The sequence below is a fragment of the Manis javanica genome, chromosome 2, assembly GCF_040802235.1.
Source record: "Manis javanica isolate MJ-LG chromosome 2, MJ_LKY, whole genome shotgun sequence".
Classification (NCBI taxonomy): domain Eukaryota; kingdom Metazoa; phylum Chordata; class Mammalia; order Pholidota; family Manidae; genus Manis; species Manis javanica.
In genome coordinates this window covers 54,276,206-54,348,294 of record NC_133157.1, presented here as the reverse complement: position 1 = coordinate 54,348,294, position 72,089 = coordinate 54,276,206, and the positions used below count along the sequence as shown (strand labels likewise).

The 72,089-nt window shown below is 35.5% G+C and overlaps 1 protein-coding gene across 2 annotated transcripts; it reads left to right on the top strand.

The window, feature by feature from the left end:
• Positions 1 to 18,987: 18,987 nt before the first annotated feature.
• LURAP1L (leucine rich adaptor protein 1 like) lies at positions 18,988 to 70,357 on the top strand. 2 transcript variants are annotated; one of them, XM_037018637.2, is made up of 3 exons: positions 18,988 to 21,372; positions 21,493 to 22,096; positions 69,633 to 70,357. In XM_037018637.2, the coding sequence occupies exons 2-3, from the start codon at positions 21,803 to 21,805 to the stop codon at positions 70,005 to 70,007; spliced, it is 669 nt and encodes a 222-aa protein (XP_036874532.2). In that variant the 5' UTR covers positions 18,988 to 21,372; positions 21,493 to 21,802; the 3' UTR covers positions 70,008 to 70,357. The 2 variants fall into 2 exon arrangements, with proteins under 2 accessions (XP_036874532.2, XP_017534044.3); XM_017678555.3 differs by having other exon boundaries at positions 18,988 to 22,096.
• The last annotated feature ends 1,732 nt before the right edge of the window (positions 70,358 to 72,089 follow it).

Genomic DNA, 72,089 nt, shown 5'->3' with positions numbered 1-72,089 from the left:
TACATTTTATATTTATTTTGGAGTGTGGAGTAAAGCAAAGATCAAGGTATGTATGTATGTGTGTGTGTGTGTGTGGATATCCAGATATTTGGTACCATTTGTTGAAGACTCTTCCTTCCCCAAGAAATTTCTTTTCCACTATGTTTTGCTTACTTTGAATTGTACTTCTCTAAAATGCCTTTTTGTACATTTTATGTGCCGATTTATTTTTGAAAGAAATGTAAAACAAGCAATTTCTACTTTGTGTCAAAACTATAAGGCCTGCCCCACCCTCCACAGCAAAGCCAGTCATAATAACCCAGTTAAACTGGCCCATGGTGTCATTTCCCTCTCATAAACAAAGGCTGTTTATTACAAAGACGAGGACAACTCTATCTATTTACCCTGATGATTCAGAGACCATGAAAATGATGTTAGCTCTGGCTCATGTGGCACTTCCCTGAGTCCTGCTCACTGACATGGTTTGTGGCTCATCTCCTACCGCTCCCTGACTGAAACCTGCTCTCAAGAATTCTGAAATACTTATACCCAGAAAATTCCAGGCTTTTCTAATTTCCAGAGATCTGCATATGCTATTGTTTTTGCTCATAGTGTCCTTATCCTCTTGTCTGAGGAACTCTATTCATATCAGAGGAAGCCTTTCTCGACCTCCTTCATCAGTGTTAAATATTCCTTCTTAGAGGCCCCCAGGGTGCATTGGTCATAAATGTATCATTTGCCATATTCCTCTTATTATTCACTTTTCTTCTCTCTCCTCTCCACACAGGATTCTCCTTAATAAAAGCCTCTGGAAAGCATAAAACTAGTCTCTCTTTCTTTGCACCCCCAAAAGTTAAAACAACAAACACAACAGATTTGCTAATTGAAAAAATTTAAATTTTCTAAAGTAGTTTAGATTTCAAATCTCTTCCACCCATAAAAAAAATGTGTTCATCCTCAGCACCCATTAGGGAAATGCAAAAATAAATAAACGATCTACTACACATGCATTATAATTTTTTTCCCCATAGCAATACCCTCTCTAGTTCATCAGCTGTTATTTTAGTAAAGAGATAAGAACACTGCTGGCCTTAGTGATATGCTTGATTAACAAGTACACTGAAAGTGATATTCTGGGCCTCTGAGGCTACATCAGAAGAAGCCTTGCATCTTCTTCCTGGGCCTCTTGGAACATGTACTCTTACAATATTTGTTCTGAAAAAAGCCAGCTGCCACGTAAGTTGTAAGGCTACTCTGGATCCACAATGTGGGTCTAAACGGCAATGATAACCACCCCCAGGCATTGGACACCTGAGAGAAGCAGTCACACTGCATATGTGAGCCCAATAGACTTCACATGGAAAAGAACCAAGACCCTAAACATCTATACACAACTGAGTCATCCCAATCACCTCTGGCTGTTTTGACCACCCAGCTAAAAACCCAGGCATCATGGAGTCTACTACCTATTACAGATACAAAAACTGAGGTTCATTCTTTTTAATTTTTTAAACAAATATTTACTGAGTAATAATTACAAGCCAAGTACTATGCTAAGTGTTTGGGATCATTATCTCCATTAATCCGTATAACCCTTTGGAGTAACTTATTATTTTTTCCATTGAATTGCCTTTGCATCTTTGTCAAAAATAAACTGACCACATTGGGCATGTTTTTGGACTATTAAATTCCATTAATCTATGTGTCTATCCCTTTCCTAATATCACAGTCTTGAATGATTAATATTACATTATCTTGATAGCTTTACAATACCTTTTAAAATAAGATACTTTGAGTCCTTTAATTTTGCTCTTCCTTTTCAAAGTTGTTTTGCCTTGTTCTATTTCTTTTGCCTTTCCATAGAAATTTTAGATTCAGCTTAACTAAATATGCAAAAAATCATGTTGGTTTTATTGCATGGAGTGTATAAATCAACCCAGGAAGAAATGGTGTCTTAACTATGTTGAGTGTTCTACTCCATGAGCCCGGTATGTTTCTCCAACAGATCCTGCAAACTTTGTTAGTTTATAGTTCCCTATTTGGAGCTACCATAAAAGGTATTTTTATTGGAATTGTTAATTATTTATTGACAGTATAAAGAAATATGATTTTTGTGTGTTGATATTGTGTAATGAAAAATTAAATTATTAAACTCATTAGTTTCAAGACCTGAGACTTTCTATCTAGACTATCATGTCATCTGAAAATAGGGATAATTTCACTTTTCCTTTCCTGTGTGTACATATGTTTTTAATTGTGCATCTTGTCTTAATGCCTTGGATGAGACTTCTGGTATAATGTTAAATAGGCATGGAGACAGTGGACATCCTGTTTTGTTCAAAACCTGGAGATAAATAATTTGGTCTTTCATTCTTAAGTACAATGTTAGCTAAAGGTTCTTTTGTAGATGACTTTTATCAGCTGAAGGAATTTCTCTTCTAGTTTCCTCAGAGTTCTTTTTCATGAACATATGTCAAATTTTTTCAAATACATGTCAAATCTGTTTCTACATGAATAGTTATAAACATGTGGTTTATCCTTTTAGTCTATTAATATGATGCATTACATAAATTGTTTTCAAGTGCTAAACTAGCCTTGCGTCCCAGGATAAATCTCATTTGGTTATTATATGTTATTCTTTTAATATGTGACTAGATTTGAATTGCTAGTATTTTTTTGAGAATTTTTGTGGCTATGTTTATGAGGGAAATCAGTCTTCAGTTTTTTCTTGTACTATCTTTTGGCATCAGGGCACCTGTGCCCTTATAAAGTGAGTTTGAAAGCATTTTCTCATTAATTTCCTGAAAAATATTTTATAGAACTGATGCTATTCCTTCTTTAAAAGTTTGGTAAAATTAAGCATTGAAACCACCTGGGATGGAAATCACCTTCTGGAAAATTTTAAACTACAAATCCAAATTCCCTAATAGATATGGGTCTATTCACATTATCTACCTCTTCTTAGGTGAGTTTTAGTATTTTGCAGTTTTCAAGGAATTGATCCACTTCATGTGCATCAGGCTGTTTTTGATATTCCCTTATTGGCATTTTAATATCTATAATATAGTCTCTTTCAATATTAGTAGTAATAATTTTGTCTTTTCTCATTTCTTTGTCATTGAAGCTATAGATTTATCAACTTTATTGACCTTTTCTAAGAAACAGATTTTGATTTCATTGTTTTTTTCTCTATTTTGTTCTGTTTCCTATTTCTTGCTGACCTGACCATAATACTAATTTTTTCTGATTGCTTTGAGTTCATATTGCTCTTCATTTTTTAGTATCTTAATGTAGAAACTTAAATTGTTGATTGGAGACTTTTCTTCTTTTCTAATATAAATATTTAATGCTATCAATTTCCTTCAGAGCACTGATATAGCTTCATTCTATATATTTGTATATATTGTATTACATTTCAGTTCACATTAAATACTTTCTATTTTTTCCCTTGAGGCTTTGTCTTTGAGCTCATGGATTATTAACAAGAGTGTTCTTATTTGGGAATTTTCCAGATATCTTTCTGGTATAGATTTCTGGTTTAATTACATTACTGTCAGAGACTATACTTTGCATAAATTCAGTTCTTTTATATTTGTTAAGGTTTGTTTTATGAAGCAGGATTTGATCTATCTTGATGAATTTTTCATGGATAATCAAAAAGAATGTTATTCTACTATTATTTGATATAGTGTCCTAAGACTATCAAGTAGATCCAACTGGCTGATGGTGTTGTTCACTTCTTGTTTATCAAATACTAAGAGAGAGATATTGGTGTCTTCACAGCCATAATTGTGGATTTGCCTATTTCTTGTTTTAGTTGGGTCAGTTGTTGCTTCATGTATTTTGAAGTTTCATTTAGACCATACACACTTAGCATCATTAGGTCTTCTTGGCAAACTGACACTTTTGTCATTATGCAATACCGCGCTTTATTCTTGGTAGTTTTTCTTTCTCTGAAGCCTATTTGGTCTGATATAAATATATCCCTTATAGCTTTCTTTTGGATTGAGGTTTGTATTGCATCTTTCTCCACCCTGTGATTTTTAACCTATATAACCCACTTAAATTCAGTCAAGAATGTTGATTTGTTGTGGTTGTTTTGGCTTTTGTTATTTTAGTAGGCTGGTAAGATTCTCTGCACATTCAGAGTGATGTTCTGTGGACATGGTTGCAGCATCAGTCCACTATCCAAAGCCTTTGCCATGCCATTTACATCTTCCCACACACCTACTGCCTATGGGCCAGTCTGGTACCTAGGCTGCACTCTCTACCTCAGAGTCCAGTTCTCAAGGTTTTTGATAAGCTGTTTAGCATCAGGTCCACCTCTCACTCCTGGTGAACCCAAGAGTTCGTATGCACTTTACAGGACTATTTTTCAGGCGGTCTCCTCCACTCAACCTATCTAACACTCCTCCTTTCTCGCCTTCTGTATAGACAGACGAAGCTTAAATTTCCCTGCTCCACTGCATACTTCCCATGACTGAGTCAGCATTCAGGGCCTGTGTCTTTGTAAGACTGGAAAAGACACTGATAAGCTTCAGAGACTATGATTCTGTTGACATTTTAGGCTAATTTTTGTATAAATGTTAATATAAACCTTTTTTCTCTCTTTCTTTCTTTGGGGGAATGAGTGTTCCCTTAGGATCATCAACTTGATCACTAGTGAACTACAGTATTAAGAATCTTCCATCAGAGGCAGCGCAGAATGTCAGCAGGAGCACAGACAGAGTGACTGTATTTGCTTTCCTGGCTCTGACTGTCCATGTGGCTTTAGACAAATTACTTTCTAGGCTTTCATTTTCTCTTCTGGAAGTCCCCAAATCTCTGATTCTCTCTTCTGGAACCTTACCTATTTTCAGTCTTCTCTTTCCAAACTAGGACCCTTTCAATCTTTTATGCCAATACTCCCAATTTCTTTGCTAATTTTTTAAATGTAATCTTACCAAACTAGCAAAACATCAAATTAAGCACCCTTGTTCTTTTACTCAAGTTCAGTTCTACCAAGGCTATTAGAGTGACCCAGGGTTTTGTATCCATGCTTCACAGTCTCCTACTCAGGTCCACCCTCACTGCCTTAATGCCTAATGCATTAACATTGTTAAATGTTTCCCTAGTGACCTCCCTCTTCCAGTTTCCACTGTAGAAATGTACAACCGAGCAGACTGATTCCTCTGCCTGGCCCAGTGCCTATTATCAATCTAGTGTCTGTACTCCTGATGATAGTGATTACTGACTATGCCTTAATTCTGCTTTCTCAAGTTCATCAGAGGAAAATGACTTCAACACCCAACTAAACAGCCTCTCACCTTTTCAAAATTGGTGAATTATGTTACTCTTTCGCCTTAACTGGAAGACTCACCATCTGAATACTATACTGGTCCTAACACAAAGTGTTTAAGTGGGAGATGTGTCCTCAATCGCATGCTGTACTCTGCATTTGCTTACAGTTCCTTTTTCCATCCCCTCGGCACTTAGTTCAAGCTATCTAACTGTCCAGAAGCTCCAGGCTTGCCTGCTCTCTTGTCTAAGAGAGGAAATTATTAGGATAAATGAAATCATCCTGCACTGCTGAAGTCATACTCCTTCAGACAGGATATGCAATTAAATAAGCTTGTTGAGACAGGTTACTTCTCTATCTTAATTCCAGATTCTCTTAGCATGCTGATAAGCTTACACTTTCCCACATGCCTACCACCTACTGGCCAGCCTAGGACCTAGGCTACACTCTCTATCTGAGTTCAGTTCACTTCTGAAAAGAGGGGCTAGCATGAGGCAGAGGCACCCCTAAAGAAAAATAAAGGACCAAAAATGAAAAGAGTATTTTCTCTTGTTTGATTGGGGTGGTGGGTGGGGGATCTGATTGAATGTATGAAATCACGTGTATGTTTTGTTGTCCACATATGTTAAGCTTCAAAATACTTGTAAAATCAGATGGAGAAATGAGTGACAGAAATGCGTTACATTTCCTTAAATTGTATCTCTGATTTACCTATTGAACCTGAATGCATAAGAAGTCTTTATAAGCTGTGTAATGATAATAAAATAATGATCTGAAATGATTTGTAAAACACTTCCTATTCTTCAGTCACATTAATAGTCTTTCAAGTACAGAGGAAAGATCCATTTCATCAGCAAATAGCTATTATAACTGATTACATGAGTGTTATATATTTTTACCTAAACTGTAGAAAAGTATTTCACAAAGTGTTTTATGTAGAACAATCATTTCACAGTGGTTTATAAGAAAAAGGGAACCCTTGGTTCTATAAAGTTAGGAAAAAGCTACAAATTGCATCCCCTCATAGAGATTTAAAATATATTTGACCATATAAAATGCTCCAAGTGGCTCTGCAGTAAATATATTTAATTTTTTATTTGGTAAAACTTTCCCCAAATTGATTAGACCATTGAACAACTCTTCTCGCGTGGCACTATGAGCCAGGACACTGCACAGTGGGTTTTGGAAAGCATTTCAGTAGGCGCTTGCCAATTGGATGGGATATATTCTGTAGCTTTACAAATCCCAAAATTCATGCATACCACTGTACCATATTCCTTCTACCATAAAATACACATGTTGATCCTTACTGAATCAGGCACTGAAACTGTTGAGCTGTTTCTCGTATTCCTGTGATGAATACATGATAGATTCATTCATGTTGTAAATTCCAACTTCCTTCCACAGAATTAGGCACTAATTTTGCATTTACACCAAACTTGTTTGGTTAAAAACACAACTTATTGAACTTCCTTACTTTTTTCTTCATGTCTATCATAAGGATCAGCAGAGGATAATTTGGGGCGGAGCAATTTCTGTTTCTGACACTCTCCCTCTCCCCTCCATATACTTATATAAACATAATTGTTGTGGTTTTGCTTTGTTTTGTATTCTGTGGTGCAGTAAAGAGCAGAGTAAATTGTACTCCAAGACAATACATGAACAAAGCCGAAAAGATCCACAAGTAAATATATGTAATCAGCCTTACCCTTGAATCCATGATGACCTACCCATAACACAGGAATTTGGGGAAACAGTGGTGGCATATTTGAGATGGTTGTCAAGTCAGATGGAACTGGAGAGAATCTAAGTGACCTTAACAAGTTACTTTCTATCTCTGGATGTGCTGTTCTCATTTGTTGAATGGGGTTGTAATAGTTATTTGAAGACCGATGGAGATAAGGTATGCAATTCCTGGACCTAGTAAGTAATCAAAAGGCAGTAGTAACCATGTAAGGAACAGCCTCATGGCAGAAATGTCATTGAAACCTAAGACTTTAAAAATTACATGTGCACCCATGTATACAGAAATCAAGGCTAAGGGCATGTTTGATTTTATTGACACATTTTGGCAGCTAGTTCAGATTTATGCCACTTTGAAGATTCAATGAAACACCTATTGGGACACATTATTCTAGCCCTGAATAGAGATGATATTCTCTCACTCAAATTCTGGAAGCAATTAACCTGCACAAGTTTGTTTTCTGAGTAGAGGCACACAGGACACTAATTTTACATACATCTCCATACATTATATTTCTTCAGGAATTAACAACATCTTTTTATTTGCAGAGATACTTGTGACACCAGCTTCGTACATTCCTCTTTAGGTCAACACTCAGTTGTTTTTTGTTTGTTTCTTGTTTTTATTAAGAATTAAATGTTAGATGAAATTATTGATAGTATGAAGAGCAGGGATTTATAACAATGACACAAAAAGTAAAAAAGCCATATCCATATGCCCATTTTTCTAAATACAAGTTATTCTTTTCTTTGCCTATCAGCTTTTTGACCTCTCAAATACTCTGTGTGACCAGAGACAAACAAGGTATGAATAAAACATCATGTAGAAAACCTTCATGTTTAACTTTCTTTCATTCAACTTTCCTGTTTTGTGGCAGTGAAATGGGACAGAATCTCTCTGATGCAATGTCCCAAGTGGTAGAAATGCAATACTTAATACACTGTCATCTTTCTGTCTTAAACACACAAACACAGATGGAAACTCGAGCACAGTAGATGATGTTTTATGTGACTGAAATCAAGCAAAACATAAACAATGGCAGGATAACCCTGACAACAGAGTTCATGGCACGGTTTGTGGGAACTTTTGGCAATGGTCTTTAAGTATTTGCTCAGCTACATTTTATCACGTTAGCAGCTCTGTGGACCTCAAATTGCATGCCTTAGCCATTTAAAGAAGTTTCATTCATTCTGTGTGCTTCTGTACAGAAATAAAGCCATAGCAAACAACTCATACTCAGGGCTGAACCACTTCACAAAGCTCATTCAATGAAAGCCTAGGTCCTCTTAGTTCTGCAGTAGTGAGACAGCACTGGTCATTCTTTTTAAATTAATTGTCAAATAATTCCTAATTTAGGGGGAATGTGTGGGTGTTAGGTGCTATCATTTTTCTTTCATGGAGAAAAAATTCTGATATGAAATAAGAGGTCACTTTTCTTAAATAATGTTAGGAAAAATGGATTCAACCTTCCAAACAGTCCTGTGGTGTAGGTATTATTAATTGTATTTTATGAATGATGAAAATTGGATTCAGAAAGGTTAAGCAATTTGTATACTAGACCCACAGTTTGGAAGCAAGAGAGGATAGATTAAATACAATTACTCTATAATCCTGTTCGCTTTTTTTCCAATTTTGTTGGTACTGTAACTTTTACTGCATTCATGAACATAATTCAGAAAACAGTGTTTCAGGAACATCTTTGCCTAAGAAATATTTAATGAGGGTAAGCAGTACAACTAAGAATAGTACTGTTGCTCAGTCTCCACTAGGTCTATACGTATATACGAGAAGGTTAAAAAAAATTCAGTGAACAGTTTTGAAAGTTGATAGATGAATTTAAAAAGCAAATAATAATCTTTGCTCATAGATATTTCCAAAGAATCTAAATGGAAAGATGGGAGTGTTTAGATCCTAGGTCACACTGAGGATTATTCAAACATTACTGGAAGACACTTAGTGATTATTTAGTCCATTTATGTATTAGTTTCCCCAACCATCAAAGTAAACTTGTACGACTTAGATGAGTTGTAAAAAGAATTAATAACTTGAGGGTGCTAAACTTAAATACACAATATATTACTGCCCATACAGTTTAAAGCTTATACATAATCAGCTGACAATCCTTTATTGCCCAAGTGAGTTCTAGATGTTCTACAAGATAACAACAGACGTGTGACATAGGCTCCATCCTGGAAACATCTACCAGGAAGTAGGTGAAATAGAACTCATGGACCCAGAAGAAACAAAATGCACTAGAAAACAATGTAGAATCAAATGGTATGAAACATCTAGCCACTATTGTTGACTAAAGTCAAAACCATAAATCAGCTAAAGAAGCATTTACTCTGTGAAGCCTTCCCTGAGTTTTCTAGCTTATAGCTTCACCCTTTAATAACTTTTTATTTGAGCCACATTTTTATAATTATCATACATATCTTTGAATTTTAAAATCTGCTGATATATTACCTGCTTTCCCAACTAGATCATAAGTCTCCTGACCAGTAACCATATATGATTCTTTATTACACCCTTCAAAGTCAAGTGCTTTGTTTGGCACAATGTATGTACAACTGATTTTCTTCCTGATTATCATGAAAATGATGACTATTGTTATTGGAGTATAAATTCACAGACTGGAGCAGCCACCAGGGAAATACCTGTGTGAGGTTGTTATGTTGCAGGCTCACTGAATTCACTTGTCTGTGAGTTCTTTAAGCACAAGAACTATGTCTTTGTCATGTTTATCTCATTTTTGTCCTAGCATGATGCCTGACACAGAACAGAAATAGCAATGAAAACCAGAAAATGGAAGGGGAAGGAGAATTGAAAGGAAGGAGGAATAAGTGTGAGTATTGAAAAATAGACTCAAATATAAGAAAGAGTAGGGAACTATTGACAAGAAGGATATTATCAGCAAAATCAGAGTGCTTAGAATTGGCTGTGTGTGTGTGTGTGTGTGTGTGTGTGTGTGTGTGTGTGTGTGTACATGTGTATGTGAAAATATGTGGAAGCTATTCTAACTGGAACAAGAAATTTACTTTATGGTGGCACAGGACATAATGTTGAATAAGTAAAATATTCTTCATGCTCTTGAGGTCCTCCTGTGAAAGAATTAATAATTTGGAATTAGGACTAGAGGTAATGGAGCCATTAGGGGTTCTTAAGTTGATGAAAAGAATTTTAAAGAAAACTACATAAAAATAGTATCATTCAAGGTAGGTAAGAAAGGAAATTTTAAAGAAGAAAGATCAGTTTAGATCCAATTATAAGACTGTAATAATGGGGTAATGAACTTGAACTATAGCAGGGTCATCACAATAGAAAATCTTTTTATTGAAAATCAATCAGTGGACTTTGGTGATTAGCTGCTGTGGTGCCATACATTAAAATAAGGAAGTACAGAATAGAGCTGGTTTGAGGAAGATGACAAAAATAATTTTGGACATGATTTTATGTAACATGAGGTAGTAAAAAGAACCTATTAGAGATAAAAAATAAGCAAAGTCTCTAGTTCTGTGCAGAATATGGAGAAGGTAGTTAAAATGTTTATTATTTTCATTGTCATTTAATATCTTCGGGTATTTATGTTTCCTAAAATATTCAACATAATAAATTCCTGCCATAATTACCATGCTGTGAGGATTAAATAAGGTGGTGATTCTTAGAAGTGTGGTCATCGTAAAATCTTACATAAGTTATAAATCAAAGATCAGAAGCAGAGGTATACATTTTTGCCTGATCCATGGAGAAGTGGTTTTATCTGTTCTTTCCAGTATCTAACAGAGGAATGTTACTCTCCCATATCCACTTTCAAGGGGATGGAAGATAACAACTGGTAGAGAACACAGGATTTATTTTCTGAAAAACAGGTCCCAAGATTGTGTGAGCTTTCTTCTGTCAACCGAAGACCTCTGTTTTTCTAACTATAATATAAGAAAAAAGTCCTTACCCTTTTAGCTGATTTGGTCTACAAGCTTCAGCAAACACAAGAACAGGGATGCTAAACAGGTAGAAGAGGGAGAAAGTGGTGTAAGTGACAAGGGTATATGGCTCTCTGAATTACAGCAGATCTACAAAGAGCTAGAACCAAGTAGAAGGAGGGGCCTGATCACAGAGGACTTTGATTAAAAGGGGAGAAAGCATTCAATAGTGAGTAGTCCATGGACCCTGGAATCAGAGGAGTGTTTATTATGAGATAAAATACAGCTCCTAGCAGTATGGCCATGGGAAAATTGAAGTTAGCTAAACTACAAACTGGAAATATGGGCACCTAAGAGGACCTCCGTCCCAGAGTTGTGAAGAAGTGATGATACACAAAGTAAACTCAATAAGCAGTAGATAACATTATGAAAAGGGAACAGGGTTAAATCTATGTGAATCAGACAAACTAATTTCTATTCATTCAGTTTAAGAACAAAAAAAGAGAAAGACAAAATGAAAGACAGGGAGGAAGAGAGAAATAAGGAGAGGAGAGAAGTAGGTAAAGAAGGAGAAATAGGATAAAAATCAGAGGGAATGTGGGAATAAAGTGGGAGGGAAAAGTTGGACAGGGCAGTGGTAAAAAGGAACAGGGAAAGAATTCTTTAAAATTAATACTTATATTTTAAAATTTCCATATATTGTATCTTTGTCACTGAAATGGGAGAACAAAATAAAATTGTGAATGAAATTGGAAACAAATGTTAATGGAAAACTCATTGGAAAGCTTATTTGAAGAGCAGAAGGATAAGGGATCAAAGAACTCTGGTGTTGGATATATCAGAATTGATTAAAAGATTGAAATATGACTTCATCTAATTCTTTCACATGTCTTCTTTTTCATATTTCTAAGTTATATAAAAATGTCTGTTTAAATAATGTGCAATGCAAGTCTTCTTAGTCAAATATGGTTTGACCTTTATGCACTATTTCAAACAAAGTACACTTGTATAATTAGGAATGGTGCTATAATACAAAGCAAAGATATTATATTACACCAGGAAACTTAAGTTGTATAAAACAGAGGCTACGTTCCAGCAAACTAGCAAAGCTTTTTTTTTTTAATAATCCCTATTCATACATGAGAATGATGTAATGCCAGGTTATATATCAACTATACCATTCTTTTAAATGAATCTCTAAACCAAATGCCTCAGGAATCTGTCTGAAGTTGATGGCATGTTTAAGAAATGAATAAACTGTATGCTCTATTTATTACAGATTACTACAGTTCTCACACAAGAACCAAAATCAATTCAATTTTAAGAAGCTCACATAATCCTTAGGAACTGAATATTAATAAATGATGCAAATGATGAGTTAGGACTTAATACAACTTTCTTATGGTTGAGAAATCCTTCATACAGAGATTTAGATGACCAAGAAGCTTTTACAAATTTTTAATATGTAAGACATGTACATTCATGGTTGGCCACAGGAGAAATAGTATCTGCAGTTACATGTGATGGCCCATCACGTCTCAACCCTCTCTCCCTCTGACACACCCAGCCATACCTACCCAGGGACTCATCTGTCTCTCACTGTACAGGGCTCCCAGCTGAATCCCTACACTCCAGTTTTGGCTTTGACTTCTTCCCATATTATCTTGAATCTCAATCCGCTTTACCAAGTAATTTGCTACCCAGCATGGCCTAACACAAACCACACTAAAGGTTCCTGAACATTTATGGATTGTATTCCTTTCTAGTTAATTGAAATTGAAAGATAAGTTTAAAAACAAAAATAAAAAAATAAAGTTTAGTGGTAGGGTTGTAAAGAAGATAATATTTATAGATTATTTATTAAAAATATAGAGATCTCACTATTCTACAGAAGTTACAAGGTATCTGATTTTAGTATATTCCATTTTGCATCAGGCAATAATTCTGCCCAGTTTCTAGAATTATCCTGGCTCCCCAATTAAAGGGGCTATTCCAAAATAGTATATTGTGCCAGAATAGATAACTTATTTCACTATTGAGAGGCACAACACAAATTTGCCATGAGGTGGCCAGAGAATGATAATACTATTGTCACTGTATAGAGGTAGATTTTTAATATTTAGTATTAAGAGAGGCTATTTAGAAAATCCCTCATAATTAAGATATGAAATTATTGGATAAATGATATTTTTATCTATTAAGCACCCAGGATTCCCTTTCAGAAATACTCCACAAATTTCTTCTTTTAGGATTAAAAAAAGACTTGTTATATAAAAGGTTTACATAAACATTTAAGAATAAAGTGGAAAGCACTAAAAAGAAAATTTAATAGCAGTGTTCTGACTTTTTTATAATTAAAGTTAATAAAAATAGAAAAGCACAAAGATTAAATTAATACCTCCCAAAACCTCATCACACAGTGATAGCTTTTTCATTATTTGCTGAATAAGTATATTTATTTTACATGACTTTAGATAAGCATTTTATATGTGTATTTGTATATATGTATATACCTACTTATAGGTATATACAAATGCACATATATTTGAACATGTTGCTGATACCTGCATTTTTTTAGCTTGTTTTTTTTTCAGTGAACAACATACTGGCAATATTTCCCATAGCATTTCTGTATTCTTCTACTACCTCCCTTTTATTGGTTGCAGATTTGTCCAAGCTATGGCTATGCATAACTTAGTTAACTAATTCCTTATTGCCAGACTATTATGTAGCATCTATGCTATTATGTGGCATCTATTGCTTGCTTGATCGTTTTTCTTTGGAATTTTAAATTGAACGTATTTATAAATATATCTCTCCACCAATTGCTGATTAAATTAATACCTCCCAAAACCTCATCACACAGTGATAGCTTTTTCATTATTTGCTAAATAAGCATTCCTAGAAAAGGAATTGCTGAATCTCATGGTACACCTAATTTTAAAAATTGATCACTGGCCTTCTAAAAATGTTACAAATTTATAACAAGAGCATATTTAATTCACCCCAGATATAATCATAAGTCAGCTATTTTGGAATTTGAGATAAGTTAATAAATAAGCAAACAATGCTTTGTTTTTTTTTCTTGAAAAAGAATTGTAACATATGCTTACAAATCACCAAAATTAATCTTTTCAGAATCCCATTATTCCTCTAAATCATCTCTAGCATAAAACTAAAACAGAGAGATCAGAAGAATGAAAATGAGAGGTGTTTCTGCTCCGGATTTCTACACATCTGTCTTTTGAGGCACAGCGACCACACCTGGCTGCGTGTGCTACAGCTCATCAGATACGTAGGATCACATCCTTTCAATTGGCCCCTTAACAACAAGCACTGACTCAATGTAAATATGAAGCGTTTCTGGTAGGGAATAATGACATTTAAACAGAATTTAACAAGTTCTTGAAACAAATGTTGAAGTGTTTGAACTACCAAAGCTAAAGGTTATTGTGGGAATGAGAGTCAGCCACCACAAAATCAGCTACAACACCTGGGTTGGGTATAGAAAGATCACAGAAAGAGGGAAGAGGTTGAGCAACTGCACTCCAAGTTGCCTTTTATCTTCTGTAATGGCAGGGTGCCTTGGGCATTTTTTCCTCCTGTGAATTGCCCTACCCTTTGCGTATGCCACATCAGACCAGCAAGGAGCAGTCTCCCTGGTCAAAAGGTCATAAACCCTTCTGCCAGACTTCATTACTTCACAAGCTTTCAGGCAGCACCTTTTCATGGTTGCTTTGCTCCCCCATTTCCATCATTTCTCTTAGGGCAATCACCTTGTGACCCGAAGAATTAATTCACACATCTATTCAGATCTGGGCTTCCCCAAGTGTTAGATTCAGTCTTAAATACTGGCCCCATGCTGCAGGAGTGAATAAATCATATGAAATCAAAAGTAGAGAATGGAAACAGCCTTCTAGAACATTCTAATGCCCCTTAATGATTCTTTGTAAATGAATCTTCCATGTATGCACTTTTCTTCTTCTTTTTAAAAATCTTTTTTCTCTATTTCACTTGGAATATGAATTCTTCAAACATCAGAAGCACTAACTCAGTGTTGGTTTCTTAAAAACAGTTGTTCAGCAGCGGAGCCCTTTAACAGCTCTGAAAGAAGGTTAATGCACATCTGTAGGTACTACAAACAACATAAGCTGGGGGGTAAAGTATAATGTGGGGCAAATCGCAGCAAGTGGTCTCACCTCTTAGAAGTGGTCTTCATCTCAGAAGAGCAGGGTTAGTAACATTTGTTTCTCTGGGTGTTGCAAGCATTAAACAATATAAAACATGTAAGAAGTCTGGATAATGTTTAACATGTAACAGCTTCCCTTGCAGCCAGCCTTCTTCAGAATTTCTTCGCTTGATCACTGTCATTTGTGCTCCTCTCATTAAAAGTGCTCTTCTAGTTTCAAAAAGGTTCTTGCCAATTCATCAAATGGGTATTATAACCACTAACTATCTGCCTTAATATTTTGAGGACATAATTACAGTATTTATCTTTCACATACAGTACATATATTCAACATGTCTTATTATGGTCACAGAAATGTTCCCATTGAATCATACCTACTTCTGAAAGAAAAAACCACATTTTCTCTCTCTCCTTCCTTCACCAGCCCCCCTTTCTCTGTCGATGCAGCGAGGCTGGTTTAACAGTTTAAGGCTAACTTTCAACTGTACAATAATGCTCTTAAAGCTTAAGACTAAGATCTGTGATTCTAATATGGGCAGTTCTTGAGTTTTAACTCCCAAATAATGCTATTACATGAGTGTCTTTACATAGAACCTTTGTGATCTTTTTAAAAGGAAAAAAAATTGCATAAAAATTTGCATTCCTCATTCCTTTCCTCCCAGGTCTTGTGAAAGGCAATTTTACTTTCCTTCTGTGCCTGTAACACTAAGGAGAAGTAAAGCTAGAAGCCTAAAATATGGGCAAGAACTGAGATATGCATGAGACATTGCCAGAAATGGGTATTCATCACAAAGCTATGACATTCGGGTGAGAATTCTATGGCATGCACCAAATCCAAAGGTCAAAACCCTTCTAGAAAATCACGTGCTCTCTAAACTTCTTAGACACCATGTTCTCTGTGAGTGTTCACCATTGCTTTTCTCTGCTTTCACTGGGATTCTGCTTCAATATATTTAGCACATGTTGTATAAAATCAATATTTCAATATAGTCCATGAAGTCTTTTTCAAATCAAATTGGTAACATTCCCTCCAAATTAGGGTGAAGAAATAGGATATTTCTTTAGGCTTTCTATGTTCATTTTAATGTTTATATCATATATTGCTACAGCCCACATCAAACTCAATTTTAGAAATCATCAAGGTTATTTGGTGAAAGATACCAAAGATGAATTATATGAATTATGTCCATGACTATGCCACTGGATTGCAGAATAAGGGTGTTTCTGTGATCAAAGTTTTTAGCCTACAAAATCATACTTTTTAAAAAGCTAACAGCTGTTATTATCTAACACGTAGGTGATTATTAATAAGAGGGTATACTAGCCTGTGATTTTTAACACATTTTTCCTGAGTAGGAAAAACCTGTTATCTACTTCTTCCCTGTGGCTTTAAGCCTTCAAGGCAACCTCCATACTTCACTGTCAAATAAAAAATAAAAATAAAAGACTCCAGCTCCCTTATGTTAATCACAGTCTCAAGTCTGAAGTGTATCCCCAATTCTGAACACCACTCCAAGCATCATGGACTGAATTGTGCCCCCTACCACTACCGGGTATGTTGAAATCCTAATCCTATGGTACCTCAGAATGGAACCTTACTTAGTAATGAGATTGTTGCAGCTTTAATTTGCTAAATTAAGATATACTGCAGTCGGGTGGGTCCTATGTGACTGGTGTCCTTATAATAAGCAAAGAAGATGAGACACAGACACAGAGGGAAGACAGCCATGTAACAGTGGAAGTAGAGACTCTCGTTACATGGTGGAAAACCACGGATTATCAGAAGCTACCAAAAGTGGGAAGAGGCGAGGAACGATTCTTCGCTAAAGGTTTCAGAGGGAGCATGGCCCTGTCAGTATCTTGATATTGAACTTCTCATCTCAAGAACTGTAAGATAGTAAGTTTCTGGTGTTTTAAGCCACTCGGTTTGTGCTGCTTTGTTTTGGCAGCCCCAGCAAAACACACACATGTGGTTTTACGAGTTCTCTAGGCTTTCTGCTTTTGACTTGGGACTCACGTCTCCAATTATCATTTGTCCAATCCTTAGACTTAAAACTGAACTGATTTTTCAGGCCTTATGTTTTCATTAGCTTTCTTAATTAATAATCATCCTCCAATATTCCCTGAACCAGAGGTGTAGGGGCTGTCAGCCCACACTGTTTGAAGAAGCCTACTGTTACATATTTAGGAATTTTGCAAGCTGATTGCTAAGCACAGTTATTATCCTTAAAATTAAATTGTATAAACTTTATATTAGGTAAGCTATACTAAAACAAAAGTAAATCATCAAAATTCACTACTGCTTAATTTTATTTACTATATTTTACTATAATCTGTACTCTTGAGGTTATTTATGTTTAATATATCTATATGATGAAAATACTATAATACTATTATTTATCATTTCCCAACTCATGATGGAAACTTGAAATCAGCCACGTGGAAATATTTACAACATGAATATTGTCAAAAGCTACAAATCAGTTTTCAGAGAGCTAGCTGTAAACATTTACGGGCATGTCACTGAAATAACCTATAAGTCTATTCCATAAGCCAAACTGCAGTGGATACAGAGGAATAGAAAGGTTATCTTCACTGAAGAGACCGCTATTCTAGACCCAGCTTCGCACTTTCCAGTAGGAATTCTGAGCTCAGGAAAGTGAGTAAAAGCAAATAAAAGACTTTATTACAAATAATAAAGAAAGATTGATGGGGATCAGGCAGACTTAGATGCTGATGACCTACTTTTAGTATTGTCTACTAAACTTGCCTGGGAAGTGTTTAGCACTGATTATAAATATTAATTAGATACCAATCAGAGTACTAGTTAAAGGATCATTAGAAAGGCACATTTCAGATAAAAAGATAGGTAGATACAGAGATACAGCAGTATATATGGCATACACATGTATAAGTAGCTCAAGCTGGTAATATATTAGATGATTTTACTTAGTAAAACAGACCCAACCCAGCTAGAAAAAGACAGGTGAATTAAATGACTCTATAAACAGGCAGGGTAAAATCTTCATAGTTTTAGCAGATACATAATTCCAGTGTGTATATGGATAGGAGCAATATCTCGTTTTGCTATGATATTTACCTTGTTAAGCATATCATCAGCAGAACAAAAATTGTTTACAGGACTGACACCTCTACACATTTAAAACAAAGATTCAAAAACCTGATACCCATTAAATAGTTATGTCCTAACATTCTTAAGGGTTATTTGAGGCTGAAACTGCCTAATACTAGTCTGCACTGTGGAGTGTAGTCGCAGGTTAGGGACCCTGCCCTAGGCCTTGAACTCTGTGCCAGCAAGAGCTGGGAACGCTGCAGACTTTCAGTCGGTGCCAGAGAGAAGGTGGAAGGCCTTTTTTCTTTTAACCACAACGCCAGCAGCAGATTAAGGCGTGGCATTACTCATACCACACAAAGTCTCGCTGAGGCTACCTTTGCTGAAAGCACAGTGTCTCATACCAGGAAGTGTTCTCAGTGTGGAATGTGTGAAGTGCACATCACATCACCCTGTTTTTGTGACTGAGGCACTCTTTGAAGATCTGTCATTTATGTCCAACAGTGTTCCTACTGAACAAGCCACTAAGCTTTTTTTTTTCATAATAAATAAGAGGCTCTCTTTCCTTCTCTGTGAACATAATCCAGTGGGGAAGAAACTCAGTTTCTTAAAGTTCTGCATAGTTTAACATACATTCTTAGATTCTAAAAAAAAAAAAAAAAACTCAAAAATGATCCAGCTCATACATAAGGCAGTCAGAAAAGAAAGCATATAATAAAGCAGCCTGGATCTAAAGAACTGTATCACAAACACAAATAATATAAGACCTATTTTTATAAATTTATTTTTCAATATGTTGAGGAAACACCTGAGTTTAGGTTGTTGCTAGCCGATGCTATTAACTAAAGATACAAGTGATGGCAGGAGATGGATGAGGAAGCAGTGAGGAGAGAGTATTAGAGTGACGGCCAGGAAGTGAGAAAAATGTTGCTCTTCAGAGTTTTCCTGATTTCTTTCTCAGTTCTCCCCCGAGGCCCTCTTCTTCTTGTTTAATTACCTCACTCCCACCCCAGGCCCCTATCCTAGACCCATTACTTCAAATTCTTATCAATCAATTCTTCAAAATCAAATCAACATATGTTGTTAACATATAAGGTTAACAGCAATTTGTTAAACCAATCAGATATTTTTTTTATCGTAAAATAATCTTGAAAAGAAACAAAAAATATTTTCAAGAGCCAAAGGTAGAAAGACCCTTATTTTTTTAAACATTTTGGGTAAGAAAAGTCACAGTTCAGACCACATAAAGCAATGATGACAGGGTTAACAAAATCTATGAGAAGCCTAAAAGAGTTCTGTGACTCTAATATGTCTTCAAAATTAGAACTTTGGCATTAAAAATATCTCTATTTAAAACTAAAATGTCATAAAGCATTAAGCTGAGAAATTTTGAAAGGCTTAATGTAATAAGCTTTCTTTAAAAGTTCACATTTGTTTTATATTGCACCAACACAAAGTATTATTTCACATATAAGTCATACTTTTACTTTCAAAGTTTATTCTGCAGACATTTAAAACTCAAAGAAAAATTTTATATTTTTGAGTTACCTTTGGTATCATATACTAATTTTACTGTCCATGCCTCACAACAAAGATGTTCCTTTTTTGTATGGTTACATTGATGAAAACTTGACAATACACTTTTTTTATTGACCAAGTTCTCTCCTGATATTGCATTTGTAAGCTACTCTTCTCAGTCAGCCCTATGCTGAACTTACTAAGGGTTTTATAAAAAACAAAAACAAAACAAAAAAAACCTGTTCTTGACTAAAACATAAGCCTCCCATAATTACATGTCATAGTGCAATTCTTATCCATTGAGCTTGTGGTTTTCCAATTTTAGGACAAAGCATGTGTTATCAGTGACTTGCAATTTAGTTTTGTTATCCCTTGATTCCATAAATGTTTATTCTAACTGTAAAGTAGGCCCCTTAATTTACAACTATTTTTCTTCATTTCTTTTTCAGAGTAAGAAATAACATACACATTTCTGGCATGTTGATAAGAGAATTTCAGCAATTTTCTCCCTGACATGAAATATTTCATTCTGAAGGCCTGTATTTCCTACCCTTAGATTTCTTAGATGAGGCTATACTAAAATCAAACTCTGAGAGGGATCCACTTTTGTGGTTCCAAGTATGAAACCTGAGTGATGTCTCTGGAAATAGCAAGGACTAAGAACACAAACACTTATTTGTCCCCAAAATAGAGGGACTCACATTTTGAAATATTCCAGTGGAACCCCAAAATTAGAGTTTACTAGATTGAAAACATCTTCTACTTGAAGGTTACTAACACAAACTCAATGTTGAATCAAACCATAATTCATGTAGCTCAGAGTACTAGGTGAAGTATCTAGCCAACAGATTGCATGCTTTGAGTTTCTTCTAAATAATTGAAAATATAAATTGTCAAAGAAGACAGCCTTTTCACTAATTATGCTCAGTATTTCTTCCTCTGTTATTAAAGGAAAACTTTCCCTCTTAAAATTGCCCCTATCTCGGTAGTCATAAAGTATTCGGGCCACTTAATTCATCACTTCTTCTCATGGTGACATATTGTAACATTTGGTAAGGAAATTAAGTTTCATTGTACATTCTCACTGAACTTTTGGTGAAAGAGTTTCATTCTTTTTATTAATATTAAATCATTAGTAAAGCCTTCTAAAGCTAGATTTGGAAGGCCTCATAGGAAGATGGAAGGAGGCGTAGGAAATGACACTCTGCTGATAGTCATATAGTCATTCTTCTGCCTCTATTTTTTCTTAACTGTTTTAAAGGTGGTAGCTACCCCCAAATCTAATACCTGTATGAAGCACTCCCAACTACAGCAGGACGCTGAGGCTGCTACTAGCAGAAGGGTTGGGAAAATTTGAGTTGCTCTTCTTGCCTGTGATATACGGTACAAGGGTTGGCCCTGGTTTGGTCCACCTGCCAGCGGAGTTTAAAGTTTCTGAGGCTGGGACGAACACAATGACTTGGATCAAACTGCCTAAATGGGAAGAAGGGTATTTCTGCTGCATCAAGGAAGCCGTTAAACTCCTGCTAGACTAAGCATCTCCACCACCGACCTCCGCTATCACTGACTAGAGATTATTTCTGACAATCCAGGATATTTCGAAAGCTTGGAGACACATGGCTGGAAAGTGAAACGAACATGGAGTGTGGCCACATCATTTTGTGTCGCGAGGTACCAGATGGGCAGTCAGTGAATGGTTCAGTGATGTAAAGGGACAGTTTTATAATGTGAATTTTCCCCCCATAAAGCTAAAACAGACTTCATTTCCCTCTATTTCCTTTTGGTCTATAGCTTGCATTTTCTCCCCGCTCTGCAATATCAATTAACTCAACTTTGCAGTGGGGTAGCCAAAAAGGAAGAGGACCTTAGTAAGTGTCGGAGGAGCTGCAGTGCCCAGGAAACCGCGGCTGCGACCCGCCGCGTCCTGTGCGGATCTCAGGGTTGACAGAGCGCCGGCGGTTATGGAGCCGACGGTGCCCGCGGGCTGCCGTTAGAGACCCAGGAGTCGGGAGCGGTCCGCTCCTCTCGCGGCAGCCTTGGAGGCCGCTGCCCGCTCTGATCCAAGGCGTTTCATCACCATTATCCTAATTACTGGGAAGTCATGGAAGACGGCCCGCTGCCAGATCTCAGAGACATCGAGCTGAAGCTGGGGCGCAAAGTACCGGAGAGCTTAATGCGCTCGCTCCGCGGGGAGGAGCCGGCGCCCCAGGAGAGGGACCGGGACCCTGGCGGGGGGAGCAACGGCGGCTGCAGTTCTGACAACAGCAGCTGCAGCTTCCCTCCCTCCCTGTCGTCCTCGTCTTCGTCCAGCCCGACCTCCGGCTCCCCGCGACGACGCCACTGCAGCGCCCTGGAGAGGTTAGACACCAAGCTCCACCTTCTCAGGCAAGAGATGGTGAGTGTGGGGCGGCAGCGGTGGGAGTGGGGGCCCGAGTCGAAAGGCGGCGATCGGAGGTGGGGCGGGGGAGCGGCGAGGGGGGCCGGCAGAGCCGGGGGCTGCGCGCGTGGGAGCTGCGGGGTAGCGAAGCGCGCAGGGGCGGGCGTCCGGAGGCTAGGGCGGCCGCTGCGGGGCTTGTTTACCCCGGACTTCGCTCGGTCAAGGTCGGCTGCAACCGCAGAGCCTGCTCTGCTCTGTGTACTTTCTGATAGTGCCGACTCGGTACCCCGGACTCTGATCGCTTCGCTGCCAATCCGCAGCCTCCCGGACAGCAGCCGGCTGAGCATTTGCGGTTACTGGACACACCTGGGGCCTGCTTCTGCGCCGTTCACACTTTAGGTTCAAAAGGTGGCTCATCCTTTGCACTTACTGCAAAAATACTTCCTCATTTGTGGAGAGGAGGCGAGGCGGAGTCCCTGCACGGCTCCTTCCTTGCTCACTCCGCCTCCACCACCACCCTCCCCACCCCTTGGTGCAGCTGCAGCTGTTCCAAGGCCACTGCCGAACTGATTCTCCACAGCTGGTTCTCAAAACAATGGCCCCCTCGTCCTTGTTGTCCTTATGAATAGCTCGTTTCACTGTTTTGATCCTAGCAGCAGGTAATCTCCAGGCCCTGGGATTTGCTAATGACCACTTCCTACACTTCCCCCTTCACCCTCAACCTGCTGTTGTTTTCGTTGCTGTTTGCCAACGTTAGCCTAAGAATAGGACGGTGAGACTAGTACAGAGTCTGAGAATACTTGTTATTCGAATGAATTTAGAAAGAAACCCTTAACTTGCCAGGAGCTCTTGGGCAAGTCACTTCTCCCCTGCGGCCCTCAGTTTATTTGTACAGTGAATGGTTCCTTTCTCACTCCTTGAAGAATGACCACAAAGCAACAGCACTGTCTCTCAGGATGGAGAGGGGAACGGTACAACGGCAGGTCTCGGACACCAGAGAATAAGGAAGATCTCCTATATAAATGACCCTGTCGAGGGCTTTGCATGAAAAAGAAGGAACCGGAAGTATCTCCCTAGCTTTTTTTTTTTAGCGTTTGGAAACCTTGGAAGGGAATAAATTCCACAGCATAAAGTAATCTTGGCAAATATGTAGACGTAAAAAGCCAGCCTTCAGAGTTTATGTGTTCAGAGAACAAGTGTTTATTAAGCACACTACATACCCTTATAATTAACTGGATTCTGAAACTACAAAATTAAAAAGTCAAGGAACCTGTCTATTTAAGACTGTCAATGTCTTGCACTTACTTGCCATTTATTATTTGTAGTAAATCAAGCCAAATGTGTTGAGGAATTCTATAGGGGGAAAAAAAACCTGGTTATTTTTAACTAGACACTTTCTAGCATTATCTATTTTTCCCTAGTGAAAATGTCATAGAGTTAATAAAAATCTGTTTTCCCACCCTGATCTTGCTGTTAGGGTATTTACATATATTTTTAAAAAATCAAACAGAAACAGCTACAAAAGCTGTGACAGGCTGCTACACTGACTATTTGTTTTATTTTCTATGTGAGACATCAATTATCTATGGACCTAGGAGAATTTATGCTAGAACAGATGTGTTGCATTCAACTTTGTACTCTAATAAAGGTCTCCACTGAGCAAATGATGACACTGGCAATGTTTAAAGGGAAGGGATTGAGAACAGGTATATTCACTGCCAATAAGACCATTGTCCCTCCATTTTACATAACTCTTGTGGGAGCTAAAAACCCCAGCTTCAGCACAATTGCAAAGAAACAGATTTGTTTGTATGTAGATTTGGCAGTTTTGTTATAAACACCAAGCAGATGCAGTTCTGCAGTCTTCCTGTCTCCTCCTAGCATCCCCATGTGGAGATGTGAGGGAGCTAGAGCTGGAATATGACCTCTTAATCTGGTTGTTATGTTCTTTCTGCACTCAATGTTTATTAACCTCCTTGTATTAATACATAACCTCACATTTCACACTTCTTACTTTTAGTTGTTCACAGATTTTTCTTCAGGGTCATCTGGAATTGCTAGGCTTTTGGGCCTGACCTCAGAATCCTTTCCTTGGTAACATACCTTATCCCTGTATGTAGAGGCCTTCCTAGAAATTCCCAGGAATTAAGTCTACCTTCTATTCCTTTTAGAATGGATGTGTACCATTGACATAATGTAGCAAAAACTTGCAGGAAAGCAGTCTCAACACAGAGTTCTGTATATATACATGGTTTTATCATTGTCTCTCTCATTTCCTTTTATGCTTTCATGTATAATTTTCCCTCTTATTTGTAATGCTATAAACAATGCTCTTCGAAGATTGTGAGACACAGCAATTAAGAAGCCAAGCTGAAAGAGATTGGGATGTGAGAAACTTTCTGTAGCCACATTTCTTAATGCTGAAACCCTTATTAACAACATAAAGAGCACCATACATAATAAGGAGTGTGGGAGGGAAAATACTGGAAAAGAAAGTTTGCAGCCATATATTTGGTAAGTCAGTTCAAGGTAACCATCAGAATGTTATGGGGAGGGGGCCATTTTCTCAATATGTGAAGTAATTTTATTTTGAATATAGAGATAGGGAAATCTGACAATACGATAGGCAAACAGAGATATACATAGCAAATTATTGGAAATAAATGTCAGGCCTCTCATACAAAGTTTGCCCAATAACAATTTTTCACAATTTTCAGTTCACAGAGTGTTTTAGTATCTGTCATTTGAGCCTAAGGTCATACTGGTAAAGAGGACGTATTTTCATCCGCATTTTGTGAATGAGATCATTGTAGTTTAGGGATAGCTGAGAAAGCAGCAAGGTCACACTAATTAGCAGGGTCACCCAGCTAATTAGTGAACAAAATCACAACTTGAACTCGTATCATCTGACCACGTACTGTGCTTTTCCCCCATGCCACTCTGCATCCTAATACTAATTTATAAAAAACAATATAGTTTTTATAAATCAGTAATATCTCAAAACCCCCTAGAGTTCTAAGTGACCAACAAAAAGAAGCCCTCAGGTTGCATGTCACAGGATGTTTCAGATATAGGCTCATTCAATAATTTACCAAGTGCCTACTAGGTGCGAGGCCTTGGCAGTATATGACAAATAAAAAAATCAGTCTTCAGAGGTTCTGCACTATTTCTGTAGTTTATATCCCACCACCCACCGTCTGTGCAAAGATTCGTTTTTGCAAAATTTTCTTAAGAATGGGACTTTAAAGCATTACTAATCAAATATTAGTCTAAGTTTAAATGTCTCATTATATGCAAAATCTTTTTCCAATAAATGTAAATAATCTTTCAAAACCTGTGTTTTACCACTTCATGATATGCTTTATATTGCACTTTTCTTTTACAAGGTGTTCAAAAGGTTTTAGTGCTTTATCTTAATGTGTCCACATCATATGTCTAGTTTAAGACTGAAAATTATTTTCATCAGTTTACTCTGGAAGAAGTTTGAAATGGATGAGATTATAAAGGCAACCACTGAAGAATCAGAACCTAGAATTAGGAGAGGTCTAATGCAGCCTCCCAAGTTTGCTTTCCTAGATACTGTTCAGAAAATCAAAGTATAGTTTGAAATGAAGTATATATTACCTGTTGATGCCATATTCTGGTTCTAGTCAATTCTGTATTATGTTGAGATGCCTACCAATCTTTAGATGATAGTGACATTATGAAAATTGATATGAAAATACTGTGTCCTGATTTCCATATTTTGGCAATTATTTGCATAGCAGCTGTGGAGTAGTGTTTAATAGGATAAACAATCTCAAGCTAGTTACTCATCTTTTCTTACTATTAAAGCTTTCAAACACCACACCCAGTTCCTCAACTATTGCTTTAATAGTTTTCTAGGCAATACCCAGGACTGGATACAAACACACATACATACAAATACATAAATGACACTAGAGCAACATAAATCAAAATGTCAAAATGTTTAAGAGTAGATTTATACTTATTGATACTGCCTCTTGTTGACTTTTCTGTGTTTTACTGTTCTATTATTCTCTTTTTTTATAGTTGAACAAACAGTTAAGGAAATCCCTTATTATACAATTCTAAAAGAGAAGGTGCCTTCCTTGATGAGTTTCACAAGATAGCTGAAGAGATATAATGGAAATATAATTTGGCCAGAGGAAGATGACAAACTATTCTGTCAGCAGGTGCATGATGCCATATGGGAGATCAGACCTAAGTGTTGAGACTATAGATAAAGCCGAAGAGATTTTTCACAGTAATTGTGCCTTGTACAAGGAATTAAAAATGTTGATAACTATGCAAATTAAGGGCTCAATATTAGGACTAAAGACAACAAGGAGATGGGGAAATCTAATTCCTAACAGTGGCTTCTTGTATCATTCTGCACACAGAATGTTGTTACACTTACTAAATCTAATAAACAAATCTTGTTGAAACATGTTTCTTACACAGTGGTTCAAAAATGGACAGCATACTCAAAAGCAGTAATAACATTTGCTAGAAACAAAGTTTAGAAGACTTATTCATAACTTAAAAACAGTGACATTTCCAGAAATGGATAAGCCTTGTCCTATAGATAGGAATGTCTGTTGAATTATTGGTACATACCTGAACACTTGACAAAAAAGAATCACCTTCCATTTCACTCAAGCTGCACAATTATACTGCCTTGATCTTGAGAAACCACGAATTGTGTGAGAATTTTTTAAATGATTATGTTCACTTCCATGGTAGCACTAAAATATATACATTTACCCCCCATTGTGTAATGATAAGTTACAATTAATTTTTCACATATAGGACTTTAGTTTTTAGAGATACTATTTCTGAAACTGGGATTCATGGTTGCAGTCCCTGAGGTCCCCGAGAATGTTATTTATTTATTTGTTTTTAAGGATGCTCCTTTCTGTTTTTCTTTTAAGGTTGTTCATTCACTACTCAAATGGTGACCTTCTGGTGTAGTGGAAACTTCAAAGGCTTTGGAGCTAGACAAGCTGGGATTCCAGTCAAGTCTAGAACAAGTCATGGTACAAATCAACAGGGCCCAGCACGCTGCCAAGGCCCTGCACTCTATCCCCATGGAGACCTAGCTTCTTTGACATAAGGCCTGTCCTGCTCGCATTCTACTCTTGGCTCTTCCACTCACTTGTGTGTGACATTGAGCAAGTTATATAACCATTGTAGGTCTGCTTTTTTGTTAACACAGGAATAAAAGCATTTCTACTAAGGCACTGTAAAAATTCAATGAAATAATATAAGAAAACCAACTATCAAACAGGCATTCAAAAATGCTAAGGATGATAGAAATGACATGTTATATCAATGACAGGCCTGTTCTGTTGATCTTATATAAGTAGCCCAGATGGGCAATGTGGTTTTGGGGCTGGTGAAAGTGTCTACCTCTACCAGACTGACTACCACAGCACCTCTCCTGTCAGTGGATCTTCCCTAGAGACCATGTTTCCATACAAAAGCAAAAAAAGAAAGAAAATATGTGTAGGCTTTCCCCAGCTTCTGTGCAGCTGGTAATCTTGATTATCATTTCAGGCTTAGCTTTTACTAAGCACTTACTATGTGCTAAGCATGCTGCATTGTATAGGAGGAGATTAAAGAATTATAGAATCTCATTTCTGATAGCCTTGGAAATCTAAGGAACTGAGAGCAGTATTTGGTTCCTTATATGTGAGACCTTTCTATGCGCAATGCACTGTTAAAAATTTCATATGCATTATCCCACTTGAACTTGAAAATAATCTTAACTAAATGTAAGTTTCACATCTATTTTACAGATAAAGCTTTGAGGATTCTTGTTAATGGTCAAGACTACCAAGATACGAAGGGGATGAGCTAAGTGAGGGGAGAATCAGAGCTTTAAACCATCACTACACTATCACTTTTCATGCTTTAGAACACCTTGATGCTCATGATGACATCAGGATTAAATGTATGTATCTGCTCTTCTTTCAAAATTTCAACACATTAAGCATGTTAAACCATGTGCTTATTTACCATAAGCCCTCCTGGGAGGAAGAAAACTAGATAATCTCTGTTTGAGCATAGCAACACTCAGATTTGGATGAACATACGCAGAAGTCTCCTGGTTCCCTGCACATGTATCCTTTCTTTTTGCCACTATCTCCATAAATACTTCTTCCCATTCCACAAGAGGTGCTAGTGAAGGATTTCCTGCCCTCTCCAGTTGAAGGCTCAGAGCTCAATAATAGAGCTTAATAGTGTTCACAACTTGGAGCTTTAAAAGCTTACCATTGGTAGAATTTTAGTTTTCTGGGTGATTCTGTTCAGAATAAAGCTTGGAACTTAGATAACTGACTTGAAAGAACTAGAAATTAGTTAACAGAGGTTAACGAATTTGACTAAGTCACTGTAATTGGTTTCCTAGCCATTCATTCAAACAAGAACCACCATGAACCTGACTTTATACTGCATCTAATTCACTCCCAAACCATACTGTATACACACACAAGGAATTGTGCTCATTTATTGTGAACGAGCATTTTTATAGTAACTTCACATCTACAAACAGATGTTTTGGTATTCTTTTAAAAATATTACTGATTTCTTTTCAAAACTTGATAATAAGCTGTCTTTATAAAGACATTGTAAAGACATTTATATAATGTCTGTCATTATAAAACTCCCAGAAAAAAGACATACTGTAAAATAAAAAACAAAAGTCCTTTTTTACTTACCCCTCTTCCACACACTCCCAATATTACTCTATATCCCAAAGGAAACCTGTGACATTGAGGTGTGAATCCTCTCAGGTCTTTTTCTATGTCTCTGCCTGCATATATATGTACACATACACTTACATAAATTTGGTATATTTGTATTTCATTTTCCTTATTTTTCATAATATTTTATGTTACCTGATATTTATTGGGTGGTTTACAATATGCCAGTTAGAATTCTACTGTTTTCATGTATTACATAATTTAATTCTCATTCCTTACTCACTTATCAGGTAGGCACTATAAGTTTTTAGGTAATATAAACTGATTCTTGATCTTAAGAAATTTTTATCTAGTAATTTGTCTTATTTTCTCATTTTTCCTATTCTAATCTCAACTAGTTACTAATTGAAAAGTGATTTTTGTAATAAGTGACTTTTATATTTTTATAAATAAGTGATGTTTTATACTAAGAGATTATCCAAACATTTAGTAGTTCTCTTAGCGAATTCTATTCATTTAAGTTTGACTTAATCAGAACATTCTTCAATTGGAGAAGTAACGAAGTCTTCAAATTGCAATATACTTCCCCTCAATCATATACTGCTTTAACATAATGTTCATTTTGAGTGTTTTTGTAGTAACAACATTAATAAAACCTCCGAAAGTTGGAAGAAAAGGCTAACACGACACAAGGTGATCCATGACATCTGGAGAGGGCAGAAAGGCCACCCACAAATTGACTATGCCTTCTTCATTCTTGGCTCAAAAACATCTTAGATTTCTTCAGACTTTGGAATGTTCATGATGAGAAAACAGATTCTGTTCCTAGAGATCAGACATAGGAAGAACATTTGATTCTTTGAAGAAATAATTAGCATCCTTTAAATTGTCTCTTACAAAACAGCGGTGCATGAAACTAAAACTGTAATACATTACCAATAAGCCCTCTCTGAAGCAAGGTAATCGAGATAGGAATGAATATGGGCAAGAATGGGAAAGGAATCTGGGAGAGTCCTGGCACTACCATACCCCTTCACTCGGCAGCATCAGGACCTCCCTTTCCCTTAAGTGTCTTGGTTGGGTCTACCAGCATGTCCAGTGCAATGCAGCCTATATTCTAACTGATATATTTTATTCTTCAAAATGTTAATCTCATCAATTAGGAGTTGGTTTTACTAGCCTGTCTTTAGGGGAGAGTTTTCAATCCTGACCTCTGATACCTTAAGACTGATTTCAGATTTTCAGAGGGTAAGCACTGCTAAGCTCTAGGTGCATATTGCATTCATTCACATGCACGCCTTCCTCCACTGTCAGCATAACACTGCTTTTGTAGAATGATTTTTAATTTTTAAAAAACATTTCCTGGATAATATGGCTTATTTTTGTATAAACTAAAAAAAAAATGATTAGGATCATCTACTTGTAATTAGAACTACGGAATGTTCTTTTTTCCCCTGTTTTAAATTAGAACACCTGAGGTGGACTAGAATTAAGTGTTTCACTTTCCATATATTTGGTGAGAACAAAATTGTTACTAAATGAATACCCACCTCAGCAAACTGATAAAAACGGGTTAACACGAGCATCCCAAAGAGTGACATATTTGGTGTAACTCAGTGATTTCTAGTACAGACTATTATTCTAACAGTTTCCATGATTTTTATATTTTTTGCAAAAGATATTAATTAAATTTGTCCACATCACTTTATTGTTTTGGTGTCAACCAAAGTTTGAGACCAAATTAAAGAAGGAAAGTACTCCCACTTATGGGGATAAAGTTCAACTTTCAAGGCTGCTAAATTCAGAGAATTACCTGTATATTTCCTTTGCTGAGAATTTAATCATAAATAGCTACTATTGGCTTTTTATGGGTGTAAAGTTAACTTTGTTTCTAAATTTTCTCTTGATTAAAATATTAAATTATTATCAAAATGATACATGCTGTTACTAAACCATCCAAACAACATAAAAGGATCCAAAGTGGAAAATAGAAGTTCCCTACATCCCTCTTCCCAGTTTTCACTCTCAGAGATAACTACGATGAATATTTTATGTATCCACCTTAGAAATTTTTTTAACATATGCAATCATACCTATAGTTTCTTTAATACCTTTAGCTATACTAATAGATATATATTTTAGAATGCTATGTCTACATAATTTTAAAATTGAGATTCTGCAGAGCTCTCTTTCCATCGTATTTCTAGATTCAGCAAATACTCTCGTGTGTGTGTGTGTGTGTGTACACTTTGCTTCAAAGCACAACTTACAGTGCTGCTACCACTGGATGGATTCCTGGCAAAGGACAGTAGTTAGAGTCACTGTATATAAAATATTGTTCTTGGTGAATTAAAGAGACAGAGTCAGTAATCCCTCGAAATAGAAAATAGCATCATAGAATCTTAGAGTGGAAAAAAACTTTAGAGGTCATCTAGACCAGTACCTCATTGTCATCTTAGCCAGTTGATCATCTGTCCTTTGCTTGAACTTCCTCAGTGATGGAGACTTCACTGGCTTCCAAGGTAGACCATTCCATTTTCAGACACCTCTATTCATTATATTAGTTAAATGGCAATTCCAGTTGTTCCTCAAAAAACACACTCTATAATCACTCATCATAGGGGGGTGGGTTCTACAACCCAGATGTACCTACAAACCAAGGAGTTATAACATAATATGAAAGCTCTATGTGGTATAAGTTACAACAAAAGCTCAATGAGTGTCTAATAGCTCTGTATGTATATAGCCAAAATAAAAGGCTCTCTTGCCTTTTTGCAAAATGAGAAAAGAACAGCAATGTTGTTCATTGTCAAGGATGGAGAGAAATGGGCACTCCCCTGTACTGCTGCTGGAAGGGTATGCTGAAGGCACCTTCACAGGTACACTTGACACTGTATTAAAAAGAGGAAAAGAAGATACTCTTTGACATGGCAATTTTGGGGCCAGTAATACCTAAGATAAATAGAGAAATTTCCCCCAAGGAAACAATAATGAATTTGTCTAAAAATAGTTTAGTTTTATACATCTGATATTATGTATGATTGAAAAAACTGGAATAGTCTAAATGACCAATATAAGGATATGGAGGTTCTTTATGTGTATATGATTGAAATTTGTGTAACAATTAAAATTATGTGGCAAAATTATTTATAGAAGAGGGAAAGTGGCTATGGATATACACATATATAGAACTAAAGGCTAGAATAAAATGCCCTACAATGTTAACAGTGGTATCATAAGATGGTGGGGTTATGGGTGACTTTTTTTGTTTCTCTGTTGAGCCCTTTTGTTTTACCTAGTTTCTCTGCAGTATGTATATATTGCATTTTGATAAAAAATAATTATAGGTAGATAGAATTTAAAAAAAGAAAAATCAAAGAATATGACATTAGGATAAGGCAGAGTTATACTCAAGGAATCATAGTTCTGCCTTTTACCATCTGTGTGTCTTTAAGCACGAGTTAAATATACAGAAGGGAATTCTGCCTGCTAAATAGCAAGCCATCATTAAGTATAGTTTTTTTGTCCTTCCCATTTGATTAATGATTTAACTCTTTGAGGTTTATAGAAAAAGACAGAAACTAGAATTTTTCCTACCATTCATCTTTCCCTTTCTTCCTTCTATTATATTTCATAGAAGAGGGGGGAATGAAAATATGTAAAATAACTTCTTATCTTACATACATACTGTAAGTGAGTTACTAAATTTGGCATTAAGGGTTCCTGCACAGAAGCAATACCTGGAATGATCAGTGCCAAGTAAGAAATGGCCGCTTCAACTCTGGACAGTCCTCTCTGTAGAATAGGTGAATTAATAACCATTGACCCCTCAGGATTTTCATCCAAGTGGTTGATGCTGATCATTGACAAGTTCACCATAAAAAGATAATGGAGTTGACAGCTACTCTCAGAAATATTTACAAAGCATTCCACAGTCTCTTCATATGAGCTTTGGGAACCTAATGCTTCTTGCTAGAAAAAGGTGAGTAGAAATATTAAGACTCAAATAGATATTTATATAGGTTTTTAGAGAGAAAAATTAGTCTGCCTAGAATGCAAACAAGCATTAGAAAAAAAATTTACTGCACACAAAGCCGTTTTTAGGACTTCACAGAAAATATGGGCAAGGACCTGAAACCATACTATAGTTTTCTACCATTTTAAAATGTAGTGATGCAAGTGTATTGTGAAGAAATAATATACAAGTAGCCACCAAGTATAACTTAAATTTAACTTAATAAGGACTTAGATTAAAGATTTTAGTGAGACCTGAAACTTAGTGATTTAATTGGTAAACATTGTGCATTGACTAAAATCTTTCTGCAGTAAAAATAAAAGCACATCATTGTTTAAAATATATTTACAAGTCTCTGAGCTAGGGTGAAAGTCTTACAAAATTCTCTATATGACTTCATTTTTGTTACTTTCCTATTGTGCCAAATTTTAGGCTGTATATTTCAACTTGGCTGATAACATTGCTCACTATCTTTTTTTCCATCACTATCATCTCCTTACAGACAGAGGCTATGACTGAACAATGCTTTTATTCCCTAATACCCAACCAATTACTTAGGGATCACTATTTGTTTAATGTGTAAATTCAAGTACACCTAAAGTTTCGTCCTCATTTTTCTGTTTGGAGTGCATTAGCAACAATTCCTTTTTGGACTCAATCCCTCCTCTGCGTCCCACCAGCCAAACCCAGTCACATGGAATACAGGTTCTTGGTTAAAGAAAGACTAAAACATCTTTCTTCTATCTGTTACTGTGACACTTGACTTAAAAAGAAAGAAAAAAGGAAACTTTTCTGCCTGCTTTGAAGTGGTGCAGCAGAACTTCTTGGTAGCAGGACCTACTTCATCTTCAGATATTGTCAGTCTCAGGAAGCACTATTGTCAGTGGTGCTAACAGAACATAGAAATGAAAAGCTGTTTTTCTCCTCCCATAAGTGAATAAAGAAAGTGCACAATCTAGTTCTTGCCATTCTCTTTTCGTACTCTGGAATAAGGCTTTGAAGTTTCAGAATGAAAAGAAATTTTGAAGAAGAACATTTTAATATTGTTTAGTATACATATTGATATATAGCATAGTCTGTGGGTTTGGTTGAAAACATACATTTAATTTGGCACCCTAATTTAGTACATGGGTAGCATTCACCATTAGTGTGTTAACTCTCCAAGTATGTTGGCACAGCCCTCAGGATAGACTGGGGAACTTAGGAGTGCACTGTGCCTTGTATATGAGGTGCATGTGGCATCTGAGATACCTGAAGCAGTCAGCAAAGGTGCAGTGAGCATCATACCAGCAGTGTCCAGATGTGTAAGCTAGGTGGACAGAATGAGAAAAAACAGGTATCCTGAGTGTTCTTATAAGATTCTAGAACTGAAAGGAGTTTTAAAGAATCAACCCATTTTTCTGTTTGTAATTTGGAGCTAGATTCAAAAGATGAAAAATAGCTACCAGATAGTCTAGTGTTGCTACTAACCCAGCAACTGTAGATGGGTTTCCCTCCAGATTTTTTAGTCCCTACATGAACTTGTTAAATACTTTCCCAAAGACATTGGTTTTATCACATTCCAAGAAGCCACACTACTTGGGCTTTTGCTGCTTTTAATCTTGGTCTTTCTTATTTATATCAACCACATGAGAAGTTCCAAATATGTGACAGGCACTAAAAAAAAGACCTCTTTATTATTTTGAACCGACTTTAGACTTTACATAAGAGTCTTTACATAGACTTGACAAAAATGACTATACACCCCTCAACCAGATTCCCTCACGTTACCATTCCACATTTGCCTTCTCATTCACTCCCTGACTTTCCTCTCCCTCTACACACACATATTCTTAAACATTCTCAACTTAAAAGTTACAGACATGATATGGCTTTACTTCAAAATACTTCAGTGGACATATCTTAACAACAATAACAAGTAGGGATATAACTGGTGTCCTTACTCCTTCCTTTGTCCGTTGCCATCATAATTAATGACTTGCACCACTTCTTTCTGCTAAGTTCAGACCTGTTCTAAGAATATTTTTCAACGCACTAACTGGCCACCTCCCATCACTCAGAAAACCTACCTGAGGCCAACTATCAGTTTAGATAATAGAAATGGGTTTATCTGAAGCATAGTAGGGGCAATTAGAAGAACATACCCTCAATTTCTCACCTTCCTATTGCCTTAATGCCAGAAATTCTATTCTCACAAAATCATTTTTTCAGCTTAAGCTTCTGATTGATAAGAAAATATGAAGTCATAAGTGGAAGATTCTGCACCATATGTGGTATTCATTAATAAATTTTGAATGTTGGATACAGGAATAACATTATTGCCTTCTACTGTTTAAACTATAGGAGGAAGGATTTGAGAGTCATTTTTGTTAAGTAAGAAAAAAGAGAGAAAAGAAAACGTAAAGGAAATAATATTTTGACATTTTTGTCTAAGAAAAGATTCCTCCTGCGAGTCACTATTTTGCACTATACACCACTGTTTACAAAGCATTTCCACATTTGCTTTCTTCTTTCCTCAGTCCTAGGGCTATGAGGTTACACTACTAAGACAATGAATATAACATTTGCTCAATATGTTTCAATACAGTATTTATACTACATGTTTACTAGAATATAGTATTTGTGAAATAAATGTGACTATTAAAAATAGCCTCCTGCCTGATATTGTAGTTACTTGGCCAAGTAAGTAATGAATCAAGCCATACTATGACTATTGCCATGACCTATCTTAAATTTAGTTTTTAAATTTCAGACAAGCTCCTTTTGGGGATTATACTTAATAGTAAAATCCATATATTGAATTAACTCTTGAAAAATATCCACACATTTATTTACTCTATGATTAGAGTTTGCCAGAAACTATGACCCTGGTAACTCTGATGAAATGAAATAGAACTTCTACATTCTGCTAAACTTTGAGTTTATTGCTTTGTTTTTCAAATTTGTTTTTTAATTTGCTTTGTAATGTTATTCTTATTCCAATTATTCCTTATTTGGAAGTTTTAAAAAATTAGTGTGGGAATACCAGAATAAATATGTGTGAAGAAAGCCAGGATAACTAAGAGATTGATGGTCATCTCTGTATGTGTGTTTTTGTCAGAGGGAAAAATGAAGTTCAATATGACAAGAATTGTTTTGGTAGACATTGGACTCACAATGATGAACCTTTATTAAATGTAGTTTTAACAGAGACCAAACTTAAGGATTTAGAAATGGATCTTAAAATTCCCCCCACTCCATCCAGCTTCCCTTCCTCCAATCACCATCCTTCATTAGCCTAGGGAATTATATAAATGACTATCATGTCTCACAACACACATTCTGCTTCAAGGCCATCTGATACCTTAAGGAAATGAAATCTGGATTTCTCCACACCAGAATACTTAATATAAAATGAAACTATTTTCTTAAATTTCCATTTGGGTATGATTTCTTTGGTTTATCACTGAAGTTGATTTTTATTGCCATGCATATTTGCTGTCTGTGACTTTGACCTGTACTGTGCAGAATTAGACTGATGAACATCCTGTAAGTCCTGCTAGGCAGTTTTTGGACTTGTGAGGTTACTTGGTGGCAGCGCTTTGTAATTGTTCTCCTTTCCAACCATGTTACAATTACAAGTGGGGTATTGCAGACTAATTTCATAAAAGATGGGAAACTTATTCAGTGAAGCAGCTGATTATTTATGTTGCAGAACTCTTATATGGATTCCTACATGATAAGATCAGGAATTTTGAGATCTTTAAGGTTATCATTATTATACTGATATATACTATAATTTTAAAGGTTCGTTAAAAATACACAGTGAAAAAGTTTCTTCAAACAGTGTTCCTCCCACTCATAATACAAAGCAATCTTTTTAGGGAACCATAGCTTTATCTGGCACTAGACATGAAAAACCAATATGCTTTGAAGGGTGTTGCCAACATAAAATGGAATTGCCCATTATTTTAATTAATAAATGAAATGAGTTCAGGATATTGTCATTAGCAGTCAATAAATAAATAACATGGCTGAACCTGTAAGTGGATGCTATTTTCTGTGTTAAAACCTTTTAAATAATCATAGTATAACCATCCTACCTTATTGGCCTTAATAAGCAAGTGGGCTGAAATGATTATTGTTAGAGTCTGTAGCACTATTTTATTCAAAACCACTAACCATTAATTAAGTCTCCTAGAAGTACTATCAAACCCACTGCTGAGTTGGAAATGGAGGTACAGAAACTGAGTGGTTTACAGTAGATAAAGACAAGGCCAGATTTCCCACTTTCTGAACTAGTTGTGCAGGGTCACATGGAGTGGCTACTATAAATAGAGGAATTGCATTTCCAGATATGCTTTAATTCCAAAAGTCTAGACATCATTACTGGGAATCTTCAGCAATTTCATAACATTAGGTGTTGGGTTATTTTTGTTTGCTTTCAGTCTTAGACAAACTGATTGTATTTGGATTTACCAAAAATTCTGTAAGCAGAAGTACATTTTTGCTTTTTTTCATCATTGAATTGATATTATGCAATAGAATCAAATAATTTATCCTCTACATGAAAATAATCCAATACTTTTCTATAAGCAAAATTTGCTTCCATTTAACTGTGCTGACTCTTCCAAGAATAAAATAATTTAAGTATATACTAAGAGTGTCACATTCACACACTTGGAAATGACTCTAACAAGAATCTGTTTGCCATCTCTTGACCTTACACATGAAATTAATACTGCCCCAACCAAAAATGTTACTTGTTCCAATTAAACACTGATTATGAATATCTATAGTAAATATATGTATTTCCAAATCCTTATTCCTTGTTGGGCCTAGAAGACAGATGTAAACACTCAGAAGCACATCATTTAATACTGTAAATATGCACCCTAGACATTATTCCCCATCTTTGCTTTTGGAAATGTTTCTATAATAGGAATCAAGTGAATACAACACATATTTTTAAGCATCAACTATATCTCACTCATTATAAGCCCTAGAAGAAATATAAATGAAGTTGAAGACATGGATTTCAGGTTACTTGAAAAACAATCAGGCAACTAGGGCATGAGGGTACTAGTAATCTTTAACTTCCATGGTATTGAAAATTCTGATCTAACCCTAAAGGTCCATTATATGTAATAAAATGTAATATTTTCAAGAAACAAATTGTATCATAACCATTTAATACTGTGTCTAGCAGCTGGTCGTTCGCATCTTAACGTGCAATCTCAGCCCCATCTCAGTTCCTGACATGTGCCTTACGTACTCCTGGCTCTCAGTATTTGTACATGCTGTCCCTTTCGCCTCTCCCGTTCTTCCTCTCCCACCCCGTCCCTCATACCTCATCCACTTACCTTTATGTTCTTATCCTTCAAGTCATGCCATTGATAATACAGTATTTTGTTTTTATTACTTTTTACTTTTTCTATTCCTCAATAGACTGTAATTTCTCTCTCATGGCTAAATTTCATCTCTAGAATTTAGCAGAATATAAGAGTTCAGTATTGGAGGAATAAATTAATAAAGATGACTAGAAAATGACCTTCAAAGAACTGATTAGAAAAGAAGGTAACAGTAGGCAGAGAGGTAATAGTTTGAGGAAATTTGGGTTAGTATAAGCATTGACTGCCTAGGAAACTATAATCAAAGTGATTGAGGTAGATAGGGAAGTTATGTGGGAATTAATGAAAATAAGACTGAAAAGATAAAATAATCCAAAGTAACAAAGAATACTAAACTATTAAGTTTGAGTATGGTTTAATAGACAATAAGGACCAATTTTAGTCACAATTTTAGGGAAGTTATGTAATGAAAGCTATTTTATTTTTGTATACTTATTGTTATTTTTTTTCTTACAATTCCCTTGAGAACTAAACATTTTCCATGTGTTTTATATTATGAGTCCTTATAGTATGTTATGTTCTTGAAATACTCATAAACAGGAAAGTTCACAGTTGATTTCTGAAGAATGAAAGTATGTCATAAAATAAAAACTGACAAAAATACTTTGGGGACAAGAAGAGAGAGATTATACTTGTAACAAGATAAATATTTCAAAAATGTTTATTTTTTTCCTATCAAATAAAGTTATGTAATTACACAGCTTTTATGATTACAAAATATGCCAATAAATTTAAATTGCCTTAATTACTATAACATTTTCTAAACAAAAACATTAAATGTTTTAACTATCCAAATGACATTTGTCCATGATTAGCTATTTAGATAATTCTTTATGTTTATGATTGTGTGATATATTTTCTAATTAAAGATTTTTCTGATAAAATGTAGTATGTACTCCTAAATTATATTTTAGAAAGTATATACAATATAACAAAGTGGGGGAGGACAAAAAAACATGGTTACATTACCCAAGGCCAATATTGTAACATTTTTGTCTTTTTGTTCAAGTACTTTTTGTTCTGTAGTTTTTCCTTCACATTGTTATAGTCATTATAACTTATATATTACTTTTTATAGAGCCGATTTTTTTGCTTGACATTGCATCTTAAACCTTTTCCTATATGATTTTTCTAAACCTAATTTGTATTGCTTGAAAAATGTTCCATTTTATGTGCATAGCCCTAGTATTGGATAGTTGAATTGTTTTTTATTTTTGTTGTGATAGTGTAACATTTCAGGTTATTTCCTTAATAATTCCTAGGCTGGAGGAATAAATGTCATACCTTTTGCAATATGATTATCCAACTCTTTATTTTTCTTTTGCCAGACTGAGTATTTGAGTACTTTGCTTTTTGAAGACTTACATGAATGCTATGTTTTCTGAGCTCTTGAATAAGGGGAAGGAAGCAGGTAAAAATGAATGTCAGAGCCAGTTAGATCCTGGTCTGAATCCTGGCTCCATTATTTTCTAGTTGTGTGACATTTGCAAGTTATAGATACTCACTGAGTTGCAATTTGAAGGTATTCATATCTACCATTTAGAGAGTTATGAAGATTAAATTTAAAAAAGTACTTGCAACTGTGCCTAGAACTAGTGCTTTATTAAAGGCTAGCTGTTATTGTTTATGCTATTGTTACTATTAGAATTCTTTGCTATAACTATGGAAGTTAACTTGGGCTAGTTACAAATTTCTATGTGAGGTTACAAAAACAATAAAAAAATCAAACCAGAATATTCAATATCAACAACAGAAACCCACTACCTTTAAAATGCAGTTACCAGCACTCTTCCTATTTCTGCCATCAACCAAAGGGCTCCAGTAATGCGTACTGTGCTTATTTCCCAGAATTCAACATACTACCTACAGCTGTTCTTTACCCTACTTCCTGAACAGGCAATTGTGATCATTGCAAAACTTACCTAGAAAAATGCTATTGCTATTACTGAAGAGCAGCAGTGAAAGTCACCCCCTGATTAGTTTATAAAAGTACATACAGAGTGTTAGGAGGGACCAATGCCCAATTTTATCTGTTTGCAAAAATTATGTTTGTGATCAAGAGGGAGACAGTGGGGAAGAGAAATAGCCTTTTTTTTTTTCACTACTTTTGGAGAACCTGAGGTCTAATAGAAATTATATTTTTAAAGCTGTATACACTGAGTTTAATTAATAGAAAATTATCTCAAATTCTAGTGATAGTTTGATTGAAAGTCTGACCTTTTATTTCAGTAACTTTGTCTTTTTTTATGTACTATAATTTAGGGTAAGGTTTTGAGTTTTGTTTTTATTTTAGAATATTACAAGTTCCTAAAGGGTTTTATTTTAATAGGAATTATATACTTTCTTTAATAGTGATCAGATCAACATATAGAGCCTTATTCAGAAAATTCACACCCACGAGAAAATATGATTTGGCATCATTTTTGCTAATTATATGACAAGTAGTTATATTCAATAAAATCCATCTATTATTACTATAATGTGTGTGAATAAAAATACTTATTTTTCTATCATCTGAGTTTGTGAGGTATACTTATGGAACCAACTTCAAATGGATATAGGAATATTCCTTAAAAACTAACAGTAATTTAGATGCTAGTTCATTGGGCAAGCATCCCATCTTAAGGATATCTTTGTAATGTTTTATGGTTGAGTTAAAGTTTTATCCTAAGCATCATTCTTATGTCTAATTTATAACAAAGGGCATGTGTAATTGTAATATAAAATTGTGAATGCTTCATAGATGAAATTTTCAGTGTAATGTTAGGATAAAATATCATGTGAACAAAAATCATTTAAAAAAAACTTTGCATTATTAGGAAGCTGGGTGTCTGGACAGGTTCTGATGAATTCATCACATGCCATCTGCTCCAATAGTTCTTGCCACCAGCAACCATATTTTCCTGGTGGATATTGAAGATTCTTACCTACATTTTCTTGACTTTTTCTATGATGGAGTTTTCTGTATGGCTAAGGACAGTATTATGACATGAGACATACTACAGCAAACTACAAGTCCTCCATTTTAACGGACACTTAAAATCTGTAGGAAAATTAGGACCTAATTGTGTCTATAATGCCCTATTTCCTCCTCTATCCTTTTTATGTGATGAAAATTGAGAAAAGAAAACCATCCTATTCCCAGTAGCTCTTTTAAATGTAGTGACCCATCTGTTGCCATATGCCAGACATCTGTTTTTATCACCCTCATTTGTGATCCTTCAAAGCTAGAAGTGATAAATTAACATTGAATTTATGCTAATTTTTACTGCAAGAGAACAGCTATTTGCAAACCATTTAATTTGGCAGCAATGATTTGCAGATGTAAGGGAGTATAAGCGAATAAGAATAGAAATCAACAACGTATTTTATTCCCAGTTACCTCTTTTGAATAGGTGTATAACATTTAGCTAATCATAATACCTCCATAGCTCCATTTCTCTAACAGCAAATGTAAAGAGTGACCCTTGATTCTAAAATATGAGTTTAGTTTATATTAACAAGTTGATAGGACTGTTCATCAGTGCTTATATAGGCACTCCCTGTTTAATCCAACTAGAAAAATTCTTTTTTTAAAAAAGACTATTTTTACCCAATCCTAAACTGTCATCAGAAAGGGCTGATGAAATATTAAAAGCTAATACCACAGATTTTAGGGAGAGAGGTGGAAAAAGATGGTGGCATGAGAAATGAGGCAGAAACCTCCTCACAAAACCACATGTAACATGAAAACACAGCAAATACAACTAATCCTGAAAGAGCAACCAGAGAGAAGACTGCAACAGCCTACATCTGGGGAAAAGAGACCTCATGGAAAAGGGTTAAAAAGCAAACCCCTCCCAGCCACCCCAGCTCACAGGTGAGAGGAAGAGAAACATAGTGGGGAGGGAGTAGAAGCCCAGGACTGCTAAACATCCACCCCTGGAGATCTGCTCTGAAAGCATGAAAACAGAACATTACATGGTGCTCTTCAGATTAGTGGGGTTGGAAAGCAAAAACAGGTGGAATACTAAGAGAGACAGAGATTCCAGTTGTTTTTGGAGAACATATACCCACAACTGGCTGCTCCAGGACAAAAGAAAGGTGGGAACTTTGAAACACTTCCCAACAGCGTAAGGGCTACAGAAGGGGCAAGGATTGCACAGAGCTTGCTGCTTAGGAAAAAAGACAGGTGGAAAAAAATCATCCTGGCACACACTGTAAAGCAGGTTGGGAACTTTTAGGAGCCTGATGTGCTCCATCCCCATGGCAGGATACACAGCATCAAAGCCACCTACTGTGATACACAGCCTGCTGCTCCTTTCTCCCAACTGGCACTGGTTTGCAAAACTGCAGTTACCACCCTTTTGCCAGGCCAGCTGGAGTGTGACCCCGCCTACAGCAGATACAGGGGCATAATGCAGAGGGTTCTCCCTGTGTGCTTGGCCTACTGGCCCAGGAACTAGAGGCAGACACTGCAGCCAGGAAGCAGGAAAGAGCTCATTCCTACTGGCAGGCATGAGTGCCACTTAGAATGTGAAACCTGCCATCGCTCCAGGTGCTGGGAAGCTCCAAGAGAATAGAACTTCTGGGCACATGAGTGTTTCACCTACACAAAGTCATTAGAAACAGGAAAATAGGGATCATTAGAAACAGGAAACAGCAAAAGAATCTTGTACAAATCAAAATCTGTCAAATACCAAAAAGAGGGCTAAGGGAAACTGAAATCACCAATCTTTCTGATTAAGATTTCAAAATAAAAATAATAAATAAACATGCTCACAGAGCTACAGGGAAATATGAAAAATCTCAGGGAGAACTTCAAGAAAGAGAGAAATTTTGAAAAATACAGTATCTGAAATGAAACATACAATGGAGGGATTTAAAAGCAGATTAGGTGAGATAAAGGAGATAGTAAATGAAATAGAAATAAGAGAATGGGAATAAAAAGAAGCTGAGGCACAGAGAGAATAAAGGATTTCTAAGATTAAACAAATAATAAGAGAACTATGCGACCAATCCAAATGGAACAATATTCACATTATATGGGTACCAGAAAAATAAAAGAGAGAAAAAGGGATAGGAAGTCTCTTTGAGGAAATAATTGCTGAAAACTTCCCAATTTGGGGAAGGGAAGATATAGCAAAGATATATACTAATAAAAATGGCAAAGATCAGGGAAAAGGACAGAGTATTAAAAGCAGCCAGAGAGGAAAAAAAAGACCACATACAAGGAAAACCCATCAGGCTATCATCAGACTTCTCAACAGAAACCTTACAGGCCAGAAGGGAGTGTCATACATTTAATGCAGTAAAACAAAAGGGCCTTGAACAAGAGTATTCTACCCAGCAAGATTATCATTTAATTTTGAAGCAGAGATTAAACAATTTCCAGATAAGCAGAAGTTGAAGGAATTTACCTCCCCAAAACCATCTCTACGGTATATTTTGGAGAGACTGATATATATGGAAGTGCTTCTAGGGTAAATAGCTGTCACCAGAGGAAATAAAACCACAGTAAAGAAAGTACATCAATTAATTACTAAGGAAATGGAAAATTAAATCAACTACTTACAAAGTCAGTCAAAGGATGCACAAAGAGTAGAGAATATGACACCTAGTATGGAAAGAGTACAGGAGGAAGAAAAAGAAAGGAGAAAAAAAAAACCCTTAGATTGTGTTTGAAATAGTCTAATAAGTGAGACTATTAGAAAGTAAAACTAGACTGTTAGATAGTAAAGAAGCTACCCTTGAACCTTTGATAACCACAGATCTAAAGCCTGGAGTGGCAATAAGTACTTACCTATTGATAATAACCCTGAATGTAAATGGACTGAATGCATCAGCCAAAAAGAAATAGAGTTACAGAATGGATGAAAAAACAAGACCCATCTATATTCTGCCTACAAGAGACTCACTTCAAACCCAGACACACAAAGACTAAAAGTGAAGGGATGGAAAAAGATATTTCATGCAAATAATAAGGAGAAAAAAGCAGGAGTTGCAGTACTTGTATCAGACAAAATAGACTCAAAACAAAGTAACAAAAGACAAAGAAGGACATTATATAATGATAAAGGGGTAAGTCTAACAAGAGGATATAACCATTATAAATATCTATGCACCCAACATTGGAGCATCTAAATATGTGAAAACAAATATTAGCAGAATTAAAGGGGGAACTAAAAGCAATGCATTCATTTAAGGACACTACAACACTCCACTCACTCCAAAGGACAGATCAACCAGACAAAATAAGTTAAGGAGACAGAGACATTGAACAACAAATGAGAACAGATGGAACTAACAGACATATACAGAACACTCCACACAAAAACAGCAATATACATGTTCTTCTTATGAGCACATGGAACATTTTCCAGAATAGATCACATACTAGGCCACAAAAAGAGCCTCAGTAAATTCAGAAAAACTGAAACTGTATCAACCAGCTTCTCAGAGCACAAAGGTATGAAACTAGAAATTATGCAAAGAAACAAAAAGTCTGCAAACACATGGAAGATTAACAACAAGCTCCTAAATAATCAATAGATCATTGACAAAATAAAAACAGAGATGAAGCAATATATATGTACAAATGAAAGCAACATCTCAACACCCCAAAATCTGTGGGACACAGTGAAGTCCATTCTAGCAGGGAAGTATACTGCAATACAGACTTACCTCAAGAAAAAACAATCCCAAATGAACAGTCTAAACTCAAATTATGGAAACTAGAAATGGAAAAACAAAAGAAGCCTGAAGTCAGTAGAAGAAGGGACATAATAAAGATTAGAGCATAAATAAATAAAATTGAGAAGAATAAAATAAAAAGAATTGATGAAACCAGAAGCTGGCTCTTAGAGAAAATAAACAAAATAGAAAAACTCCTAGCCAGACTTATCAAGAAAAAAAGACAGTGTACACACATAAACAGAATCAGAAATGAGACTAGAAAATCACTATGGATACCACAGAAATACAAAGAATTATTAGAGAATACTATGAAAAAATTTATGTTAAAGAATTGGATAACCTAGAAGAATAGACAACTTTCTAGGAAAATACAACCTTCCAAGACTGACCCAGGAAGAAACAGAAAATCTGAACAGACCAATTACCATCAATGAAATTGAATTGGTCATCAAAAAAACTACCTAAGAAAAAAATCTCTGAAGCATATGGCTTCACTGTTGAATTTATCAGGCATTTAGAAAAGACATAATACCCATCTGCCTTGAAGGTTTCCAAAAAGTAGAAGAGGAGAGAATACTTCCAAACTCATTCTGTGAGGCCAGCATCACTCTAATATCAAAACTAGGCAGAGACACCACAAAAAGGAAAATTATATACCACTAGTCCTGATGAATATAGATGCAAAAATACTCAACAACATATTAGCAAACCAAGTTAAAAAACACATCAGAAATATCATCCATCCTGATCAAGTGAGATTTATTCCATGAATGTGAGGATTGGACAATTTTCAAAGATCCATCATCATCTTCTACCACATCAACAAAAAGAATGACAAAAATCACATCATCATCTCAATAAATGCTGAAAAATCATTTGACAAAATTCAACATCCACTCATGACAAAAACTCTCAACAATATGGGTATGGAGGGCAAGGACCTCAGCATTTAAATAAAGGCCATATATGACAAACCTACAGCAAACATCATATTTAACAGTGAAAGATAAAAGTTTTTCCTCTAAGACTGGGGACAAGACAAGGATGCCCACTGTCTCCACTTTTATTCAAGATATTATTGGAAGTACCTGCCATGACAATCAGACAACACAAAGAAATAAAAGGCATCCAGATTGGTAAGGAAGAAGCTAAACTGTCACTGTTTGCACATGACATGACATTGTACATAAAAACCCTACAGAATCCACCCTAAAACTACTAGATCTAATAACTGAATTCAGCAAAGCTGCAGGATACAAAATCAATACACAGAAACCTGTTGCATTCCTATACACTAATGAAAAGTAGCAGAAAGAGAAAACAGGAAAACAATTCCATTCACAATTGCATCAAAAAAGAATAAAATACCTAGGAAAAAAACCTAGCCAAGGAGGTGAAAGACCTATAAGACACTTAAGAGAGAAATTAAAGAAGACACCAATAAATGGAAGTATATCCCATGCTCATGGATAGGAAGAATTAATACTGTCAAAATGGTCATCCTGCTTAAAGCAAGCTACAGATTCAATATAATCCCTATAAAAATACCAACAGCATTCTTCAATGTACTAGAACAAATAGTTCTAAAATTTATTTGGAACCACAAAAGACCCCAAATAACCAAAGCAATCCCAAGAAAAAAGAATAAAGATAGGACAATTATACTCCTGGACTTCAAGCTCTACTACAAAGCCACAGTAATCAAGACAATTTGGTACTGGCACAAGAACAGACCCATAGATCAATGGAACACAATAGAGTGCCCAGATAAAACCCAAGCATATATGGTCAATTAATACATGATATAGGGGCCATGGATATACAATGGGGAAATGACAGCCTCTTTAACAACTGGCGTTGGCAAAGCTGGACAGCTACATGCATGAGAATGAAACTGGATTATTTTCTAACTCCATACACAAAAGAAAACTCGAAATGGATCAAAGACTTGAATTTAAGTCATGAAACCATAAAACTCTTAGAAGAAAATGTAGGAAAAACTCTCTTGAATATAAACATGAGCAACTTTTTCCTGAACACATCTCCCTGGGCAAAGTAAACAAAATCAAAATGAACAAATGCAACTACATCAAATTAAAAAGTTTCTGTACAGCAAAGGACACCATCAGTAGAACAAAAGGCATCCTACCGTATGGGAGGATATACTCATAAATGACATTTCTGACAAGGGGTTAACATCCAAAATATATAAAGAACTCAAAATCCTCAACACCTAAAAAGCAAATAACCTGATTAACAATTGGCAGAGGATCTGAACAGACACTTCTCCGAAGAAGAAATTCAGATGGCCAACAGGCACATGAAAAGATGCTCTACATCACTAATTATCAGGAAAATGCAAATTAAAACTACAATGAGATATCATCTCACACCAGTAATGATGGCCAACATCGAAAAGACAAGGAACAACAAATGCTGGTAAGGATGTGGAGAAAGGGGAACACTATTGTTGGGGATGTAAATTAGTTCAACCATTGGGGAAAGCAGTATGGAGGTTCCTCAAAAAACTAAAAATGGAAATATCATTTGACCTGGGAATTCCAATTCTAGAAATTTACCCGAAGAAAACAAGATCAGAGAATCAAAAAGACATATGAACCCCTATGTTTATCGCAGCACTGTTTACAATAGCCAAGATATGGAAGCAACCTAAGTGTCCATCAGTAGATGAATGAATAATGAAGATGTGGTACATATACACAATGAAATATTATTCAGCTATAAGAAGAAAACAAATCCTACCATTTGCAACAACCTGGATGGAGCTAGAGGGTATTATGCTCAGTGAAATAAGCCAGGCGGAGAAAGACAAGTACCAAATGATTTTACTCATTTGTGGAACATAACACGAAAGCAAAACTGAAGGAACAAAACAGCAGACTTACAGACTCCAAGAAGGGACTAGCGTTTTCCAAAGGGAAGGGTTTGGGAAGAATGGGTGGGGAGGGATGGAGCAGGGGATTAAGAGGCATTATGATTAACACACATAATGTCGGGGGTTCACGGGTAAGGCAGTATAGCATGGAGAAGACAAGTAATGACTCTATAATCCTACTACACTGCAATGAGGTGTTGGGGGGGACTTGATAGTATTGGTGAGTGTAGTAATCACAAATTTGTCCATGTGAAACCATCATAAGATTGTGTATCAATAATACCTTAATAAAAAAATTAAATTATTTCAAAACAAAGCTAATACCACAATGATCAGACCATAATGTAATATTCCTCAATTCTTTAGTATTGTGGAAATATCACTGAATTAGAATCAGACAATCAAGGTATCAGTTATATTTCCACCACTTAGTGGTGATACAATTTTGGGCAAGTCACCAATCTTGAGTCCACATATGTGTCACAGATTGGACTAGCATGACTCAGTTATTAACTATGGCTTCTTTTAGCACTAGCAGTCTGAGATTCTTATGCCTGGATTTAGGGCATATAAACTTTATTGCTTGGAATTAGTCACAAGTGCATAAATCAATCCATTTTTCAATGTTTACATGTAATTCTGAAATACCATATATATGGTATCAATGATAATAGACATTTTGAAGTAGCATTGTATTTTAAAATGAAAATGTCATAACAAATGTGTATGTGCAGGCTTTCTATGTTGAAGCCAATATATAAATAATCTTTCTGACAAAAGAACAATCAGATTTTTATTGGAAACCAATTCAGTCAATTTCATTGACCTGCTTCATTTCATTTAACTTGTGCATCTTCAAACGTGGCAGGCATTTTTTGAAAAATTTAGGTCTGTTTACTTATTTTTACTTTGTATTTTCTGGGGTTGTTTTTCCAGTTTTATTGAGAAATAATTGGCATATATCATTGTGTATGTTCAAAGTGTACAGCATGATGGTTTAATTTACATATATTGTGAAATTATTACCACAGAAGGTTCAGCTAAAATCCATATTTTCTTATCAATGTAACGAAAAGAAAAGAATAAGGAAAATAAAATTTCTCCCTGGGATGAGAACTCCTAGGACTTACTTTCTTAACAACTGTCCTGTGTATCATATAGCAGAGTTAGCTCTAGTCATCATGTTGTACGTTACACCCTAGTGCTTATTTATCCTATGACTGGAACTTTACACCTTTTTAGCCACATTCCTCCAATTCTCTCTGACTCCCAAACCTCTGCCTTTGGTAACCACAGGTCTGGTCTGAGTTTCAATTTTTTTCTTTGCCGATTCCACATTAAGTGAGAACATACAGTGTTTGTCTTTTTCTGCCTGGCCTATTTAACTTAACATAATGCCTTCAGGGTCCATCCATGTTGTCAAAAAATGGTAGGATTTCCTTGTTTTTTATGGCAAATAATATTTCATTGTATATATCCATACATATACCACAACTTCTTTATCCACTTATCCACTGATATTTAGGTTGGTTCCATGTCTTGGCTATTGTGAATTTTGCTGCTATAAACACGGGGGTGCAACTATTTCCCCCCTTTCCATGGGCTGTCTTTTCAACTTTGTTGATTTTTTCTTTTCTGTGCAAATCTTTTTAGTTTGATGTTTTTGATTTTTTTTCTTGTGCTCTAGGTGTCATATCCAAAAAATCACTACCAAGACTCATATCAAGAACTTTGATCCCATGTCTTCTTTTAGAAGTTTGATGGTTTAAGGTCTTACATTTAAATTCTTAATCCATTTTGAGTTAATTTTTGTGAATGGTAAAAGATGTGGGTCCAGTTTCATTCTTTTACATGTGAATATCCAATTATCCCAGCACCATTTTTGAAGAGAAGTCTTTTCTCCATTGAAGATTCTTGGCTACCTTGTCATATATTAGTTGATCATATATGATTGGTTTATTTCTGGGCTCTTGATTCTAATGCATTTGTTTATTTTTCTGTTTTTACACCACTACCATACTCTCTTAATGACTATACATTAATATTATACCTTGAAATCATGAAGTATGATACCTCTTGCTTGTTCTTTCTTGGGATTTCTTTGGCTACTCTGGGTCTTCTGTGGTTACATATAAATTTTAAGAGTATTTTCCTATATCTGTAAAAATTGTCATTTAAATATTGATGATAAGGACTACACTGAATTTGTAGATGGCTTTCAGTAGTATTGACATTTTAGCAGTATTAACTCTTCCAATCCATGAACACAGATTACCTTTCCATCTATTTGTTTCTTCTTTAAATTATTTCATCAGTGTCTTCTAGTTTTCAGCATAGTTCTTTCACCTCCTTAGTCAAAAATTTATTCCTAATTATTTTACCACTTCGATGCTATTGTAAACAGAATTTTTTTCAGAAAATTCATTTTTAGTGTATATAAACACTACTGATTGTTGTGTGTTAATTTTTTATCCTGCAATGTTATTGAATTAAATGGTTAGATCTGTTATTTCTTTGGCTGTGTCTTTAGTATTTTCTATACATAAAATCATGTTGTCTACAAATAGAGACAATTTTACTACTTCCTTTTTCAATTATGATACCTTTTTTTTTTTTGCCTGATAGCTTTAGCTAGAATTTACAGTACTACGTTAAATAGGAGTGCTGAGAGTGAGCATCCCGGTAGTATTCCTGATCTTAGAGAAAAAGCTTTTATTTCACTGTTGTGTATGTTATTAGCTGTGGGCTTGTCACATATGGCCTTTATTACATTGAGAGATATTTATTCTATGCCTAATTTGTTAAGCATTTTTATCATGTATGGATGTGTAAATTTGTCAAATGTTTTTCATGTGTCTATTGAGTTTGAACATATGATTCCTTTTCCTTTCATTCTATTAATGTGATGTATCACGTTGATTAATTTGTATATGTTGAACCATTCTTGCCTTTCAGGGATAAATCTCACTCAATCATGGAGAATGATCCTTTTAATGTGCTGCTGAATTTGGTTTGCTGTTATTTTATTGAGAATTTTTACATCTATATTTATCATGTTTATTGGCCTGGAGTTTTCTTCTTTAGTAGTGTCCTTTTCTTATTTTGTTATCAAGATAATGCTGGCCTTGTAAAATGGAATTAGGAGTGTTCCCCCCTCTTCAATTTTTGAGAAGAATTTGGAAAGAATTAGTGTTAATTCTTCTTTTAATGTTTGGTAAAATTCACCAGGGAAGCCATCATCTGGTCATGGGATTTTCTCCATTGGGAGATTTTTGATTACTGATTCAATCACCTTACTAGTAATTGTTCTAGTCTATTCATCTTTTCTATTTCTTCATGACTCCATTCTGATAAGTTATATATTCCTAAGAATTTTTCCGTATCTGCTAAATTGTCCAGTTTGTTACCTATAGTTGTTCACAGTAGGCTTTTATTATCCTTTCAATTTCTGTGTTATCAGATGTAATGTCTTTTTTATTTTAATTTTTTGTTTTGGATCCTTCCTCTTTTTTCCTTGGTTAGTCTAGATAAGGGTTTGTCAATTTTATCTTTTCAGAGACAATTCCTAGTTTAGATAATCTTTCTTTTTTCTATTTTCTCTTTTCTACTTCATTTACTTCTGCTCCAATCTGTATTATTTCATTTCTTCTGCTCACTTTGGGTTCAGTATGTTCTTCTTTTTCAAGTTTTCTTTTTAGGGCATAAACTTACTGTTTATTTGGGATCTTTCTTGATTCTGAATGGAGTCATTTATTGCTATGAACTTCTCTCAGAACTTTTTGCTGTATCCTGTAAGTTCTGGAATGTTGTGTTTTCATTATTATTTGTGTAAAGAAACTGCTGTCCCTGCAATTTCTTCTTTGATTCACTGGTTGTTCAGGAGAGTGTTGTTTATGTGACTATGTTCATGAATTTTCCAGTTTTCTTTTGGTTGTTGATTTCTAGTTTCATGCCTTTGGGTCAAAGAAGACTCTTGTTATGATTTTAATCTTTTTGAATTTGCTAAGACTTGTTTTGTGGCCTATCTTAAAAAGCCTTTAATGTGAGCTTGAGAAGAATATGTATTCTGCTATTGTTAGATACAATGTTCTGTATATGTGTGTTAGGTCCATTAGTTCTATATTGTTGTTCAAATCCACTGTTCCCATGTTAATTCTCTGTCTGGAATGATCCATCCATTGATGAAAGTGGGTTATTATTAAAGTCTCCAACTATTACTGTATTACTGTTTATTCCTCATTTTAGCTCTTTTAGTTTGTGCTTTATATATTTAGGTACTCTTATGTTGGGCACATAAATATTCATAAATTTTATATCATTTTGATGTATGGACCCTTTTATCATTATATAATGACCTTCTTTGTTTCTTTCTACCATTTTTAGCTCAAGCTCTGTTTCGTCTAATATAACTACTCTCGCCTTTTTTTTGGTTACCATTTTTTGGAAATGTCTTTTTCCATCCCTTCACTTTCAGTCCATGTGTATCTTTAAAGCTAAAATGTCTCTTTTGTAGGCAGCGTATTGTTGGAGCTTGTTTTGTTTTGTTTTGTTTTTAATCCACTTAGGTCATTTTAAAAGTAAAGGAGGTAATGTTTTATTGCAGTAAAAAACAGGTAACATAAAATTTACCATCATATTTAAAGTGATTTTGTTTCCTTTGAAAATATATCCAACAGTGGTATTGCTGGCTCAGATGGTATTTCTGTTTTTAATATTTTGAGGACCCTCCATACCATTTTCTGTAGCAGCTGCACCAATTTACAATCACACCAACAATGCACAAGGGTTTCCTTTTCCCACATCTTCACCAATATTTGTTATTTTCTTTTTTATGATAACCATCCTAATAGGTATGAGGTAATATATCTTTGTGGTTTTGATTTGCATTTCCCTGATGATTAGTGACGTCAAGCATCTTTTTGCCTGCCTACCTGTTGGCCATCTTTATGTCTTCTTTGAAAAATATCTATTCAGAACCTCTGCCCATATTTTAATCAGTTTTTTTTTTACTATTGCATCATATGAGCTCTTTATATATTTTGGATATTAACACCTCATGAGATATATGATTTGCAAATATTTTCTCTAATTCCGTAGGTTGTCTTTTCATTTTGTTGATGGTTTCCTTTGCTATGGAGAGGCTTTTTAGTTTGATGTAATCCCACTTGTTTATTTTTGCTTTTTTGGTCTTTGCTTTTGGTATCAAATCTAAAAAGTCATTGCTAAAAGAGATATCAAAGAGCTTACCACCTATGTTTTCTTATAGGAGTTTTATAGTTTCAATTCTTTTAACTTTCAGTTTTAAAATGACTGTAATCAAAACTAGGGCCTAAAACTCCAAAAATTTACAAATTGCTTACATACCCCAGTAGCAGTTGGCTCCAGATACTACTGAAGGTACAGAAAGAATGAGTGTTTTAACTAATCTGCATTTTATGATAAGTAGATAAGAGACTTTCATTTTCACCTTCAGGGCTTTTATTTTTGTATAGGCTCAATATAATTTTTATTTTTTGGTTCAATATTATTTTATCTTTTCAGCTAAATATAATTTGAGGGAAATATAAATATTTATATCAAAATTATTAGCATTTTTCATGGAACAATTTCAAATACTGAATATAGATAATTCTTTGAGCATCACTGACTCATGAAATATACCTGGAAACAAAATAATCAAGATAGCTAAAACTCACTTAAGCATTTTCATCTTTATAATTTTTAATGGATATATTTCTAATATAATCCGCATACTTCTCTATCTTGATAAACAGTACCAAGCTGAATAAACTAGTAATGCACAACCATTATAAACAGAGCATTTTTAATGCAAGATTATTCAGCAGTGTACTTAAGGATTTTTCAGGAAATAGGACTGTTCTGGGTTTTTTTTTCTTTTTTTACATGGTTCCAGATACATCCAGCCCACCCAAATGCTTAATCTTCTCTCGCAACTTTCTTGATGCTGGTATTAGATCTATTTGTCATAGTCCTTATGCCTCTTTATCTTCCTCCATCTCCCAATTTTACTTCTTATCTGCTATCTGCAGCACAGTAGTACTTCAGTAACCTTAGGGTTTTTTCCTATCTATTAAGCAGGGGAGAACTGAGTTATGAGGTTAACTGATCATTCCAGTTCTTTGGAAGTAACCTCAAATAGTGAGGAAAATCAAGTGAGAAAGCACCTCTGCAACAGAATACAGGACATGGGCCTTGCTCCCTAGAACAGTGCTTCTCAATCTTTACATGCACACAGGTCACCTCAAAATCTTGTTTAAATTCAGATTTTGTTCACTAGTCCCATTATCCTGCATTTCTACAAGTTCCCAGCTGATACCAATAGAGGTAGGCAGCCACTAAGATATTTTCCACCATCCACCTCTCTTCTGATATTGACATTCTTGTCTACCTCCCTGTCCTTGAGTGTGGACTGGGCCTACTGACGTGTTTCTAAGGGATGGAATATGGCAAAAATGAAGGGATGTCACTTCTGAGAAAAAAGTCACAAAGAACTCTGCGGTTTCTGTCTTAGATACACTCTCTCAATCACTCTGAGGAAGCTATCTGCCAGGCTGGGAACTGTCCTATTGTGAGATCTACATGATCAGGAACTGGTATCTCTGGACAACAGCTAGCAAGAGCTAGGCCAGCCAACTGCTACTGGTTACAGTGACTTGGAAGCAGGTTCTTCCTGAATAAAGCATTGAAGTGACTGCAACCCCAACAGACATGTTGGATACAAACTTGTAGAGACCCTAAACCAGAGGCACTCAGTTAACCTGTGCCCAGACCTCTGACTCACAGAAAGCATGAAATGATACATGTTTGTTGTTTTCATTGCTAAATTTTCAGGTATTTGTTACACAGTATAAATAACTAATACACCAATGCTGTTGATATATGGACCATACTTTTGAGTAGCAAGGGCCTCTTCCTACTTTTGAACAATTTGATGTGACAGACATGGGACCACTGGTCTAGTGAATGGTACTTTACTGAGTCACTATTTTATAGATTGAAACAAAGAGATACAATATGTATAAAGAGTGATTCTGAAAAACAATAAAACATATACAATTTTTGGCAAAGTTTGCTCAATTTTGATGGACTTATTAGGAGATAAATTTTTAAAGGAGCCTGTGAATAAACTTCTACTAAATATAGTAGTACGAAGCTAGAAATATTTTTCTTCTGTTGGAATGAAAAATCAGTAAAGAATGCAGTTTGTTCTTAACAAGAGATAGTGAAAGGTTATTTTTCTGTGTAATCTGCCCAGATAGAAGAGATTCCTTAGCTAACCTGAAAATTTTCTATCATTTGTGCTGACTTTGGCATGTCCTTGATTTAAAAAAAGGGAGTGTTACTTAAAATTATGTTGTATTCTTACTCCAAACTGTAACCATTCATTGTTTCCAAGCACATTTGATAGTGTTTTAATCAAATAACTAAATCTATATTAATAGTATTTTAGACCTTTTAATTTTGCCTTCCCAAGACCCTAAATTTGGAGGGAGAGGAAGTTTAAGATGTCTCTTATGCCCAAACTATTTTTTGAGGTCTTTGCAAGGGCCCTTGGCAAATTGCCTTAGATGAAGACTGATGGACAACAGTCACCACGGCCAGAGTAAATGACTGGGCATGCATGTGCAGACAATTATGTCCAAAAAAGTATTACAAAGACAGGAAGCTGGATTTAGGAAGTAGGTTGCTGGGGTCCCTGTCTTACAGGTATTTAAAAATAAGCATACTTCCTGGTGAATTTAACTCAGTATCTTTCCTAATGATCTATTTGACCTTTATTCCTCTATTTCTTTTTTTTTAATCTGTTTTTTTGTTGAAGTATAGTTGATATACAATATTATATTGGTTTTAAGTATACAACATAGTTATTCAACAGTTATATTTACTATTAAATCCTCTCTTCTCTACTCACCTTTTCCTGATGATGCATCTCTTGAAGAGTTAAATAAATCTTTATTGTATACTTATTTTATATTTGCATGTCATGATTTTGACCTTTTTTGAAAAATGTACCTTGACAGAATCAAATTACAGAGCCACAGACAGAAATCTTGTCAGAACTAGCACAAACATAGATGAGCCCAGAACAGTATAGATAATGCAGATGATATGAAGGAATTTAAAAATGTGACTCTGCTATGACAAGTTTCTGTTAAACATCTGTCCCTAGGTGTTAACTCTTTTCTACTTTTATTTAATCACTCTTCTCTCATATTTATTATCATTGCAAAAGAGAACACTCATACCCTGAATTTAATATTTCAAATAAAAGTAAATAAGCTATCTCTTTTCAGTGTGAACCAAGGTAAATTCCATAAGGAAAGAATGGGTTTGCTCTTTATTTCCAATGGATTTAAGTCATTGACTTAAATCCATTGGAAATGGACTCTGAGTCATTATAAACAAAATATGGTGATGATTCAGTGCTATAATCTTACCAAACTGTTTACATTTTACTTTCCACAAAGAGCTTAATGGTATCTCTGGCATACCAGATTGTCAATGACTAAATTTGTGTGTTTTATCTTTGTCTTTTACAAATTAGAGTGTCAGACTGTCCCTTTGCATGATACCATTTTGAAAAATTCTTGTATTTGATCTATTATAAATGAAATTAGTTACAGTATTGACATAATGTTGCCTAAAATATTATAATCATTTTTCCAATTTAGTATTCTCCTATGATTTTACTTTGATTCACATAGATGATTTTACCTGGATGTGATAGTTTGCTTTCCTTTGAATGTGATATAATTCATCATGTTTATAGCTACATTGGTCCATTTCCAGCAGAAATAACAACAATGCAATTTAAAACAGAGGTTGTGGCTGATTTGTTATTTATTTATACCTATAATATCCTGTGACCCAACTACCCATTGATGGTACAGATGAGTGAGAACGGCAAGGAAACCTAAAGACTTTGTTCTGGTCTTGGTTCCATTAGTAACTTTACCTATAACTGGCAACAAGTTGCCTAATCTTCCCATGCCTCTGTTTTTCTGTTAGATGAGAATATCAGAGATCATTTTTAAAATCTTTCAGCCCCAAAATGTTAATTCCCTGACATAGCAGATTAACAGCGTATGATCATGTACACAGTTTGCAAAGAATGGCAAAGAGTCCTACCTGTGTACAAGAGAGCACTGTTGGAATGACCTTCAAATCTGTTTCTGGGAGGTGACTGCATTGGCGGGAAGGTTTAGACATGAACAATGGGATTTTTCAAGATAGAGAAATTTTCAAGATGTAGTAGAAACAAACACATTGATGACAACTGAATAAAAAGATAAATAACAAAGAAGTGTAGGCATGAATTCCACCAGTGCAGTGGGTCTATCCTATCATCTATTAATCATACCTTCTAACTAGGATTATCAGGACATAACAAATCAGTAAACACATGTTGAATGAAGAAATGAATGAGAGAGGGAATAACAGGAAAATATGTATGAAGTAATGTAGCAGTAAATAAGTGTGCATTAATTTTATTTGAGAAAAGCAAAAAAACATGTCAATTGAATAATGAAAAAATAAGGTGGGTTTGGGTGACCTATACCAAGAAGGACACTATAATTTGAACCTGCAATAAGGAAAAGTATCAAAGTTCTAGAGAGGTGAAAGTTCATTTCATGTTCAGGAAGTAGTAAGCCAACCAGAAGGGCTAAGAATCTACAATGTGGTGGGAAGTGAAGGTAGAAAGGTCGTTTGGAAGTATATCATGCCTGGAGTGTTAAGCAAGGATGTTGAGAAAAGCTGAGAAATGCCACGACAGTCCATTCCATAGAGAAGCTTACCACATTGTCTTAAACAGAAGCTACTAGTCATACAACTACCTCACTGTTGTGCTCTGGGTTATTGACTTTGCATTGCCGTCAAAAGAGCTTAAAGGGATTTCATAAGCATCTCAGACCTGTTCTTTCATGTGAGTAAAAATTTACAAATTGCAACAACAAGGAATATTAAAGAAAAAGTAATTTGGTTGTATAGGAAGTTAGATAAGCTATAGCTTAGATTGACACCAGGCCAACTTTATCACCTCTTTCTGGAATGGAGGCTAACTCTTCCAGGACTAATTTTGTTAGTAAGTAAACTACTATCATTCTCCTGAATCCAAAGCAATAGGTTTACACTTGGAGAATCAGGCTAGGAATTCAGTAACAGTCCATTTTATTGTGAAGCAAGGCTGTTTTCCATTTTTCAATCAGAAGCAAAGATAAGAGTGAAATGCATTTCAAGTATATGACATAGAAACGCCCAGTGGTCTTGACCCCAAATTCTTATTCTGATCTCCCATTTCCTCCCTATAAACCCAGTCTTCTTATTGTCTTCAAAATTCTCATGACAAATATGTTCTTCCTCTTTGGTTTTGACTTGTTATCCGTATTTGGCAACATACTTAAGTTTCTCTGAAGTCTGTGTTTATCCTGCCTTTTTTTTTTAATGGACACAAAGGAAATTTGTTCCATGCTTTTCAAAAACAATAGCATTAACTGTTCCTAACTTACTTACTAAACACACTTTTTATTTAAATGAGTTCATTTAAAAATGCCCTTAAAGCAAGATTTTCTTCCTAAATTATATCCTAGTAGCAGTTTAATGATGTTAATATGATAAAAACTTCATAAGATGATATATTTGGAGAATCCTGTTTCCCTTTAGAAAAAAAAGTGGCCTGGTGCTCCACACTAAGGAACAAAGAGACAGATTCCTAAGAAATACTCCTAAGAACTTTTAATTCACTTCACTATAAGGAAGTTTCTTAACAGCTTTAGCCGTCTTTAATATACGTAACCACCTTTAAGAAAATATCTGGTGCTACTTTAGAGAAATGCAGCTAAACTTGATTAGTTAATAGTTTATGGAATGATGAGATGTTTGGGGATGAAAGATGCTATGTGGAACTACAATATTATTATTATAACTAGCAGATCACATTCTCAGCTTATCCAATTCATTGGGAAAACATTTTTTATACTACGAGTAAGAGTTTGATCTTTATCATTATATAAAAGTTCTAAATATTTTCAGTTGCTTTTATATCTTAAGTATCACAATTATCTTTATGCCTAGTCTACATTTAAAAAGAAGGAACAAGTTCTTGTTTGAGTTGTCAAGAAATACTATCATCCAGACACTATTTATTTTCTATTTTGAAAATTACAAACAATCAAACATTCAGATGATTTTGTCAGATTCTTGCTCGCAAATGGATTATACCACTTTACAGAAAGACTTTAGCTAAGCACTTTCTCTAAAATCAGATAAGGAACAAAAGATTCTTTTAAGTTTTATTTTGTTTTGATTTCCTTTTGGACTTAGTATGTTTGGGCATTTCTCTGCTATATCCTTACAAATTTTCAAACAAAAACAGTATAGGAAAATGATATCTGAGACAGATTGGTACCCTAGAAAGAACATGGGCTTGGATCTTGAAAGACCAGGAATAATATGCAATTCTTCCCAGAATGAGCTCTTAGATTTTAGTCAGTTGGACAAGTTAATTATAAGTTTCTCTACATCAAGGTTCTAACCCATAGAAAACTGTGTACTTGATTAGTAGATCAGTATGGCTAGAAGAACTGGATGAGATCAGGTATAACATGTACAACAGAGCCTGACCCAAAGATACTCAATAAAATTTAGGTACCTCTTAAAGTTTAAAGTAGTAAATACCTACATTAGGAAAGAGAAAAGATCTCAAATCTACAACTAAGTTTACACAAGAAACTAGAAAATGAAAAACAAAATAAATTCAGTTTGCAAAACAAAGCAAATTTAAAAAAAGATCAGAACAGAAATAAGCAAAACAGAATAGAAAACAAAATCAATGAAACAATGAATTTTTTTAAAAGAACAACAAAACTGACAACCTCTTGGCTAAAGAAAAAAGAGAAAAACTTAAATAACAAAAATCAAAAATTAAAGAGGTGACACAACTGATGCAACAGAAATAAAAATTATAAGACTACTGTGAACAACTATATGCCAACAAATTGAATGACTAGACGAAATGGTAAATTTCCAGAAACATAAAACCTACCAAGACGAATCAAAAAGAAATGAAACATCTGATGACATGTAGGAGAGGCTACACCAAAAAACAGCACCTTGATATCCTGAATATTTTAAGCTGAGAGAGTTTGAGAGAACAGCACAAGCAGGAATGTCACTCACTACCTTTCTCCATTCTTCTCCTGAAACTGGTCATAAAACTTTAATGTGAAAGGTGCCCTTCCCATCCCCAAAAGGAAGAAGCATGCTTATCTCCAATGATAAGGGACCCTGAGAAGAATGTGAACAAACAGGCCTTTCTAAGGTTTCCCCAGTTTATTATACCTATTATTATATGCCTTATTAGGTCATACTTTTTGGCCTGTCATATTTCTCTATGACTGTCCACTCTTCAACAAACTTAATATAAAGACACTCAGGATTAACCATTTTTCAGGTCTTCATTTCCTTATGCAGGCTCCCATGTCATATAAAGCTTATAAAAAATTATATGCTTTTCTCCTGTTAACATGTCTTTGTCAGTTTAATTTTCTAACAGAGCTAGTGATCCTAAGGGCTAAGGAAAAATTTTCCCTTCCATGTACATTTAACTAGTAGGGAGACTGAGTTAGCAATCAAGACATCCCTATAAATAAAATTCCAGGACCAGATGGCTTCACTGGAGAATTCTACCAAAAATTTAAAAATTAACACTAATCCTCCTAAACCTCTCCCAATACATTTAAGAGTAACATTTACAAAGTAATTTACGAGGCAGGACTACCCTGATACCAAAATCAAAGATGCTACAAGAAAAGAAAACTGTAGACCAATAGTCCTGATTAATATTGATGCAACAGTCCTCAACTAAATGCTAGCAGATAGAATTCAAAAATAAACTAAAAGGATTATATACACCATGACCAAGTAGGATTTATTCCTGGAATGCAAGAATGGTTCAACACAGGAAAATCAATCAAACACCCCATATTAATAGACTGAAGGGCAAAAACTACACGATCATCTCAATTGATGCAGAAAAGCATCTGACAAAATTCAATACCCTTGCATGCTAAAAACACTCAATGAACTAAGAACAGAAGGAAATTACTTCAACGTAATAATGGCTACATATGAAAAGCTCACAACTAATATAATCAGCAGTAAAAAATTGAAAGCTTTCCCTTTAAGATCAACAACAAGGTAAGGATGCTCTTCCACCATTTCTATTCATCACAGTACTGGAAGTTCTAGCCAAAGCAAAAAGAAATAAAAGGCATCCAAATTGGAAAAGAAGTAAAATATCCCTAGTCACAAATGAAATAATCTTTTATGTAAAAAACCCTGAAGATTCCACCCACAAAAAACTGATAGAACTAATAAATTCTGCAAAGTTGCAGGATATAAAATCAACATGCAAATTAGTTTCAATTCTATACAATGATCAATCTGGAAAGGAGATTAAGAAAATGATTCCATTTATAATAGCATCAAAAAGAATAAAATACTTGGGAATAAACAAAGGAAGTAAAAGACATGTATACTGAACATTACATAGTGTTGCTGAAAGAAACTAAAGAGGAAACATGTGGAAATACAATCTGTGTTTATGTATTGGAAGATGTAATAGTGTTTTAAATAGTGGTAAAATTCCCATACTACTCTAAACAAACTAAAGAATCAATGCAATCCCAATAAAAATCCCAATGACATTTTTTCTAGAAATAGGAAAAACTACCCTGACATTCATATGGAATCTCAAAAGAACCAACAGCCAAAAACAGTCTTGAGAAAGAAAAAGGTGGAGGTCTCACATTTCCTGATTTCAAAGCATTTCACAAAGCTATAGTAGTATCGATCTATATAGTCTCAAAATAGCATGGTACTGGCATGAAGAGAGACATTGGAAATAGAACAGAATAGAGAACCTAGAAAGAAATTTTCACATATAAGGTCAAATTACATTTGACAAGGGTGCCAAGGTTACACAATGCAGAAAGGACAGTACCCTCCACAAATTGTACTGGAAAAACTGGGTATGTGCATGCAAAGAAATGAAGTCAGATCCTTAACTTGCACTATATACAAGGATATAAAAAAATTGATTTAAGATTAAATGGAAGACCTGAAAGTATGAAACTCCTAGAACGAAATGAGAAAAAAGGTTTGTGAATTTGGATCTTTTTTTTAGGTATAATGCCAAAAGCACAGGCCAACAAACACAAAAAACACTCAAGCAGGACTACATCAAATTTAAAACTTCTCAAAGTTTTAGAAGAACTACTAAGAAACAATGAACAAAGTGAAAAGAAAATCTATGGAATGGGAGCAATATTTGCAAACCATATATTTGTAAAAGGGTTAATATCCAGTGTATATAAAGAACTCTCACAACTAAACAACAAAAAAGGAAATAATCGGATTTAATATGCTACAGTACTTGAAAAGGCATTTTTCCAAAGAAGATATACAAATAAATTAGCATATAAAAGGATTGTCTGTTATTACAGAGATGGATATTATAAGGTGGATAGACCTTGAGGGCATAACACTAACTAAGTAAAGTGAGTGAGAGAAAGGCAAACACTGCATGATTTCACTTACATGTGGAATCTAAAAAGACACACACATAGATATGGAGGAAGAGATTGGTGGTTGCCAGAGGCTGGTGGTGGGAGTAGGCAGAATGGGTGAAGGTGGTAAAGGTACAAACTTCCAGTTATGAGATAAACACTGGGGTTGTAATGTATAGCATTCTGACTAAAGATAATAATACTGTAGTGAATATTTGAAATTTGCTAGGAGACTAGATCTTAAAAATTCTCATCACAAGGGAAAAACAATTTGTAACTACATCAGGTGATGGATGATAACTAAACTTATTGTAGTAATCATTTTACAGTATGTACATGTATCAGATCATCATGCTGTATTCCCAAACATACACAATATATCAATTATATCTCAAAAAAATGTAATGTAAGTAAAAGTGTAAATTTATAAGTTATATGAAAAATAGATCAAAACTCATCACTTTTTAATGATTTTACATTTTACTATTAATTATTTTCTTGAGGTTATTTAAAACATTTATTGTACCTGTAAAGTGAGAATACTATGTAATGCTGTGCTATGAATCACTTCTTACCAACCCTGTGTTTAGTAACATCACATTGGTAGTTTGAAATCAGTGATGGTAGGAGTATTTACACCAGAATTGGAAAGCACTATAAATCAGGACTTGATTTTTATTTTGTTGACTATCTTAAGATAGTTTTAAAATTAAGATTATCTTAAAATGGAGAAAATGTTACTTAAAAGCTGTCATGTGTTCTTAGCTATTACATTATCACCAGCACACACAAAAAAATGGGAGATATTCTTCATGTATTCAAAACCTATTATCCAGTATAGCAAAGTTGCTCATATCACTGACAAATCAATAAAGTTCTGACCTAACTAATCCTGAAGCTGAAACTAGTTCTGGTTTAATGAATATAATTTGCATTACAGTGAAAAATAGTTTAACAGTAGATTACACATCAGATTTTACAACAAAAAAATAACTGAGAAAAGATGTGCATTGAGAATATTTATGGAAACACTTCTTGTGTGATCTGTGTTGTTTATGTGAGCTTCTCTGCCTCAAATGTGGGAACTTCATGTTTTTGTTAAATCATTCCAAATGAATTTCATCTTAGGTGATTTATTATCTCTTTTATTAGCCCTAATTACACTTTGCATATATATATATATTTAGAGAGAAAGCACTCAGGGAAACAGTTCTTTAAGTGTATTAGAATATGGAATAGGCACTAACATTACAGGAACTCAAATATCAACTGAACCTAGAATCTGATGGAATAAGACTGAGAAGCTCCCTGTTTATTTTTGTAATCAGGGGACACACCAGCAGAAACTACACAGCTCTCACAAGCAGGCCTGGTGCAAGAATTTATGTTTAAGATTCAGGGGGGTCACATGTTCCCCTTTCAAATTCACCAGATGCAGCTTTCTAATTTATCAAAAACAACATAAGTCAGTCAGCTGTACTGATATGTTTTTATGTATATAACTTAGTCTTTGGGGAAATTACTGTTCTATAAGGTTTAGGGAAAAGAATGAACTGTTTTAGTTATTGTTCAATTCCACATATAAACAACACAAATGGAGAATGTCTTTCTCCTCAGTTGCCCAGTTATAACAATATTTTGTTGTAAACGTTCAACTGACAGAAAAAGTGGAGGGAACCTTTGGTGGAATAGCATTGACTTGTATAGGGCTGCAGGCTTTTCTACTGCAGCATTCCAAACCAAAAGCAGTAGATGGGAATGTTGTACAATGTCTTCTCAGACTGCAGAGAGCCAATAATATCCTTACAAACCCTCTGAGAAAACAGTCAGGGGAGGGTTTTATAAAGCTATTAATAAAACTGCTGGAAATTTTAAGTATGGGTAGGCAGAAAATCTCCTATGGCCATCAAATTGAGGATGTGGTGAATTTGGAGAGGGAGCAAATGTGGACACAGGAGGCTATATGAAGGGAGCGTTTGAATAAACTGGGATAAACTGTTACTAAAACAATATCCCAAGTACCTTTACAACAGCTTTTTAATTTAATACACACATATGCTTTTGAATTTTTTGTGTATTTGGAAATAAATATGGCTAGAAAAGAGGACTTCTACCAATTACGAATCTGAAAAAAAATGCTGATTTGTTTCTCCTAATCAGAAACTAGGATTAGAGTATTACATTAGAAGGCAAATCTCATGTTTTCCTTTCTTCATGTACATGTTTGTGGACTTGCAAAGTAGTCTTTCTCCCTTCTAATTCATGTTACAGTTTGCTGGCCATGTGAGATTTAGGTCATGGATAATGTGGATTTTACAATAGGAATGCATAAGTATGAGATGGCCTGCTTTTACCTGATTAGTGGATTCTCATAAATAAAAGGATAAAAATAGCAATGGAGAGCTTTATGGGAGATACGCTGTCCAAACCTCCAATATGGTAAGTAGGGTGAACAATGTCCCTATCTGGAAGGCATATTCAGCAGCTCATGTGCACGTATCAGTTACTTTATAGACACATTAAAGATGATATATGTTTACTCCAGAGCAGAACACAAATAAGATTTTTATTTAAACCCAAAGGGCAAAAACCAAAATTACTATTACTGCACAATTTCTGATAAGGTGATTAAAATTCACATAGAACTCAAACTTCTGGCTGTAGCCATATGAGTTTTTACTATATCTTTTTCTGGAGCTATTGAACAAAAAATAACTGATTGTTCTGTCTCCTCTGTAGCCTAATTTTCTCATAGCAGAAATAAAAAAATGGCTACAGGAATAACAAAAGAATCAGAGTCAGTGTCAGAATGGAGGGAAATCCTGTGATCTGATGTACAGCATCTTTTCATCAAATAATACCTCAAATGAAACCCCAATATGAAAAGCAGACCAAAGTGAAAGGTGGGTTCCTCAACTGAATTCTATCTTCATTACTGGGCAGAAATTAGCCTTTGTTCACAGACTGCTTCAGCACCTCCACTGAATACTGGGGCTCAGTGGACCTCAGAATAAAATCCCATGATTTTTCCTCCTGGACAGGAAAGCTGAGGTCCTGTGTGCCAAGCCACTCCATTCAAAGGTCACACAGGTAAACAGTGGCCTTGGGAGATGAGAACCCAGTGTCACGATCTTCACATAACACAGCAAAAGAAGCCAACTTGTTAAAACTCAGTTTTAGCAACTGAGTACTTAGTAATTTGACCACATTCTCTCTTTCTTGGATTCCATTGTGCCAATTCATAAACCTTTGTTTTTTTTCAAGTATTAATATGATAGTCTTGAAGAAGACATAGATCTGGAAATGTTTATTATTATGAATATTTGCTCTTTCATGATCCTTCATTACAAGTTCTACCATACGCCCAGTTACCCACCTGTCCAAAAATGACTTGAAATTTCAGCATTCATTCAGTCTAAAGTAGGGAGACCTGTTACACTACAATGCTGAAGCATGAAAGACTTGTGAAGTATGAAGGTGAGCCACCCCGGGATGACTGTGAGCCTGGGGTGGGAGAGAGTGAAGAGCAAAAGCAGAAAGGACACCCATCTCTCTGGATCAATCAGTGCAAACTTTTTTTTTTTCCGTTGGTAAATGTCCTATTTGTTTCCTTTGTTTAAATCATTTCGCCATGTGTTTACATAACACCCGTACTGTGCTAGTACCAGTTATTACCTTGGAACAAACAGAATGATGTTTGGAATGTGATTCACACCTTAAAATCCACTTCCTGTCAGATAATATTTTGTAATCTGGACATTTAAACTAGGAATAACCTTGCACCAATCATGCCGTGTTTGAATCCCATAAATGAATAGAAATGTTACTGCAAGCTGGGAGTGCTTCAATATTGAAATGCTCTTTCCAGAACTCTCCTCTTTCCTCCCGTCAAGCCACCTAACACTGACCCACAGCAAAACCCAAGAGAGGGCTGTTCCTGACAGATGGTCTCATCTGAAGCAATCATTCAGCCCTTGAATAAATACTAATCAAGTACCTACTACGTGCCAAGCACTCTTCTGGGCCTTAGACACAGAGTGCTGAGTGAAAGAAGCAGAACAAGCCCCCTGCCCTCTGTGGTGCTTATCATGTTTGTGGTGGTAACAGATAACAAATAGTATTTTAGCTAGTCATAAATACTGGGGAGGGGAGAAGAAACAGAATGTAGTATAAAACTAGGCAGGGGGATTGGATACCGTGATTGATCAGGAAGGGGTACTCCAAGGAGGGGACACTTAGACTTAAAGGTGAGACCCCAACTCTCAATATCCTCAAAGATCTCATGCGAAGGAACGGTGGTTTCCTGCCAGCTAGCGAGTCTACTCTTTTCCTAATTGATGGCCAGACTTCCTAAGGACCGACATGCATAACAGTGAGGAAAGGCAGGGCAGCTACTGGGGACAGAAGGGACAGTGTGATTTAGCTCTGCCGCGGACTGCTCAGACTCCCAAGGTCCGTCAGCAGGAGGGTAACTGCACCTTCCTTCTAGGGAAGGCAGGTGAAGCAGCCTGGAGCTCCAGGGAATAATGGACAGGCAGCCGTGTGAACTGGCTGACCCGGCGCTCCCACACTCCGTAGCTGTTTACTCTCTCTCCAGGAGGACACAGAGTTAAACATAGTTAAATCTGTAATCATTGTCAGCCAGATCAACACGTTCTAACTGACTTGCTTCCGTCATTTTTTTCCCAGCACTGGTTCAGTGACCTATGAATGTTTATCTTCAGAAGAAAAAGACTTTTTTTTAATTTAAATAAGTTGTTTTATGGTCAAAGGAAGCTTTTGTTACTTCATAATCTATTTATTCCCTTCTTATTTGCATCGCTCAATAAAATGGAAAAAAATTGTATCTGATGTAGCCATTCTATAAATGAAACAAATCTTGTTGAAAAAAAAAGTTAACCTAAGTATGTTTCAGTCCCAGAGTCATACATTTGTTGGGAATGTGTATTATTACTGTCTTAAGAGCTGAACTTTCATAGACCCTAAAATTGTGACTATTTCTAAAAACTCAATCAAGACAGATCTTAAGATAATGGAAGGAATGTTAAGACATGGCTTCAGGGACTTAAAAATCAGTTGAAGATATGGCTACAAGACACAATAATAGGTAGCAATATTAAGACAATAGAAAATCCAGCTATCCTGTGAGACACAAACTAAAAGGATGATAGAGGTTAAGTGGGCCAGTAGAAGAAGGCAGGGATCAGCAAGTAGCTTGATATAAGAACTAGGACTTCAAGAATGGGGAGGACGTGGAGAGAAAAAGAGTAAAATACTTCAAGCAAAAGCAGTAACAGGAAACACACCCAGAGCTGGGCAAGAGCAGGAGCATTTCATGGGACGGGGTGGAGACGTGAACAAGAACAGCTGTGCTTCATGTGAGGAGCTGCAGGCGAACGGTCGCATTTTGCCTGCACCATGCCTACAATGGGCACAGCAAGTTTCATCATCCACAGATGCCTAACTGAAGGATTTTATTTTGGCTCAAACTGATTACTTAGGCTCCTCTGAGGATCTAGACAAGTGGTCGGTGATTTATCAATGCTGTATTACTTGTATAACTTGGAAAGTATCTTGATGACTCATCTGGTGGTGTGGGTGAATATGAAAATAAACACTTCCAGAAAGCCTCGCTCCTCAACACATCACTGCAAGGCCACTACAACAATGCCACAGATAGAAAAGCACTGTTAAGTTCATATCCTTCTGTTCATGAACACCTAAGAGATAAATGATTTTCACTGTTACCTTCTAGACATTTTATTTTCCATGCGTTTCTCGGAGAAAATAATGAAGTCACCCAAAAGTCACTTAGTGTAATATCCTAGCAAAATTAAAAATTTTTAAATTTACTATCCTACATCTTTGAAGTCATTGGTAGAAATTCCATCTCTCCTAATACTTATTCATCATGTTCAATAAATCCAAAATTCATCTTCAGTATAGATTAACTCCTAACCAGGAAATACTTTAAAAATATGGATGCATACATTTGAAGACAGTAGGCTCCTTTCTCCCTTATGGCTTGAGTCATTCATGACCAAGTACCTAATTCTAGACACCCATAAGTCTGAATGAGCCCTGTATCTTTGAGAGAGAATTAACAAGGCCCAGCCTCTTGGATTAAGGATCCCAACTGAAAAAACAGGAATCCATTTCAAACCATAATGAATGTGACCTGGATCTCTAATGGCCAAATGCATCCTTGTTTCCCAGTTCCAGCATTCTGAAGGGGCCATAGCTCTTCAATTCCAGCAAGAACAGGGATTCCTTGTAATAGTTCTTGCAGCTGCCCTCTCCTCATCTTGCCCAGAACCACCACACCTTGACGTTAGCAATGTTCCTGTTACAATGTAGGGCAAACAAAGAAATTCTGCTTTGCGGCTGTGAAGACAGAGTTCCCTGAAGTAACTTATAACTATGGGAAGGACTATACACCTAGAAGGCACTCAGAGGAGCTCTAGAACCTCCTTAGAGTCTTATACCCCAATTTTGATTGGGATTACCCCTCACATTTCTGAAGCAAATAATCAGATTTACAGAAAATATCTCTCCAGATCACCTTGTGAAGTCCATCAGTCTAGTGTGTCTGCACCCTTTGGACTCATGGAATACTAAAGTAATTTGGTTCCTCTTAAAAATAAAAGCATTATTTATTACTCTATATATATAAAGTCATATAAAGTCATAAAGAGTACAGACCTTTTCTGTATTCTTACCTCCTTTCTGTAGATCTCAGTTTCTTTATCTGTCTAATGGGGATAAAAATAATAATACCTGTGGTATAAGGTTACTACTATAATGAATGTTGAAGTTTTATAATGAACCCTGGCACATTACCTCTCAAAAACAAAGGAGTTGCTACAATGATGATGAGTCCTTAGTTTCTACACATTCCTCTTTCCCCACCTCTCAGTATCCAGACAATTTACTTATTCCCAAGTAAACATGGATGAGCTACTAATCTGGCCCAAAAATAAGTTTCTTTGCAGAGAACCTGGCATTCAGTATGTTTTTCCATGCATCATAGTTAGGGTCAGGGATGCAGTGGGAATTTCATTGTCTCTTTTGGAGTCTGATGCATCTGGCAGGAATTAAGTTGATTAACCAAACCCCTACCATTGGTCAGCAATTTTCAGACAAATCTGGAGATCAAGTGAATTTATATTTTATTATGTGAATTTAAAATTATGGACTGCAGAAGGCAGAATCCAAATAAACTTTGGATAATTCAAGAATGTAAAATAACTGGCATGTCTTTCCTCTCTCCCTCTTCTCCACAGGTTAACCTCCGAGCCACAGATGTCAGGCTCATGCGCCAGTTGCTCGTTATCAACGAGAACATTGAGTCCATCAAGTGGATGATTGAAGAGAAAGCCACCATTACCAGCCGAGGCAGCAGTCTCAGTGGCAGCCTATGCAGTTTACTGGAGAGTCAGAGCACCTCCTTGCGTGGCAGCTACAACAGCCTACATGATGGCAGTGATGGACTGGATGGCATCTCCGTGGGGAGCTTTCTGGACACTTTGGCAGATGATGTCCCAGGCCATCAGACCCCATCAGACTTGGACCAGTTCAGTGACAGCTCTATAATAGAAGACTCACAGGCACTGCGCAAGCATCCCAAATTGGATTCTGAATACTACTGCTTTGGCTAACAACCCTGTTTCTACATGGGACTGGTGTGCAATTCACTAGTATTTATCCTTCTCTGCTGCTATATTTTTTGGTGTGATTTTTTTTATATGACCTTTTAAAAGAAGCTTCTTTTGAAACTGCTTGATGGTATTTCTGTTGCCCCTAATATTTCTCTTCTGGACTGACTTATCTTTCTCTCTTACATCTCTGTTTTTATTTATTACAATAATTTTCTTCCCTCTTTTACGGTGGCACAAATATTGTAGGGGGACAAAATAAGCAATAATTTTGATTTTGTTTTCAGAGCAAGGGGTCAGGGATTACAAGAAAAACTTTGCTAAATTTTACAATAAAGTCTGATAACACTTAATGTCGTTTGTACTCTAAAATGATTCAAAATTTCATTTTCCAGAAGTTATTAAGGTTTATTAGTCTTTTATATTAGGTTGAACCAAATGCTTGGGACAACATAGGCCATAACTTCCTAGTGTACAGTCAACAATACTGTTAGTCACATACTTTTACCTAACAATCATTTAGAAACCCCAACTATAGGCAATCTGTCTGTTCAACTTGCGTTCATACTGTAGATTAGCATTTTGTCATCAGTGATTCTACCCAAACTGTAGACTTAGTTGTGTGATAACACATAAAATTCTCCCAAATTTCAAAGAATAACTGGGATTAGGTATGAAGGTAACTAGAGGTTAAAGTGTCCTAAATTGTATTTTGAGATTTTGTTAACATTTATTTGTATGTATCTTGCAATTCTGATAGGATAAACACTTGAATGTATACATATGGATGGATAGATGACAGATAAATCCATATATAGAGAGATATAGAGGTAAACAGAATCACTATTCATTTATTAAGTCTAATTAATATCCTTTCATCCTGGGATGGATAGTCTTAGTTTTCTGAAATGACATCTGAAAATATAACTCACGTAGTGAACAAACATTTACTTTTGATGTAACATTACTAATCTTCCACATTTATTTTACGTTGATTCCAGTGAGTGAATCTATTGAGATTTTCAATTGTTCTTTATAATGATAAATGTTTCTGCATTGAACATTTTATAGTATGTATCAAAAAGTCTTCCTATTTATAATTGACTAATGTCCATACTCTAGAAATGGTTCCCCCCCAAATTCCTTTGTTAATATACACTTATTACACACTTGTTAAAACTATTTTTTGTTTCTAGGATGTATATTACTTTACTCAATTTCCAATTAAAACCTACAGGGGCTATGTTTTACACTAGTCCTTTTTCATGAATTGCTACACATAAATCCTCATTGCAAAAATCTTACAATGTGGCATTGTCTCCCTTCTATGTTTGAGGAAACTAAGGTGCATACAAGGAAGATAACTGGGTCAAGTGTCAAAGCTGGGATTTTGAATATGGGTCTTATTCATAACAACATTCAATAGCCCCTTTGGTATTATTAAAGTTAAGTAATTAAGTGTGGATGAGAAAGAAAATGTAAGCCTGTGGAGCAGTGGAGGAATAGTGAGGCGAGGGGTAGTGACCAAACATTTCCCTTCCAATCAGTGGGACCTTCATTTTTAATACTGAGAGCTTTCCAGGCCCTTTCCTAACATCACATGCCGAGAGTCAGTTTTACATCTATACGTAAATTAGTGAGTTGGCCACATGCCAACTGATCCTACTACATTTCCCCTTTCTGCTTACTTTTACTTTCAATTTAGTAAAGGCTGGTTGGTTGGCTATTTTGTTTGGTTTTAATCTGGAATTAATCCAAGCAATTTTTAGCACAGATTGTTTACCAGAATTAAAATTCAAGAGCACATATTATGACCTAGCAGAGAAAACATTCTTAGAAGCAAACTGATGGATATCAAACAAAAGGTAATGAAATATGTAACCATATGTCTCCAGCATTGTAAGGAGAACACCCCAACACTAGGGAAAGGACAGACAGCAGAAGTTGAAAAGGCATCAAGGGTAAATTCTAACTCCTTCAAGACCCAACATTTACTAGAACAAGTCCGGCATGTGAATTTCTGTCTTCAGATCACAGTTTCAGAATGTAAATTCAATCTGGCAATTAATTTCACACTCTCTTTCC

Coding starts and splice junctions, on each gene's coding strand:
- LURAP1L (XM_037018637.2), top strand. CDS start 21,803: ATGGAAGACGGCCCGCTGCCAGATCTCAGAGACATCGAGCTGAAGCTG. Junction 22,097..69,632: donor ACCTTCTCAGGCAAGAGATG/GTGAGTGTGGGG, acceptor TCTTCTCCACAG/GTTAACCTCCGAGCCACAGA.